We start from the raw sequence: 72089 nt of genomic DNA on the forward strand, positions 1-72089 counted from the left end.
ATTCCGAAATTTATTATATATAAAAAAAAGAGCCAAAATAACGTCGTTTTGGCTCAATTAACGGCAGGGCATAATTAGAGTTTAACGGAATACCAAATTGATAAAAATTGATAATTAGAAGACTAAAATGACAAAATTAAAAGTTAGAGGACTGAAATGAAAAAGACTGAATATTAGAGGGTCAATTTTGTATTTTTCCTTTTTTTTTCTTTCTCTTTAAATCATTTTTCTCTTTATGATTTTTTTTTATATAATATAATTAAATACACGTCATGAACAAACATCATTATTCATTAGATACAAATATTTGACTATTCAGCAACCTTAATTGATTTCAACTTTTCGTTTTCTTCTTTCTAATTTCAAGTAATTGTCAAAATTAAATAATTCATTATGTTTTTAGTAGATAAAATTAACATTTCAAACGTGTCTCTTTGTTTATCTATTATTTCAAATGTGTCTCACTCATACATTGATTATATATTAAGTTTTACAATGATATATATACCAATGCACATTTTAGATGCAATCATCCATCATCTACGACAAAAAATTTAGCACAATACTAAGGGTTTGTTTGGATACTAGTTATTGCTAAAAATTAAAAACTTATTGTTGAAAATATTGTAGTAAAATAATCTTTAGACTATGAATAGTGCCCATGGGACCTAGTTTTAAAGTTACTGCTGTGTTTTTTTGGTACTTGTTGGTCCATGAACAGTGTGCGAGACTCAAGATAAAAATACAAAATGCGCACCTGCCGCTACGCAAATGTATACTAATTGTTTTTCATATTTTTCAATCAAGCTTTAGATTTCACCATTTTAGAAGACATCAAGCATTAAGCCTCTTGCCATGTGGCACTCTAATATTGCATTTAGTCTCTTTAACCTCTTCTCATTAACTCTTTTTACTATTACCCAAAAGATCACGTTAATTTATTTTGGTTATTTTATGTATTCACTTGCAAACGAATAATACTCATCGCGCCTCTAAGTTTTTTTGTGATTAGAAAATGTAGTAATTTCAAATTATAATGGATGAAAATTATTAATTTTTTCCTCAAAATATAGAAAAGCCTTTAAGCACGCGCATGCTCAGAGACTTAGTATATTATAATTTGGGATTACTATGGGGCGTTTGGTAGGGGTGTTTAAACAACCGTTTTCAATGTTTAAACACCACAACACTTTTTAACCCGCGCATATTTCCACAACACTTAAACAATGATACTAGAAATCTCCTTTTTTTGGGGAAGCTGGTGACCGCGTGTGAATTCTTTCAAGGCAAGGGGCGGCCTGATTTGAAATTGTTGTTTACTTTGATCCGGTTGAGGTGGTTTTCATTTACCAACTCGTAGGTGGTCTAAGTTCCTATGATCGAGTCTTTTTGGCCCCTGTGAACATCTTTTCTTAATGTATTAAAGATGGTCGCTCAAACTGGTGAACCCTTTGTGTTCCACGGTTATAATTTTAGACAACAACCCTTTGTGTTCCACAGTTACAATTTCAAACAGCAACCCTTTGTGTTCCATGGTTACAATCTCAAATGGCAACCCTTCAACTTCGTAACGCTAGACTTTGGCTTTCCAACTCCATCTCTTCCTCTCCTCAAACTATATTAATACTAAAAAGCTGGATGATTCAATTCAGGTATCTTTAAATCCCAGTTGCTCTTAACCTTTGTTCTTGTGACTGCCCTGCATAATAGTTCAATGTAAGAATTATATTAATAGTATTGTTCTTTTTTATTGCTGTTTTCTTTTTCTTTTTTAATTTTGTTACTACCTCTTTTGTGTTGTGGGTATTTGTATTGATATATGATTGTTTTTAAAATTGATTTGGGTTTTTTTTTTTTAATGTTTGAGACAGGATTAATATTATTGTTTTATATTGTGTTATCCGCGTGATAGAGTTTTAGTAGTTGGAAAATTGAATGATGGAGTTTTAGTAGTATCCGTGCCTGCAGAAATTCAATTTGCTAAGGTATTTTAGTAGTTAGCAAATTGAATTATAGAGTTTAAAATTCAATACTATACTTAGAACATATACTTCTCTTTTTTTCTTGGTCTCCTCATTTAAGTGAATCCCTCCTTCATCATTGGAATCAATTTAAAATTCCTTCTATTAGCTTTTCAAGTTTGTTTTCAGAATTTTCATACTCTCACATACGGAGAGATGACAACAAAGTTGCTCATAGTTTAGCTAGGCTAGCTTTGATCACATCCAAGTGTACAGTGTGGATAGAGGATGTTCCACCTCGCACCTTACCTTTTGTTCAGGTTGATTTGGCCGCCCTTTAATTCTATATAATGGATGACTTCTTTCTGAAAAAAAAAAAAAATTATCTCCCTTTATACTTATCTTTGTTTGGCTAAGATTGGTAACAACCATATGGTTTATATAAATTATATAAAGTGACATAGCTAATTTGGTATACGTTTAGCAGGTGGCATAGCCAACTTTGTAAAATTATTGTCATACTACTAAAATACTTTTTAAAATAATGTATTTCTCTAGAAGGAATTTCATTATCTTATAACTAAAAGACTTCTTAAAAAAATTTACTTCTAAAAAAATGCAAAGAAGTATAGGCACTGCCAAAAGTCTTACAAAAAAAATAATTTCAAAGAATCAACACAATAAAAAATAATAATAAGTGTTGTTATATCTTACTTATAAAATTTTATCATGATTTTTAGCTAATCCTATGACTTAAGAAATTTTACATATTTTGACAAAAATAAAATATAAAATAACCCATAGCACCACCACAATTGACAAATTCTTATGCGTAAACATGGGTTACATACTAGTTTTTATAATGAATTGAACATACAATTCTACTTTCTTATATTTGTTGGCTTTTGCAATTACATGTTCTTTGTAGCTACTAATACGGTAGATGATGAAGAATTTTGGTTAATCAATCTCTAAAGGCACATCTTAGTACTTGAATTAATGATAAGGAAAATTAGGTGAGTCTCTATACATGGATGCCAAATTTTGTAATTCGACTTTCAATGCAATTGAATTTTTTAGAGAGATACTTTATTAGATGATTGCATATTCAAATATTTGATTTTGTAGTCATGTACTGTCTACTAATTACATTTTACCATTTACCAGCATAGCCAAAGTTTGTTTTTGAATTTCAGAAAATGAGCTAAAAATAAAAGTGTGGTTGGATAAGGTGGGAAAAGGGTTGCATTTGTTTGATCATATGTAACGTGACTTCAAAATTGTAATTTGCTTTAAATCTCAATTGTGCCAAAACCCAATTGCTGAAACAAATCCAAGATGCTGCCTTGGGTGTTGATGCATGGTGCATTGGTGAGTTCAAATCTTCTATACTCCATAAATAAAAACATGCCATATGTTCATCTATTTTTTTAAATGCTAAATTTATGTCTTCTATTATTTCAATTACCTAAATTAAATAAAAATAAAAATAAAAACCTATCATATTCCTATTGCCCCACCACCGCCTTTGCTGGCAGCCAAGTGATAAGAGATAAGTTTAATCTCTTCTAAAGGATTACACATAAAGATAGTAATGTGTCGGAGTAATTCTTTTATTTCCATTCTATTTTGAATCCATTTGCTTCTTCCTTGGCCTAAAACAATCCAAACTAGTACCTTGGGTTCAAAACAGTCCAACCATGATCTCAATAACTCACCTGCAAAGATCATCATGTCATAAACCATTCGTTGCAACCATCTGCGATAACCTTGACCCAAATTGGTGCAACCAAACAACACCATGGGTTGCCACCATATTGGGGCCATATATTTTTCGCTGGAAAGCTTGTTTTGCTCTAGTTGCCATCTTCTTCATGGGTTTGGGAGGAACAAAAGTGGAAGAGTGATGAGTTTCATTGGAGGCTTCCAGTGAAAGTGGTGGTGGGGCAGTAGGAATATGATGGGTTGTTTATTTATTTATTTTAGGTAACTGAAATAATAAAATGCATAAAATTAGTATTTAATAAAATAAATAGGTATGGGGTATATTTTTATTTGTGAAGTATAGAGTGAAGTAAGAAGAATAAGACAGAAGATTTGGACTGAGGATGTTTTACACTGAAGTGTTACGAAGTATAAGTATATACAAAATTACAGTAAGTGGTTAAGTTATTAGATATATAATTGTTGGTGTTTAATTAAGTGTATAAATGTAAGGGTTTATATGCAAAGTTATTTTATTCTTTGGGCCTTCCTAGAATATAGAACTATGGGAGGGTGAAAAGTATAAATACTAAAAGTTGAAAAGGTGAGTTATCCTTTCTTTCCTTAACAATACACGTGAATCACCCTAAATATTTTGCTTGACTTCTTGGCTACACCAGAAAATTCCTTGGTTCTTCTTGCTTTCAGATCATTTTCAAATGGATTTGGTCCAAGTCCTTAGTAGCAAGCCCATAAAAATAAGAGCCCAACAGTCAAATGTTGGTGACTTTATTTGAGTTAGGGCCTAAGACTAATGAAGTCCAAGAGGTTCACGAGCATTCGGCTCCAGACGGCCCAAGATTTTTTAACTCTATTTCTGACCATAGGGAAAAAATTATATAAAAATGACAAGACTTTAAACCATTTATAATTTTTTTTAAAAATCAATTCAATATTCAGTGCACAAAATTCATTTTCTATTCTAAAAATAAAAAAAAACTCTCTTTTTGTAGCGTTTAGAAAATGTTATAGTTCCTTTTAAAAAAAAGAAGTTATAGTAAGCAGTTTTATACCATTTTTTGTATAAAGTAAAAAAAAAAAGTTTTATCAATTAAAAAGTCAAATCTATGAAAATTGTTTCAATTTGATTCTCTAACATCCAAGAAAGCTAGCTTCATAGGGATGAAAATTCTTTTATCAGTATTTAAAATAAAAATTCTACATCATTTGCTATATTTAGTTATTTACTAATATTCCTTTATTATTGGTGTTCTTTTACCTTATAATTGTTACTTTAAGTGAACAATTGTGATGGAAATGTTCGTGCAATTATAAACTTTTATGATGATGAATGTATTACTTTTTTTTTTTTTGGTTGAGAAACACACACACACACACACACACACACATATATAGGGGAAGATAGATGAGATAAAGGAATCCACTCACACGCCAACACAAAAACTGCATGGATGAATGTATTACTTCAACTATTGTCTATTTCATATAACAATTGTAGGGGGTAAGATTTATAAAATAAACAAATGGGTCGTGGGCTTGATCAATTGGTACCAGTTTGTTTTTGTCATTGGGCCCCTAAGCCCACGGGTCAGCCTACACTACAGACATCCGAGGAACTGTCCGAGGATGAATGTCTCCTTGGATGGGCCCGGCGAACACCCTGGGATTTGCCAAGAAGATTAAAGGCAGAGTTCTGAAAAAACTATTGGGTAAGAGGGGGATCCAAGTACCCTCTAGATGCAACGGTGTGATAGAAATATCTGAGAAAAAGGCTACTACCTCCACATTAAAGACCCTGCACCTACCTCCCTGGCCGCATTAATGGAAAAATGACTCCTGAACAGTAGAATTTAACTTTCCTGCTATTATTTAAAGACTTCAAAAAGGTGGTGGAAGGAGGAGGTATCAAAAGGATTAGATTTGTGTGACACGTGGACGAATAGGGAAGAAGAAGGAGTATTTAAGAAGAGAAGAGAGAAAAGAAAAGGGGATCGGTCAGTTAGCTAAAAAAAGAAGGAAGAACTGTAATTTTTGGCATAGAAAGAGAAGCAATATACCAATCGTCCTCGGCTTACGTCTGAGGAGGTTTCCTTGTCATATTTATTTATCATTTGCAAAGATTGTGGCCTTCTAGCCTGCTTATCAAGTTTCCAATACCCCTAAACCAGATTTCAAACCCACACTCTACAAATATTACTGTTTAAGGCTTATTAGGCCTGAGCCCACGTCTATCCTTGGGTCTAGGTGCAATTGTGCACTTACAACAATTATAATATACTCTCAAATACTATTTTATCCTTGATATTTCTTCAATTTAACACAAACAATTTCACGTTATTGCGATCTTATATTATGTCACCCATTAATAAGACTCTAATTGTTGTTGTTTTTTATTTATTTTTTAAAATTTTAATTACATTTGTAATCAAAATGACCCCAAAAAAATCAATAACAAATAGGGTCTTGTTAACGAGTGCTTGCAATGATTAAACCTATTTCCTTTTATTCATCTACTTGTTCCACTGTGACTCTTGGCATGCATTCATTTTCCTGATTTTATTATTACTTAATAGCTAGTCAATTACCTAGGCTTTAGCTTCAATGACAAGAGCTACTATGGAGCGTGGTGTGTTGGAAGGAGTCTTGGACTGGGTCATACTTGCAAGTCTAAAAGTTATCTGGTTCAAGTCGTGTGCTTCACAAAAATACCACGCTACAACCTAAATAGCCCTCACACACGCAAGGGTATCCCACACCAAGAGTTATAAGGGTTCAAATGGGCCGGATTAATAATCACACAATCAAGCCCTTTTTGTTCATAAAAATAAATAAATAAATAAAAGGGACTACTTTGGTCGACACGGTTTTCCAGTGGGTTGTTTCGGTCCTCCTCTTACTTTCATCAACATTGAAGCGTTTCACACCCACCCTCCAGCTTTCCTCTCTCTTTTTACTCTTAGTGTTCCTTTTTGCCAACTAAGAAGAAATGGCCGAAGCAATCCTCTTTGGCGTTGCACGGAAAATGATTGAAAGTTTGGGATCTGAGATTTTCCAGGAGATTGGATCGCTCTGGGGCGTTAAAGATGAGCTTCAAAAGATCAAGAGCGCTGTTTCCAGAATCCAAGCTGTACTTCAGGATGCAGCAGAGCAGCAAAACCACAACCATCAAGTCAGGGACTGGCTCGAGAAGCTCAAGGATGTTGTTTATGATGCTGATGACTTGCTGGGTGAATTCTTCACTGAAGCTTCGCGGCGAAGAGCAATGAGTGGGAATAAAATCAAAAAAGAGGTACGCACTTTTTTTTCAAGTTCAAATCAAGTTGCTTTTCGTATTGAGATGAGTGGTAAAATAAAGGCGATGAGGAAGAAGCTAGATGCCATTGCAAAAGAAAACAGAGACTTCAACTTGAAAGTAAGCCCGCCAGAGAAATATAGCTTGAATATGCAGAGGGAAGAGACTCACTCATTTGTACCTAATGAAAAAGTTATTGGGAGAGAAGGTGATAAAGAGGCCATCATAAAACTATTATTGGAGCCTAATGATGAAGAGAATCTTTCAGTTATTCCCATAGTGGGAATTGGTGGGTTAGGAAAGACCACACTTGCTCAATTTGTATACAATGATGAGAACGTCAATAAACATTTTGAGCTAAAAATGTGGGTGTGCGTCTCTTATGCGTTTGAGTTGAAAATTATTGCTGAAAAAATAATTGCTTCTGCTACTGGTAAGAAGCCAGAAGAGCTTCATATAGATCAATTGCAAAAGGATCTTCGTGAAAATATTGATGAAAAGAAATACTTACTTGTGTTGGATGATGTGTGGAATGAAAGTCATAACAAATGGGATGAATTGAAGTGTCTTTTAATGGGTGGTGCAGAGGGAAGTAAGATTATAATGACAACACGTTCCAAATTGGTTGCTGAGATTACAAGTCCAGTTTCAATATACACCCTTAAAGGTCTCTCTGATGACGAATCTTGGTCTTTGTTTGAACAAACAGCATTTAGAAAAGGACAAGAGACCAACAATCCTAGACTAATAGAAATTGGAAAGGAAATTCTAGTGAGATGTCAGGGTGTACCCCTTGCCATAAAGTCCATTGGACGTGTATTATGCTTAGGGAAAACTGAGTCTGAATGGTCACGTGTCAAGGATAATGTGCTTGCAAATATACTTCAACCCGGGGATGACATATTTCCAATCCTAAAGTTGAGTTATGATCATTTGCCCTCACATTTAAAGAGTTGCTTTGCTTATTGCTCTGTGTTTCCAAAAGATTATGAGATAGAAAAGGAAATGGTGGTGCAACAATGGATAGCACAAGGGTTAATCCAATTGTCAAACACAAAACAACAATTAGAGGAAGTTGCTAATGAGTACTTCAAGGATCTGCTTTGGAGGTCCTTCTTTGAAGAAGTAGGGGACATGTTTGGAAATTTGAAATACAAAATGCATGATCTAATTCATGATCTTGCAGAATCGGTTGCAATGGTAGACTGCAAGCACGTTGATAGGGACAGCAAAAATGTTGATGAAAAAATTCGTCATGTATCTTGTCAATTTTTTACTGGCTTCTCTTTTAATGAAACTTTAAGCTTATTGGTTAAAGCAAAAAAAATACGTACGCTTCTTCAAAGATCAAATGAGTGTTACTTCAATGAGCTAGATGAGCCAATGTTGAATACAATTACTTTGAATTTCAGAAGCTTGCATGCATTAGATATAGGTCGGTTGGAGATCACAAGGGTGCCAAATTCTATAGGGAACTTAATACATCTCAAATACCTTGATCTTTCTAGAAGCGATAATATTATCACTCTCCCTAAACCTATTACTAGACTATGGAATTTGCAAACACTAAAAGTCTTTTCATGCCAGAGTCTTAAAGAATTACCTAAAGACATTAAAGAATTAGTCAACCTCAGGCACCTTGATGACAATCAATGTGATGCTTTGAGTAATATGCCTCGTGGGTTAGGGCAACTGACTTGTCTTCAAACATTACCATTATTTGTTGTGAGCAAGGACTCTTCTTCCACCTCCAAGCACGTTGGTGGCCTAGGCGAATTAAACCAGCTAAACAACATCAGAGGAACCCTAAAGATCACACATTTGGAGCAACTAGAAGATGCTAACTCAGAATGCAAGGCTGCAAATCTAAGTGGAAAACAGCATCTTGAAGAGCTGATTTTAAGATGGAATCAAGAAGGTAATATTAATAATGATGATGAGAAGTCATTAGATGGCCTCCAACCACATCAAAATCTCAAATTTTTGTCGGTGCAAGGGTACGGGGGAGTGAGGTTTTCTAGTTGGCTTTCTTGGCTCGCCAATCTGGTTGAAATAGTATTAGTTGATTCAAGATGCCAACATTTGCCACGGTTATCTCAACTCCCCTCTCTACAATCTCTATGCCTTTCTGAAATGATGGATTTGGAGTACATATCAGATGGTGATATAAGTGAGGAGGTACCTGCTTCATCCACAGTGTCGTCAACACCATTCTTCCCATTGTTGAAGTCACTCTCAATCCTAAGGTGCCCTAAGCTGAAGGGATGGTGGAGGAGTGCATCAATGCAAGATCATCATCACCACTCATTGCCTTCATTTCCTTGTCTTTCTTATTTAATAATTGAGGATTGTCCTAATCTGACTTCCATGCCTCTATTTCCATATCTTGAAGAAAGTTTATATCTGTATAATGTTAGCTTCGTGCCTTTGCAAGAGACAATGGCAATGGCTTCGTTGGTGCCCCCCTCATCCCCTCTTTCTAAATTAAAGATTATGACTGTGTCTTTTAGAGAGGATGAAGTACCTCTGCTAGATGACTGGCCGTCAAATCTAATGTCTCTCAAGAAATTAATGATCTGGCGTTGCCCTGGACTAACATCTCTCTCTGAAGCTGTGCGATATCTCACCTCCCTCCGTTCTTTGGCTTTCCAAAGTCTTCCGAAACTGGAGTCTCTCCCTGCAAGTCTTCAACATCTTACCAACCTGCAAGACCTCTACATTAGAGACTGTCCCAGTTTGACGATTTTGCCGGAGTGGATTAGCAAGCTCACATCACTTGAAACACTTGGAATATATGGATGCCCTAATTTGGCATCACTTCCTGATGAATTGCAATGTCTTAGGTCTTTACAAAGGCTAAAAATTGAAAATTGTCCTCTATTAGCAAAAAGGTGTGAAAAAGGAATCGGTGAAGATTGGTCCAAGATTGCTCACATCCCCAATATTAACCATACATGCGAATTCATTAATTTTTCTAAGGTACATTCTCTAATCTCAATCCTCTGGTGCAATCAAAGGAAAGAAAATAAAATTTTTGGAATCCTATTTTTTAGGTTTTGTTGATTTCCAAACTAATAAAATTTTAGTTTAGTTTTTTTTTTTTTAATTTTTAATTTTTAATTTTTTAATTTTTATTTTTATATTTCCAATATATTCAACCATGGTATATAATTGAATTGGGTTTGGTTTAGTGAAGCTTTTGGTTTTTTGAGGTTTAAAATCATAAATTTTTAATTTGTCAGCAACCAAACTGTTAAATTTTGTTCCTGAGCTCTACTTTGATGGGTTATTATTATTATTATTATTTTAATTACGTTAAAGTACATGCTGTGTCCTGTTAACAGATTTTTCCGGCCAAGCAGAAGAATTAAAAATATATATATTCTGTGGAAATATGGTGATGGGATGCATTGCTTGGATACTTTCAGGATTTGGGAAGCTAATGTAGCTAAGGTACTCGGTTAGACTCATATTTAACAATTGTTATTCATTTCTGATTTCTCTAATTTGTGACATTCAACACTATGGTGGTTGAGTTAATCGATTTCCTTCCAAATCAAAGAATCTAAGCAGTTGTATTACGAAGTCAGCAATAGGGAACAGATAGGGTCAATATAACATTGCTCACTTCCCAGAGTTGGGATGGGCTGACTGGGTTCTTCTTCACTGTTTTCACACGCATTAATTACCAATCCTAATCCTTCTTAGAAGCTCAAATGCTAATGATGTTAATTCCTTCTTTGTTTGTGTGTTGTGATGACTTCTCACTTTATTCAATCCTGGATGTGGAACAAATTGGAAGCTTATAAAAAAATGAGGTATAAATATCTGAGCATATCTGGAACCTTATGGATAATGGACAAGTGCAACAAGTTAACAGCTTAGGTGATTATCTTGTTTAGTGTTTATTATTTTTTTCCCTCACATAAGATTTAAATACTAGATATGATTCACACACCCAAGAGGAAAGATGCATTAATCCTCTGTTTGTTTACTCTTGTGAATTCTCTGAGTTCTTCTCTATACACTAAACTGACATAAACATAATATTAGAAACTTTGTTATTTGTTATGTTCCTCACTTATTGGAATGATGCCAGGCAGAAATTGGTGGGAAATGGTCCAAGACAGCACAAATACAGAGATTTAAATGTATTGCAGAAGGATGGTGTGGTCCAGAATGTTTCTATAGGTCATTTTTCCTTTAAAATTCAATCCTCTATATTAATAAGTATTGAACTTATTCTTGTTTCCCTCAATTAAAAGTAGAAGCAATTTATTCACCATTTGATTCTGCGTGCAGAATATTAAAAAACGTGGCATATAAAAACAGACAAGAGTTGGTGATTCTCCATAGCGAACGTGTACTGTGAATATATAGCCACAAATAAAAGTATGTGCGGTGAATCTTATATCTATTCGTTTGGCATGGATAAAGATCACAGCCTGACATTAATAGTATGAGCTGTTCCTTTTCAAGGATGTCTTCATCATGTGTGCATCAGTCTTCTGTTCATATTGAAATATTGCAAAGCTACTCAGGTATAAATTATTAACTCACTATAATTATTTTTAAGCAAAACAGATTGGCCATGATTCTCAGTTTGATGCTTTCTACTCTGTAACATGCTTCGCTCTGTAAATATATGAATCATAGAATTAGTAATTATGTTATTCTCTTACAATATAACTATAATCAATTATTTACTTTTTATCTCATTATTGTTTTTGGGGAAGGAAAGAATTGTTTTTCACTGTTAGAATAATGACTAAATGATTAAATTCACCATTACCTAAGCTTTTGGGAGAATTAGTAATTTATCATGGTCTCAGAGCACGAGATCCTAAGTTCAATCTCTAGCTTTATTCTACATCTCATTCAAAATGTAAAAAATCTCACGTTATCATTCACTTTGGCATATACTTCACAATACCAATATTTTGAATTTATTGAAAAAAAGAAAAGACAAAATAAGGTAAAGAAGAAGAAAAAAAAAACTTGAGATCTGGTGTCAGTTGGTCAGAGGGATTTAACTCCACTGTTTCTTACATTCATGTATCTGTTTTCTAAATTCACTTTGAATTTATCAAATACCAGTCTGGCTCTCTTCATTCTTCCTTTTTGTTTTAGATTTAGTGATCAGTTATTGGATTCTGTATGCAGGAGCTTGAATTTCGAAAATACGAGTATACTAGCATGTCTCTTTTAACCTTGCAGGTAATGGGAATTTATTGCAGGCTACACACACACACACATATATATATATATTTATTTATTTATTTATTTATATAAATTTTGGAAATGTGAATGCAAGAACTAGTATTATTTTCCTCTCTTTTCTTTTTTAATTTAATTCTCAAACTTATTTTTGATAGGTTGGAGATGAACACTAAAGCTTGGTGTCAGCAACAAGATTACTACCTAGCCTCAATTAGAGCTTAATTTCAGGGTAACTGATTCTTGGACTTCTCAACAACCCTGTGAAACATAAGCTTTATGTTCATTTCAAAAGATTGCAAATATTTATCTTAGTGTAGTTGTTTTACTGGTTAAAAAAGTTTGTGGTGAATTATTTTTAATGCTTTTCCTATATACATAACAGTACTTAAAAGCATCAGTTTGAAAATTACTTGCTTAAAAGAACTATCATGAGAAATATTTTACCTGGGACAAACTTGTCAATTACAACAGTGTTTTGAGTCCTAATGTTTGTTAGTTTCTCTTCTTGTAAAGTCCAGATGTGTATGTGCTTAACTTAGTGTCAAAGCAATCAGTTCATAGTGCCTGAGTGATTGGTACAACTTACTAAAAAAGAATTAAGTGATTGTCAATTTTATTATTCATATTAGACTGACTTGCTGTTGGTACAGGGCAAAAAAAATGTGATCTTCTCAATCAGATGGCTTTTAGGACTTCCTTTTTTTTTTTTTTGATGGGAAGGACTTCCTTGATAAAGGTTTGTTTCTTCGGTGCTTCTACTCTGTAAGCATGCAATACCCGTCTTTTAAGTATCCTTACATTCTTGGATATACTTGGCATACCATAAAGTTATAATCTAGCCATGGACAATTTAACTGTATGAAATATCATATGAATCAGGCATAGAAATTCATGGGGTGTCAAAAATCTTTTGAAGTGAATCCTATATAAATATCTATTGAATGGAGAGAAAAAAAAAATTATCATTTTTCTAAAATTTGGGAACCACAGAAAAATTTATCAACAATGCCCAGATACTAATTAGACCTTTTTCATGTTACCCAAAAAAAAAAAAAAAGAACCTTTCATGCATGGTTTCTTTTCTAAATATATTTTCCAATTATGTTCACATTTCCTGGTAGTGGAGCTTGTGGTCTTGATGATAAAGGATTTGAGCACAAGTCCACAGAAGATATATTCCGATTAACAACTTATTTTTTGAACGCCCATGCAAGAATCTGCTTTTAAGGTGAAGGTGAGACCCTTGCACAATTCTACTGAACAAAGTTCTTTTGTTTCTACCTGAACTCTTATGTCAATACTTGTTCATCTTAGAAATATGTGGAAATTTCCTATAGGGAAAAAATTTTCTGTGCAAGCAAACATAAAAGCTTTCTTCCAACAGTACTGTCTAGAAGCAGTTTTCAGATACCAAGAGAAAGTGCATCTTCGGGTTTAATTAGTAGTAAGTGACATAACTATATATTTCCTTTCAAATTATGAAATCAGTCTCAATTGGTTAACAAATAAATTAGAGTAAATCCTAATTCTTTTCCATCCAAAGGATATTCTATTGATCAGACGACTTGCATATGGAGTTAATCAAATGATTTCATTTGTCATACTGGTGAGGAGCATAGATTATAATGTGGAGTTTTGTCTTAACTAAGCCAGGTGACTCACATTTTGTAGGTTACTTGATAAAAGCCACCAATATCGTCTTTTAAAACTATGCATTTTCTGCATCAACAATACGAGTAGGCTTGTGCTTTTGTGCATTAGAGTGGCAAAAAAAGAGGATTGCTTTGGCATACTATGTCTACTTTTTTTTAAAAAAAAAAGAGGATTGCTTTGGCATAATATGTAATGCAACTTTTCCCATGACTGCTTTATTGTCCAGGATGCATTAGACATTTATAGGTCGCATGTTGGAGCAGATGATATGTGCAACCAATTGCTGAGTTCTGCATTACTGGCCTGCAGGAATCCTCATTAGCTATCAATGGTCTTGCAATTGTTTGCTTTACAAGAAGTGCATATTACCAAAGAGAGAAATTATGTCACTAAGATAAGGTTGGAACTTCTGAAGTTAGTTTGAAATCCATGCACTAGTGACAAGGGGTAATTAAGATCACAATGTGATCATACTGCTGATCTTTTTCCTACTGAGAACGTCACCCATAACAGTTGCCTAGCCCTGGTTTACAAGAACTGCGGATTACCAAAGAGAGAAAGTATAGCACTAAGATAAGGTTGGAACTTCTGAAGTTAGTTTGGAATCCATGTGTGAGTGACGGTGTAATTAAGATTACAAAATGATTCATGCTGCTGATCTTGTCCTACTGGAAGTGTCACCAACGACAATTGCTTACACCTGGTTTTAGCCATTTCGTGATAAACTGAACTTGCAATCAAGGTTTTTTTTTTTTTGGTTGGCTATGGCAAATCTATGTTATTGCTGTAAGGTAGATCATGAGTATTTCATAGGTTGCTTTTATCTTTCTTAGTCATTCATAATTTTAGACATTGGTGTATTTTGGTGAATCCATCTATAAGTACGTCTTTGTACTTGAATTATGGTGAGGAAATTTAGGAAACTCTCCATATCTGTCAATTACTTATGATTTATAGATAGTGTAATTACTATTATCATCATGTATATACACCATGGGTGCTTGACCTAAATGAAACGAGCTTGTAGTTTGTTTGTATTGAATGGATCACAAAGAACTCTCTGATCTCATTCAAAGACCACTGCAGCATAGAAAAATGCATGATCTCATTCAAAGAACAGCTACTCTCCAATTGTCATGCATGATCTTCCATGTATCGAAGTGTAGCACGTCTGTCTCACCCAATTTCCAGCTCTAGTTAAGGGAAAAATGTTTGTGTTTGTCCAAAAAGAAAGAAATCTGAGTGGTTAAAGACTAAAAGTTTGATATATACGCTTTTTGTTGCTACAGTGAGGGGACAAGCACCCCTAAGGATTCAAACCTGTGAGGCACAACCCAAGCCAAGGGGCTCAGTTGTAAATTTGATACATGCACTTATTATGTAATAACAAGGGCCATGACTTAAGGTTCCATGATGCAGAACTCTTGAAGCTGTCATGGTTTCTTTCAGTGCAAAGGGGTTCTAAAGCTTTACATTCACATATTGTATCTTATGCTTTTGATGCAAGTTGGGGGAATAAAAACATATAGCTTCCATATTTTGAACTTAATGGCTATATCTTGCTAGATTTCTCTTTTGGTTTGGTTATTTGGATATGGCTTATAGAATACAAAAGCCTTGTATTTTTTTTTTGAGAAACCGAAAGCTTTGTATTTAGATTCTTGAAATTATCTTTGCTTTCATTTAAGACTTATAAAATAAAAGGCTCAATAACTAGACTCTTGATGATTTACTAATACAAAGAAAACAAGGAAAACTACTAATCGTTTTAAAAACCGGTACGTTCAAAGAATTGTTTTTGCTCTTGGTTTTGGTATTGACCAGTTTTACGAGTTTTTATCAAACTGGATTGGTGCATAGTTCTAAAAAACCAGGTTGAAACAGGCAGTTGAACTGGTTCAATAGGGAACGGGCATCAATCTGGTTCGATACAAACCCATAAAATTGGGAACCAGGAGCAAAAGTGGTTCTTAAATCATACCGGTTTTTAAAACCATGCTTAGAAGATAAAAGTGAGTTGTTTCTTAAAAAAAAAAAAGAAAAAAAAAGAAGATAAAAGTAAGTTGAAACCTGCCACCTCCACTCCACTTATATGATTTACCAATCTTTAAAAGAAATTACTTTCTAACACAATTTATTTTAAAAGAAAAAATTGTATGCACTCAAGAACCAATGTGATGTTAGAAAGTTAAGATGCTGTTATTGGTTAAGGAAAAACATAAAATATTAAAATATTTTATTCTTCCTTAATCAATATGCATTAAATATTTTATTTATCCTTAACCAATCTGCATCAGATGCTCAGTACCATTAACCTTATAAAAAGCTTGAATTTCTTCAACATCCCCCCTTCACAAACCATTAAAAAAAAAAAAAAAAATTCCAGTTCAACATTTGCTCTCTGCTGTTTAGATTTCCATTTATGTCACGGTTTAGTATAACCCCCTTAACGCACATTGCCTAATGCAAATCAAGGGAAAAGAAATTCACTATTAGTCTGCTGCCATTTCCTATTTATGGTCTTGGAGGATGAAGGAAGAGCATGAATATCCTTTCCCAAGACAAAATTAGCATTGCCACTAAGTGACAAGATCTCTTAATGAAACCTTCAGATTTCTAGCCAAGAAAAATAGGAAACAAGTGGTAAAAAATGCATTTGATAAGGATTGATGACCATGCAGTTGTTTTTATGACATTGTAGATTACCTTATCCTAATTACCAAAAAACCCAATAGGTTCATATTACTTAAAAAGAAAAAAACAATAAGAGTTATAGAGAAGCAAATAGTCTTCTAATATGCAATTATAATAAACAAAGACATTTACCTCAACATGAGTAACAATCACAACATCCATTGAAAAATACATAAATTCAAATAAATTCATCACCGTCAGTTTTGCATTTTAATTCAGATATGGTGATAGGATTTAAGATGACTTCTATCACCCTTCCAATCCAAAATGAACCGTAGTGGGTTTATAGTCAATCACCAGGTACTTCTCCACATGAGGCAGGAGCACCTTTGCGTATCAACATGAGCAGGATGAGGAATATACTCTGCAACACCCTCCATACTCTCAAAGGTGGATTCTAAGACATAAGTGAAACCTTGATTTTTGTTCACAGCACTCACATCCTTGCCTATGTTAATCACATAACATGACCAAAAATCATTTACATAAATGAAGTCTATTCAAGGTCTTAAACCAGTGTTACAGCCACCAAAGTTCACTAAAAAAATTTCTTGGTGCTGAAGCCTTAGAGCATCATTCCACCAACAGAGTGAAGCAGCTTTTGGTTACAAAAATTTAAAAACATATTATTACCCATGATAAGCTAAAAAGCCATTTTAGAATTTGAAAGATGTGCACAAAAAGTTCTTTCAGTCTTTCATGTTTTTTGAAATGGGGTATACAACAACAATATGAGAAGTCATTGGAACTCTTTTAGGAGATTCTTTATGTTGTAGCATTCCTACAGTATTTTCCTTCCTTTTGAAGGGAAATGCTATCTGATTCTTGCTTACAAAGCATAAAAACTATCAAAATGATTGGAAACAAATTATCAATCTTAGAAATGACCAATACTAAAAGCACCAAGTAGGACGTGCAAAGAAAGCTTTCACCTAAATGACCCTTTAGCGACAGATGGAAGATGACTTGAATAGACAATTAAAGGAGAGAGATATAAAATTATAATCATAATAATAATAATCTGTTTTTTAAGATATATACTAGATCATTTGACAAGGTACTATATCAAATTTGGCTTCACTCTAATACTAATCTCTTTCTTCCATATGAGTGCTGATTGAGTATGGATTGTTGTTTTAAGTCATGCAATAAATACTACTAACAAATAGGAGAAGTTTATGCAAAAAATTGTTTCTTCTTTTAGAGTGAAAAACAAATTTGAAGTCTGGTTTGAGGACAAATTAAGGATTCAATCCATGTGAACTGATGGATTCCCTTGACCACTAACCAGGGAGGTATGCGAAGAATATACTCAAGAGATGGTAAAGCTAGCTTACAAGTTGATGGAACTTGTTGCTCTAAGCCTAGGCTTGCCAGCAGATAGGTTCCATGGCTTCTTCAAAGATCATACCAGCTACATCCGACTCAATCACTATAACCCTTACCCTTCCCCTTCCCCTTCCCCTCATTTAGCTCTTGGTCTTGGTATACACCAGGATAGTGGTGTCTTGACCATCCTTAACGAAGATGATGTTGGAGGATTGGAAGTGAAGCGGAAAACAGATGGAGAGTGGGTTCGAGTCAAATCCACCCCAGATGCTTATATCATCAACATTGGTGACACTACTCAGGTACAATTTTCAATTAATCAAATTAAGTTTTCTAAGTACGACATGCTTGCTGTCACATAACAATTACTAGGTGCATGATTTACTTGAAAACCCAAGGAACCATTTACAGGCATAGTTCTTCCTTGGAAAATTGAAAGATATTACATAATAGGATTTGACAGAAGTATGTCGTCTACATTGTCTACAATGTCTAAAGCAGAGTTTATGTATAATCATTTTATGTCTATGTTTCTATGTTTGCATATATACAAAATATATTGATATAAGTACTAGTCCTGTAGTCCAATTAAATTAGTACTATCCCTATATTGGAATTGGTATGTATTTGGGGGCTTTTATTGTTGACCAGTTTCACTCAGAGAAGGAAAATTATGCAGGTTTGGACCAATGACGAGTATGAGAGTGTGGAGCATAGGGTGGTAGTGAACTCAGAGAGGGAAAGGTTCTCCATTGCATTTTTCTTACACGCATCATCCTACACCATGGTTGAACCCTTGGAGGAGCTGACAAGTGAGCAAAACCCTGCTAAAGATAGGGCATACAGCTGGGGCAAATTTATAGCTCACAAAAAGTGGAGTGATTTTCAGAAACTCAGTGTTGAAAACGTCCAAATTAGTCATTTGACTGATTTTAGGATATCAAAGTAAGCTATATTGTCTTTTGGCAACTAACAAGCAATAACATTCAGCTTCTTGTAGAGTACTATATATGTTGTACATAAGAGTGGAGACTTTGGGAGCATAATGTGACTCATCTCAAGGATGAGCAATTCTGTAAATAATAACTAGTTAATATGCATTAATAAACTTGCCTTATATGGCTAGAAGTTGAAGTTATTGCTTGATGCTGGTGCATCAGCGTAGTAATTTCATAAAACTTGATATTTGAATATACACAAATTTATCGTATCTGGGTTATCCGAGTGCAAGTGTTAATATGTTTTGATAGTTTATCTTAATATCACAATTGTATAACTCTCATTTGAAGTAAAGTTCTGTATTGGACACCACCTTCTTCGTTTACATTCATTTATGTATTAAAATTTTAAAATGATAGAAATGATTAAAATTTTACTTTTTATTCCCTCAAAAAAAAGTTATACTTTTTATTAGTTTAAATTTTAATATTCACCATCTGTCATCAACTTAGATTTTTTCAGCAATAGTCTCTCACATACATTATGAATTTTTTGAGATCAACTTAGATTTTTTCAGAAACAGTCTCTCACATACATTATGAATTTTTTGAGATAGAAATACACGGCAGAAAATCGAGTTAGAAAAATTGACGTTCTGACTGGGATGACCAAAAAATTAAGTGTGTTTGATCAAAATGCTAGAAAAATAAAAAGGTAAAAAAGTATATTACATTTACCTATTCTATATTTTCAGTTGTTTTTTGGACTCTGTAAAATTGTGTAAAATGGTCTGTGTGCAACACTTATTTCCCTATTTTAAATCCAATATGAACTCATGTTTCGCCATAAGCTAGGTGGTGTAGCTGTATTTGTACTATTTAATCTATATTTATATTATATTTAAAAACTGGAGCGTAGCCACATCAGCAGCCACATCATCCACTTATTTTCTACATCTTCTTTATTCACTTTTATTCTTCCTATTAAAAAAAAAAAACTCTTACCCTCCCTATTAGTCCACATTTGGTGTTACGCTTCTTCCAATCTTTTTCCCTCCTTCTTTGCCTCTATATCTCTCCACTGCTCTCTATTGATTCTTCTCTCCCTATTTTATTTTGTATAAATTCGATATCACTTCTCACATTCAATCCATATTTTTCCAACAAAAAACTCTCTCTCTCTCTCTCTCTCTCTGGATTTTTGGTTCTTTCTAATAACTTTGATTAAGGGTGATGGTGTTTTTTTTTTTTTTTTTTTTAAATTTTAAATACTTGACCCGGGTGATACACCGTATAGTTTAACAAAAAATAATATTTTATTTTACAAAAACACATTTTTTTAGACAAAACTATTTAAAAACAAATAAAATTTCACTTTACTTTAAAATGTAAACCATTTAAAACTCATATCTTACTATCTTAGGCTAAAATAAATAGACAGATGTCAAAACTTATATATGCTAAAATCTAAATTTTGGTTAGAGCATCACTATCAGCTCTCCTATAAAAAATGTTATTTTGACACACTAAAAGCCTACTTTATCATTTTACCACGTCATTTTACTATATATCAGATCTTTCATTTTAACATTACACTACATTAAAATAATAATAAAAAACCCAGCTATATTAAAAAAATAAATAAAAGCAAAAACCAAATCTACCCCATCCCACCACCACCGGCCACCACCACCACTGCCATTGTCACCACCCATAGCCCACAACCCACCACCACCCAGATCAACTGAATCACCACTTGCCGCCTACAAATTAAAAAACAAACACAAAACCCATACCACCCCCACAGCCCACCATCACCCACAGCTCACCCATCATATCAGAACCCACCATCACTACCACTACAACCCACCTCTACTGCAAACCAACCACCACAATCAACCCACAACCACCACAATTACTCACCAATATCAGATCAACCTAAATTGCAGCAAAAAAACAAAAAACCCACAACCAGAGAGAGGCAGAGTGAAAGGCGGACAAAGAGGAGAGGGAAGAGGGTGAGATCGATGGCGGCCTTGGGGTGAGATTGGCCGTGATTGGAGAAGCTGAGACCGTGAGTGAGATCGAGCGTGGTTGAGCGATATTGACGGCGGCTGGGCGAGATCGGTGGCGGCGGCGGCGGCTTCAGAGGGTGAGAGAGATTGAGAGGAATCGGTGAGAGGAACAAAGGTAAGAGAGAGGGAACCGGTGAGAGAGAAGAGAAAAGAAAAAGTGAAGAGAGAGGAGAGAAAAAGGAGAATAAAAAAATATATTAAAATTTATACCATTTCTATCCATACCTTCTCATATTTGAGGCAATATGCCAAAATTTTTGGCATTTGAAATACCTGCTGAGCATTGATTTTTGGTGTTTGGTGTTTGGCATTTGACACACGTAATGCTCAGATCGCATACTTGGGCAGTTCATGCCTATTTGAAAACATTGAATATGGGCAGCAGGTAGTAAGTGGTCATGGTTTTATATTCCACTTAGAATAGAAACTAATGTGACTTACATTTAGCTCAAATAACACATTATCTTCTTGAATATGTGGATTTCTATGATGCATTGCTTTTCATACACGTTCTTCATACCACAACAATGCACCACAATATTGGCATTTGCATGATGGTTGGCCGAAGCCCAAAGTTGCATGGTTCATAATATTTTCCTGTATTATAATTAATGTAGAGTTTTAGATTTACATCTGATGTCTAAATAATTAAAAATATATATGATTTAATGTAAAAATATGTTTATTACTAAGATGAAGCCTTTGTTTTTGTTGGTTGCTGGAAATTATAGGAAATTATAGCTGAATTGTTTGGTATATTATCTGCATAAACATGATTATGTAACTTTTTCTCAAAAGAAAGGCTACTGTAACACAATATATGTTGTATTTATTGCAAAATAATTAGAAACATAAATGTTTATATAAAAAAAAAAAGTAGAAACACAACTGTTCTTATGCCAGCAGTTGTATTTCAAACATTGTTGAGATCTTCTCTTCTAAATTGTAGCCACTTTTCAGTTTAAAATGAATAAAGCATGTTAATTTCAGATACTATGGGACAATACAATTTTATATTTATTCATAATGATAAGAAAAAAGTACCTGCTATATCTTCTTTAAGAACATACATAAACATACCATCCCAACCATATGGAGCAGGATCCTTCTCCCATTTCTTATATTTTCCCTCTGCTGACTCTTGTGTATCTAGCATATAAGCCTTTGTCATATCCAAACCATTTGCATCTAAAAGTTTTCCAATTTTTTTCTTCCTATCGTCAAGCCATTTTTGTTTAGAAATGCCCCTTGACTCAGTGGGAGCTTCCATTCTTTTCTTTTCAGCAGCTATTTCTTTTTGATTGTCACTTTTAGCCTTCATCTGCAATCATATAGCCATAAGCCAATTAGTTTTATAGATTATTACAAAATTTGACAGCACAGAATTAATTTTTTGCAAATCAATGAATTTCAGAACATGACACTTGTTTACTTAAGTTAAAGATACACTCACCATCATATTTCTCAACTACCACAATTTCTTCTTTCTCCCAGTGAGATTTGTGACATCTACACTCTCCACAACAGGATATTCTCTATCACCATCAGTATGATCATCAGAATCTTGTCTGTCATCATGTAAATCTTCATCCTGCTCTTGAGCACCAGAACTGGACTAACTAATCCTACCACCAGCTTGCACTAGTGCTGATAGAAGTAAATAAAGTGGTAAGTATGGAAAATAGAATTAAAGGAAACATAATAGGGTAACAGAACATTATGGTGAAAAGTAAAAGTGTAGACTTTTCCATGACATGTACAAAACCATTTATCATAAAGTAAGCTACTGTGCATATTTGAAAGAATAAGAGAACGTTTTAGGCTAGGCAGGGCAGAGCTCTAGATAAAAATAAAATAAAAACATAGGCATACCAACAAAATAGATACCAAATGTAAGTCCCTAATCAGCTTTGCATAAATATAAGAATTCAAATACTTCCAATGACCCAAAGCATAGCTCCCATAAGGACCAGATCATGATGAACACAACTTCCATAGACAAGTGTTACAGCATTAAGTGCAGCCCTTAAAGATCATAGAGAAGTAAATGTCTAATTTTTCAAAAAATCTTAGACAGTGAATTCCAAGTAACTGTTGAACCCTATGGCAAACTTCAAAATCTAAACAATAATAATAAACAAAGGTAGCACTTAAAAGTTAAAACTCTTAACGAAGCTGAGGTTTGTTTAGGGGAATTCCAAAAACCTAGATACAAATATGATAAGAGGTTTTAACTAGAATACGAACAAGATATGAGGATGCCCCAATATTTAAGCTAATACCAAACACAGTTACTTCAATTGATGCAAAAGGCAACAGACATAAAGAGAAGACAGACAACCTGGTCCCCTTTGCTCCATCCGAGCCTTGGCTTCAGCGATGATCTGGAAACAATATTCGCTGCATTCATGGTAAGGATTTGATGCATTTCTGCAATCTGGGTGTACTCCTCTTTCATCAGTCATTTTTTCACCCTATGTTCACCTCTTACTATATATCACTTCAGTTACCTGAATAATACAACCCAATAATTAAACCTTTATTTCTCATTCCAATAACCAAACCCACTACAACAAAAAAATATTTCCTAAAGCAATTAAGCAAATAAAACCCAAAGCCCCCTATTTTCACATTTTTAAATTGAAATTTGAAAACAAAGCAAGGTTCTAGTACTTAGTTTTGTTTCTTCTAATTCATCCTGGAATTGCAAAGGGAGTTCCAAACTTCCAATCACTATACATACACACATACTGATTGAGATCCCCTAGAGTTCTTTGGGTAACTCCACCATGGAGTTTGTAAAATCCTATACGTCAATTTCGAAATGAGTGCATTGAATTTTGCTATTTCACCAATAATATTCTCTGATAAAAAACTAATTTTATTCCGAACAAACTACCTAGCAAACATACAAAGTATTGTATCCAAATACAATAAAATCATATTGAATTAGCAAACTCAGTGAGACAGTTATAGTACCACTGTCACTTAGAGTTAGAGGCTTAGAGCCAAGACAAATGACCATTCACAAAGTAATCTAAGAAAAGAAAAACCCTATTTTTTTGTAAAATTCCAAACCCTCAAAACTCAAAAGTACAGGAATTCCACTCGCCACAATAGCCACGTCATCAATAATTTAAATAGACAGTGGGTGCTGAATTGGTGATAGTCAACATTTGTTTAAATTTATTTATTTTGGATAATGCAGGGAACCTTACTAAAGAAGAGGACCTTTGCACTGGCCTCTAACCAATAAAATCTATGGGAAACTGACCCACTTGCTAGAACCAATTTCCAGGTAATCCAGGGGCATTTGCCCTTAATGGGCTAAGCAGTTTATGCTCATGCCCAGGGGCAAACGTTTTTTTAAATGTTGATGACATCAAAAAACACAGGGTAAAACTTAGACACATAACCTTAGGTGCAGTACATTAGGTTCCCCAATTGAATTCTAATACTTAGGTGAATTGACCAATAAGATAAGAATAGTTTTATCCTTTTCCAAGAATAATTACAAGCAACATAAATTACAACCACATGGTTATTCCAAAGTTTACAACAACTATTGCATTTTACGCCATACATAGCGGTGAGCTTGGTATGACCTGGTTAGGGGAAGAATTTCACACCGAACCGAGCCCTCAGTTTTATGCACCCCTGCACTGAAACTGACCCAATACCAATATGTATTTAAACAACAATTGTGGGAGCTGGGTGCGGTCGGTTTGGGCATGAGCTAAAAATTTTAGCCAAAGATAAAAAAAACTAAATGAAGAATCTAATACAAAATACAAAACAAAAGCATTGAATTTCCATAAAAATTTGCAAGAAGCTTTCAATTTACAAAGATTAGGTCAGAAACCCAAAACAAAAACGAAAAAAACAATAACAATAATATATGAGAGAGAAAAATCTCAACCATTCCCACAAGCACGCCATATTGTTGAATTCATCACAGTGGAGTGTCTAAAGTAAAAAAAAAAAAAAAAAAATTGGTGCCAATCAATCAAAACCCTAAACTTCAAGCTCGTAATTCCTATCTTTTCCTACGCCCTACGGATTCTCAGCAACCAAACAGATCATATATCACACGAATTTTCTCTACTTCTACAAGCAAAATCAGATTTTTCCAGAGAATCAAAACCCTAAAAACAAAACCCAAATAAAAAAATCGAATTTTACGCACAATTAATTGCTACAACTCAAATTCAACAATATATAAATATAATTTCAATTACCGGTTTGAAATTGGACTGGTCGAAACGAATAATCGGAATCTGATTCACTGCGAAAAGAGAGCTGAGGCTTCGAAGCTATACGATTTGGTGAAGAAAGCTAGAGAGAGATTGAAATCTTAGGGTTTTGTATATGAGAGCCTAAAACTACGTCGTTTTGGTTTACCAAAGCTAATCAATAAAAAGCAAACGCAGAGAGAGATAGAGATGAGTATTTGAGGATAAGAAGATAAATGTGAACTATGGGCCGGGTTAGCCGTCAAGCCCAGATAGACGACGGAAGAGGCTCTGGGTCACTCTTGTAAGGCCCATGGTTTTTCAATTCTTTCAGCCTACAATGCAGTGATGCACACACACACACTAGATAACAAGAGCTTACGGCAGTCTGTAGCTCCAGGATTTTGAGCTGAGCAAGGAAAAAAAGTAAAAAAAAAAACTTTAAATAAGTGAAAAACTAATTGCTGTTACAAGTAAAGACGATTGATAGGATCCGGGTAATATGCATGCATTAATTATAAATTTAATTTACTAGTATTGGATTATAAATTATCTAATTTAAAAGAAATTAAATTTTGCAAAGATGTAATGTAAAACTCATGTTTTACCTTTCCAATTTTAACATGCCACACCATTATATTATATATTTAAGAATAAACACAATTACACCCAATCAATTCTAACATCCCTATATAAATCTAACCAAATTATGAGTTTATTGAGATGTTATTAGATGTAGTAAGATGTACTGAATTTTTAGTAAAATACTGATGTGAGAATTTTTTTATTGGATGGTGTAATATATGGATTTTACGCCCCATCCTTACTGAATTCCAACTCAATTTAAAAATATTAGTTATAGCATTATGAATTAGCAATGCGGGCAAGTCTCCAATTTTATATTGTTAAATTTGTGTGACATTTTAATTATATTATGTTTTTGTTTTTGTCTCTTTATTTTTGTCACTTACCCACTGCCCCAAACACACATATTACAGATTCACAAATCACAAACATTATAAAACATATGGAGTGTAGAGAGAAAAATCATATCAACTGGTGTCGAAGGCGTGTGTGAACCCTCTCTCTCTCTCCAATTTGGTTTAGGCTGTAACCATGGGGTAAGTTATTTGGGTTTTTAATTTTTTTTGGGTTGGACTGTTACGGAGGGGCTAAAGTTTTTGAAGAGAGGGCCCAATTCTAAAAAATTTAAAATATACTTAATAAAAAAAAATTGGGCCTTCTTCTCAAAAAAAAATAAAAATAAAAATGTCTCCATACTTGTGAAAGATAAAGGAACCAAGGCTTTCTTTTAAATGATACTTTCCAACAGATGCATGAATTAGAATGCACTCAAGAACAAACATTTACTATATGCATTGTGGCTCTCTGAAATGATCAAGCATTTCAAAAGTCACCAATAAAGGTGCTTGCTAGTATCAAGCTATTTGGATATTTACTTTAGAAAAATTCTGGTGCCACAAACAAGTGCACAACTTTGTGTACAGCTCGCTCATGTGGCGAGTTGTAGTTGGTGGAGGGATGACTCACCATCACCTTTTCACCAACCACAATTTGCCATATGAGCGAGTTGTGCACAAGTTTGTGGCACCAGATGAACTCTTTACTTTATAGGGCCACAAAACCAAGAAAACAATAGTCACTTTACAAGCACAGTTCTTCGGATTGATTTTGTACCTGTTGCAGTATCCAAATTAGCACTTCACACAACAAGCTAAAATGATAAAAGAATTATGAATGAGATAAAAAAAAAATTCACATATCTACTGTTTAGATTTCACTGGGCATTGTAATCAATAAAACCATGATTGTACACCATCTTATTAAAATAGCACAGCCCAACAGGAAATTCACCGGATTTAAATTGCACCTAAGATCTTAATGAACAATTAACTTAAGCTATTCAGGTTAAAAAATAATGGGCATAGAAATATCCTCTCAATGATTTGAAACGACTACGACTACAATTTTTCTCAACTATAAAATCACAGCTTACATGTCATAGACCGCACTCAATGCTCTACCTGATGGCAAGCTTATTTTTTAGCATCAAAAGGGTAAAGCATTCTCATTGGCAATTGTAAATGGCGAAACTACACTGATGGTCCTTGAAATTTACTTGACGTGCGCAATTGGCCCCTTAAGTTTCAATTGAGTGCTATTAGTCTCTAAAGTTTCAAAACTAAACACTGTTGATCCTTTGTTAACTTCCATTAGTATTATTGCTTATGTGGCTAACGGAATAGTGATGTGACATTGTTTTAATTGATGTGGTATTTACAATTTATTTTTATTTAAAAACTATACATGTCATAAACTCATAAAAGCAAATAATTGACCCAGTTCAAGTGGGTTAATACCCGAATCAAACAAAAATTATCAATCTAAAACTAACATAAGAGAGTGATAGCCCAAGACCATTGTCCTTCTCCATGCGACAGTATCGCTGTCATCCTTGACAACCACTTTGATTCATGGTCGTGCTCGTAGCTTCGCACAACCATTGCTTTGCACCTCCCCTTTCATCTTTGGCCAACCCATCTAGTTTGTGTTGTCACTAGGCAGTTGGGACATGATAGGAAGCACTCTTTTGGTGATATGAGTGTTGATGAGGAAATTTCTAGAGCACCATAATTTTAATATTAGTTGCGCAAAGTATGATTTTTTTGTGCACCAACTCAATTTGTTGTTGCATTTTTCGATTGATGATTAAGGTTCTGGACATGGGTTTTGTAGATTATTCAGTTGGGTTTGTTCCGTTTTGATTGTACTTGCTATGTACATATGTGCTTTTGATTTCTTGTGGCACCAACCATAATTGGAGGTGAATTTTGTAGAGAAGACTTTCATTGTATTGGATAAGGCGGTAGTTGATGGAGGGTTTATTCATGGAGATCCCCTTGTTGAATTTATAGCCTTTTGACCAATTGCCCTTAGTTCTTTTGCTGTGTGAGCTCAACCACGAATCAAAATGGTTGTGGGGGATGATGATGTTGCTAAGGCTCGGGGGAGGAGATGATGTCGCCAGCAAAGTAAGGCAGCATTGTATAGAGGAGGATCACGATGTTGGGGTCTCGTTAATTTTATTGGGACTTTTGGTTTGATTTGGCCCGCTTAAACTAGGTTAGATATTTTCTTTTATGGGTTTATGGTATGTCTAATTTTTTTAAAATAAAAATAAATACCACATCAGTTTAAAAAATGCCACATCACTATTCCGTTAGCCACATAGATAATAATATTAACGGGAGTTAACAAAGGATTAATAGCGTTCAGTTTTGAAACTTGAGGGACTAACAACACTCAGTTGAAACTTAAGGGACCAATTGTGCACATCAAGTAAACTTCAGTGACCAATAGTGTAATTTCACCATTGTAAATGGTATATGTAGGGAAATTTAGCATAAATGCACAAAAAGAGCCCCGGACTTGTAAAATTTTACAATTGCAATTTTTTTTGCAAGTGTGCTACAGTGCCATCCTAAATGTTTAGGATGACACTATAGTACTTTAGTAAAAATTATAATATATTTTAATTGATAAAGTGGAAGAGAGATGGGGGAGAAGAAAGAGGGAAAGTTATATTGGAATATATTATATTATTTTAGTGGGTAATACATATTATTTTAATGAGTAGAATAGGAAAATAAAAGTTGGGATGTTGGTGTATTGTAGAATAATATGGTTTAATTGATAAAGTAACTTTTTGGGATGGTAAACTAGAATATGATGACATTTTTCATTGTGAATGCTCTACTATACACTAAAGTATCAACACATAGCTTTGAATCCTCTTAGGCTTTAGAGGACCTTTTGTAGGTGCCAATCTCTAATTCTCTTGCAAGATGAAGTGCCTAGAAGAATGCTTTAGCCTTAGCAACTTTTGGGTTGCATCTTGGGATTTGTTTTGCCCACCCCTTGATAAGTTACCATTCCAATCATGCAACACAACTAAAATACCATCCCTTACAAAGGGTTCATAATAGGGATTACAACAAGATGAGATGGAGTTAGGATTACAAATGTCTCATTTCCGTCTTGTCCCAAAGAGCAGCCAAAACTCATGTAAAACGAGAGCATGGTAGGTGATCAAAGAGGGGCATAGGGTTGAGGCATTTTGTGACCAGGGTAGATTGTTGTTTAGGAGTAATGTTACTATTTGTGCTCTAACATTCTAGAGTGTAAATAGATTGAAAATATTTAATTTATTGGTAAGTTACACACGTGACCATAGATATTGAGTCTCTCAACTCTTAAATGAGCGGGCTCATGCTATAGTTTATTTGCTAAAGGATTGAAAATATGCTCTTCTCATGCTCATATGATCTAGGCAAGGTTGCGATCCTTGACCTTGTCTCTAAAGCTTGAATGCTTGATGTTGAGATTTATGAAGAGGAAATATGGAGTGAAATCACAAAAAAGTTGTGGGGACTAAAAGGACCTAAGTAAGTGTTTGGGCTTTGGGCTTTGTTGATGGGCGCTAGTTTAAGTTAGACTAAAAGCCTCTTAGAACTGTAGCTCGGCCCATGAGTCGAGAGTCCGAGGATTCGTCCGAGGACGAATATCTCCTCGGCCAAACCTACGATGACCCTGGGTTCGCCAAAAAGATTAAGGCGAAGTTCCGGAAAAACCGTTGGTTAAAAGGGGGATTTAAGCACCCTCCGGACGCAACGGTGTGAGAGAAATATCTTAGAAAAAGGCTGCTACCTCCACATTAAAGACCCTGCACCTACCTCCCTGACCGCATTAATGGGGGAGTGACCCCTGAATAGTAGAAGTCAGCCTTCTTGCTATAATTTAAAGACTTCCAGAGGGTGGTGGAGGGGACGGGTGTCTAATAGGGTGATTTGTGTTACACGTGGATAAGGAGGGAAGAAGAAGTATTTAAGGAGGAAAGAGGGCAAAGAAGAGGGGAGAGAAATATGAAGAACTTTGACCTTTGAGAGAAAGAAAAGAGAAATAATATATAATTGGTCATCGGCTTACGTCCGAGGAGGTTTACTTTGCCCTGTTTGTCTTTTATTTGCAAACACTGTAATATTTTAGCCTGTTCATCAAGTTTCAAATACCACTAGACTAGATTACGAGCCCACACTCTACGAATTTCATTGTTTAAGGCTCATTAGGCCTGAACCCACGTGTGTTTTTGGGGTCCAGGCGCAATTGTGCACTTACAAAAGTAGTTGAAGGAATTGACTATTACTTGATTAAAATAAAAGGTTCCTATTCAATTGAAACCTTTTATTGAAGGAGTTTTATGACTAAATTGGATTTTGGAGCTGACTAGCATGATTTTATCAAGTGGGTTAGTAAGTTCTCATTCGTTAGGGCATTGTGCCTCTGGAAACTGCACATAAATATTTTTTAAAGATCAGGATATTCCATTTACTCTCAACCAAGGTTTATGACATTAATTTTAGGCAGTGTCATTGGTGAGATTTGACGTATATCCTATTCAGCTTTAATGCTAGTCTAAAGTTGACACCGTTAGTTCATGTTATTTTGTGTTTCATTAACTGGTTCCCAACTTAAAGAGTGGATTAAAGAATCACCGAGAGAGAGAGAGAGAGAGAGAGAGAGAGAGAGAGAGAGAGAGAGAGAGAGAGAGAGAGAGAGAGAGAGAGAGAGAGAGAGAGAGAGAGAGAGAGAGAGAGAGAGAGTTTTTTTTTTGGCAGAAAGATGTACATAACTTTGAGTATTTGCGCAATAGTTTCCTAGGGGTGGCAAATTAAGCCCAAACCTATTTGTCTACCTAAATCCACCCACTTTAATTGAACCCCAATCCGGCCAATTATAAGTTAGGTTAAATAAGCACCAACCCAATTAGACCCAGTGATTATTGAATTTTAACTAAAAACCCATTGAAATCCATTTAGCCCAAAAACAATATACCCAAATTCAACCCAGCCCTTCCCATAAAAAAAAAAACCCCAGCCGACGTTTCAGTGTTTCATGAGGGTTTCCATTTTCTCAGCCTCCAATCACGTTTTAGTCGGAAACCCAACAGCTTCAAAGCTTCGGAGATTCCTTAGATCTTCGTCTCCTCAGAAAGCCACTTGGTAATTTTCAAATTTCAATATTTTTTCTTTCTTTCTATTCACCACTTTGCACTGTTTGGTCTTTGAGAAAGTGAGAGAAAAGAAAGGAAAAATGAAAATTTGAAACTTTTATCATAAAATGGAAGGTGAATTTTTTTTTTTTTTTCTGGGTTAGTTTCTATCTTCCTTACGTTTACACGGCAACCAAATGGAGCATTGAATAGAAATAATAGAGGATTTTTTCGGCTCAAGTTTCTAAAAACTTTGGTTCATAAATATGTGATTTTTACATGAAAGTTTGAGCTTTTCTGTAATTTGTGATCAGTGGCCAATGTATTGGTATTGAACCAATTAGCAAGTTCTCATCCAAGAGCATTGTAATCTTTCATCAAAGTATACACTTGCCATTAGAAAATAGTATAATCTTTCATGGTGGCATGGATTTTTATTGAGAGTTAAGTCATGAAACCCCACATATTAATGAAGCAAGTACAATCTTCTTGCTGGTCCTTTTTTTCTTGTGACGCTCATTCTTAAAACTTTCTCCAACTCTTTAGGTTTGCCCATTTTTGCAAAGTTACTTATCTTGCTCAACGTTGATTTCAATCAACCTTTTTATCTGGAAATTTATTGTATGAGATTGGTTGTCTATAATCTATATAGCACAAGTCCTAATACTTTTTTTGTGCCTAGGGCCCTAAAGAAACATAGATTGTCAAAGATTTGGAAAGTTAAATTGGTCCTAGTCTGAAAGGAAGGGATTTTTCATAAAGGCATCACATGCAGGGGACACCCATCATTCATTTTTACACAATTTGTCTCTGACTTTATGCTCTCAATTGGGTCAAGGGTTTTCATTAAATATGATATATAATATCACTGCCAATTATTGGCCAAATCGTGTGGCCTCATTACATGTTGTTTTTATTTCAAAGATACTCAATTGTGTACTTTATATCAAAAGTCTTCTTGTGTTAAAGAGTTTGATAAGATATATATATTGCTCTTTGCAAATCTAACTCTTTAAAGTTTAACTGACATGTTGTTTGGCATTTTCTGTATAACCTATAATTATTTATTTGTAAGATTAAGAACTTGTAAGTTGTAACACAGCACAAGCAACATTGTTTAACCTATAATTCTTTATGCCACATTATTTGAGTGGTCAGGTTTTAAAATGATTCAAAATGCTGAGTTTTTATTATTATTTTTTATTGTTGTTGGTTTTGTTTTCCTTTACATTTTAGATATGGATTCAATGAATGAAGAAAATAATGAGTATGGTGATACTGTTTCAAGTGCTCCAAAAAGAATGAGATGTTGGACTTCTTCCGCATGGTCAGATTTTGAAAGAATGTTATCATTTAAGACAGTCAGAGCATATGGAGAAAAAAACAACTTTATAATGTAGGATTCAGATCCTCTAGATTTTCTAGGGTACTCTACCAATAGATTTTTTTTAAATCTTAACCACTTTTATATGATTTAAGTGTTTAGATTCTGTCATATCAATATTTCATTGATAATACTCTTAAAATAATAAAATAATGTTGTAAATAAAACATTATATATAGATGGCAATCAAAGCCCAAAGAGGGGAAAGGAAGCACTAGTAACAGTACCAAAATAATAAAAATTGCAATCAAGCCCAAACTCACTTTCAAGTTTTAACGAAGCCTAAGGATATAGATGGCCTTATTATAAGTTATAAAAGTTATAAGAGCAACCACATCAGCTCTTTTAAAAATTTTCTCTATTTTACACAAAAAATCTACATTTTCTATTTTACACTATCACTACCTACATCAGTTCATCTATTTTAACCAACTTTTAATTAAATAATCAACTTTATCAAATATTTTATTATTTCTCTTTTAACTACCTATATACGTACCCGCCTCATTCTCTCTCTCCCATCTGAAATTGCTCTCTCTCTCTCTCTCTCTCTCTCTCTCTCTCTCTCTGTACCCATTTTCCAGACCACAGCTCTGACGAGCTCCGATCCGACGATCCACCACAGCTCCGAGCCACGAGCTCCGATCTGACGATCCACCACAGCTCCGACGAGCTTCGATCCGACGATCCACCACAGCGACGAGCGACGAGCTCCGATCCGACGATCCACCACAGATCCACCATCCACACTCCGATCCGAGCTCCGATCCACCATCCACAACTCCGATCCAAGTTCCGACCCACGATCCACACTCCGATCCATCATCCACACTCCGATCCAAGCTCCGATCCACCATCCACAGCTCCGATCCGAGCTCCAACCCACGATCCACACTCCGATCCACCATCAACACTCCGTCCCGAGCTCCGATCCACCATCAACACTCCGTCCCGAGCTCCGATCCACCATCCACGATCCACGAGCTCCGTATTTGTGTATCTGTCTTTTTTTTTCTTTTTTTTTTAGCAAGTGTATCTGTGTGGATTTGTTTGTGCGTGGGGATGAGCAGTTAACTGAGAGAAGAGAGAGAAAAAAACGAGCGAACGGAAAATTATTAAAAAATTGGATAACTGAGCTACAGTACCCATGTAAATTTACACGGTACTGTAGCAATTTGAAGGAGCCTCTAAAATATACACAGTTATGCATGAGCTGATGTGGGTTGTTTTTGATTAAAAATGTGTAAATTTGAGCATTTTTATTATTATACACACTTATACAAGAGCTGATGTGGTTGCTCTCAAAGCTTTTAGCTCAAATTTCAGCCCAACCAAAATAATATAACATTGCAATCAAGTCCAGACTCACTTTTATAACCAAGCCCCAGGGATAAACCCTTTAGCTCATTTACCAAATAAATAAACGTCAAACAAACAATTTTTATTTTATTTTATTTTTTGAATGGAGTGAGTTCAAACTCCATTCATTTACAGCTGAGAAGAGAGAGCAGATGAGGGTGACAGAGAGGCAAGCAATGGTGTCACCAATCCTTAATTTTCTCCCAATATTTACTTACAAAGCAAAACTATATACGGTGCAAGAAGTGCCAACAATAATAAGGAAATATCACGAGGTCTAACATCTGGATCATCTGGCAGCACAGCAATGACCGAAGCACTGTAGGTGATTCCCATAGAACCTAGGGCAAACCGCACCAATCCTTTTAATTGTCCTGATGATGATGGTTCGACCAGAATTTCAATTATGGAAGTCGACGCAGAAAACGCTGCACTGTTGCAGACAATATAAACGGCATAGTATATCCTATTATTAGCCAAAATGGACTTTCCAGGTGTATGGTTCGTATTGGCAGGAGCAGCAGAAGTGGCAGGAGCAGGAGGAGGAGCTTGGGATGAGACATCTTGCCAAACCCCACCAGGAGGGTTGACTGCTGCTTGGAAGGTCACGGAGGCAATCAAAGTAGCCAAAATTAAAAGATTTTCTTTTGTATGCTGACTTAAGTTGTCTCCTCGAGCTCGAGCATTTTGTGAATCAGCTCAGCATCAGCATCAGCATCAGCATCAGCATCAGACCTTTGAGAATTAGTAGGTAGGACATGCTGGGATTGGTTGGGCTGGTCTTGTGCCATTTCGAAAAAAGTGCACTATTAATTGCTACAAAAGTTATAACAATTAACAACTACGCGAGGGTGATCGATGTTGTATGGTTCTGGCGTGTAGGGTGATCGATGAGGCTATAAATAAAGATTTGCAAGGGTGCATTCTACCTTTAAAGCAGTGGATAGGGGTGTAGAGAGGGAAAATTTTCGACCTATCACAAGCTGACACATCATACTACCAAGTCTACAAAATACAACCAATTACAAAACGCCACATACTGCTGCTAGGTTTTGCCATCACTATTCAAATTCTAATAGAAATTTGCCAAGTGTCATTGAAATAATGGCATGAAACTGCATCAGCAGGTGTAAGCAATGACACAAGCAGCTCCGCACGTGTAAGCAATGACACAAGCAGCCCTGCCTGCGTAAGCAATGACACAAGCAACCCTGCACGTGTAAGCGATGACACAAGCAATCCAGCACGTGTAAGCGATGACATAAGCGGACCAATCAAGTTGTGACAAGTGTCACCAATCAGACTCCGCCACGTGTCGCTCACCTACCCCTAAACTCCTATAAATAGAAGCCTTCCTAAGACATTCAAAACACACAGAGAACACAGAACAGAGAGAAGGAAGAAGATATCTTGAGTTCAGAAACCCAGAAGCTCTGCCAGGATCAAACCTCAAAGCCTCCAATAATTTCAAAAACTTCAACCTCAAATACAAACAACATTCGAAGCAAAATCATCCAAACTACTCGTCCAGATCTCAAAGTTCACTGGAATCAAGCTCAAAAGCCTCCAGAAATCTCAACAAACCACAAATTGGTGAAGCTCTACGGATTCAAGCCTCCAAAGCCCCGAAGAATTTCTACCACAAACCTTCAAACACGAAGAACACACGAAGAACAAAGAATTTCTAACAAGCTCATAGCCAGAGATTCATTGTAATTCCGTTTCAAAGATCTTCGATCAATTCCTCAGCTAAATTGAAGAATATCTTATGTTCAAACCAAAATCACATTACCACAATTACAATCAATAAATCTTTCAAGGGGATCGAATCAGAGGATCACTTTTTTGTAATTACAGAGAATTGTACCACACATTTATCAATACAAATTCGTATTTGTGAAACTATTTTACTTGTTTGATTTATTTCGAACTAAGAAATTTAGTCGTCTACAAGGGGGTCCTTCTTGTGCCACAAAAAAAGCCACAAATAAAGATATCACAAATTTTTTTGTGCCATTTTTTGTGGCACAAGATTTATCCGTGGATAGGACGCAAGATAGGAACTTTGATATTTCTGCATGGCAACGAGGAAAAGACGAAACGTAATAGCAAGATAGTAACTGGTTTGAAAATTAGTATATGTTTAGATAGCTAAAAACTTATTGTGTCTATGTTTCATCTCTTTTTTTTTTAGTGCATTCTAGCGCTTTCATTAAAAATGGGTTTCACAGCATTATTTACATATTTAAAAAATATTTTGATAATGTTTTCAGTAAAATAAGCGGTATCCAAATGGACACGAGGATCACAGTTCTACTTCTACCAACCATAACATGGTAGCTAGGCTGATACCATATATCTATATTCTTTGTACATCAATGTAAATTTTCTTCTTTTATTTAATATATTACATATCAGCTTTGTATATCTATCACTTGACAGTAGTATATATTATTTTGACACAATATATACAAAAAAGTTAGAGATTATTATTTTTATTTTCATTCTCACTCAAAACATTGGTTGTCTATATGTGATGAACATTGATTATATCCTGTATTGGTTTTTTGTTTTGGTTATTTTATACCATTTCAAGAAGTTAGATAATGGTTACACAGTATTGTAAATTAAAAAATAAAGATAAAAAATTATAGACAATCAGGTGTAAAATTGGTAGACTCTTTATTCTTAATCCACTGCATATTAAGTAGGAACATTTATGCATGCAGTTTGTACATTCTAGAAGCTTTCCAGAAACATTTACATTACAAGTATAATGTTCCTATATGCCAATCAATACATTCTCAAAACTACCAAAACCATATGCATTGTGTAGAACTTTTTATTTTATTGTTATTGAGGTTGTAGTTTTCCAAATGTAATGCAAGATTCAAATTGAGATCTCTTGTTTCCATGAAGGAGTTGGTGTTTGTGAACAACTTACGATGAGTTAACTTCGAACAACTTTCTTTATTCTTTTTTCATTAGTTTTTTTTTTTTTTTAAATTTCTTCCACTCTTCAAACCATTCATGCCTACTTTTCAAAAATTAAAAAAAGTATTTATTTGGAGGACTTTCCATGTTCTTTATTTTGAGATTATACAATAACAGAATTTTATTTTGACAATGTATAGGAAAACCATTGGGAATGATTTTAATGAATATTGATGATGCAAAGAAAATCAGTAGACTGGATGTTTCAAATTTCAAAAGTGTGGTGACTGTCTTGAAAGCCTGAAAAAGAAAGAACAATGATCAAAGGTGACCAGGGTTGTTGGCCAAGAACCCTCCGATGGCAAAATTGGTTTTCTCTCTTAAATTTTGAAGTTCCAACTTTTCAGGAAATGTGAAAATGTACCTTTGTCTGGTCTGAATGAGTGTTTATATAGTACACCCTGGAAACGGTTATTAGACTTGTAACTTTCCCTATATTTGAGGAGGTTTGAGGATTCAAGGATAACTTCCACAACCATTTAGGAGTTACATTTTTTCATATAACTGTCATTAGAAGTTAAGCATGTGATAAGGAGTTGTAGTACTGAACTGGGAATTTTTCTAAGTGTCAAGAGCTCGTCCAGGGGTCTTCTTGACGAGCGTACCTTGCTTCCAAGGGAGGGTCGTTCTTCTATGGATGGTTATCCTTATATGGACGACCTTTCTATGTGAGATGTATCTTCTGTTCTGGATGGCTCTCTTGGATGAGACGGAGCGGTTTTGTCGTAATAAACTTCAATTTTTACTATCATGTGGGCTCGTCCAAGCATCTTCCTGCATGGACGAGCTTGTCACAGACGAGATTTTTACAACGTTCATTTTCCCGTCCTTGTCCTGGACGACCGTCATGGACGATATTGGAGTTGTATTTTATCATGCCCCATCAAATATTACTCGGTTGCTCTTTGGAATATGGTGTTCATTTAGGTACATTGCAGTTTTTGATAAATTATTTACATAGTATTTATCAAAAGATATTGTTTTTATTAATTTATAATGGTATTAGAGTAGAAAATCTTAAGTTAAGGTAACGTTTGAATTGGGCTGAAATGCTGTGCGTCTGCGTTTCAGCCCCCCCTTTTTTTTTCCCTAGGCGCACGTCTGTCATTGTTCATTGGCCATGAACAGTGATTTTAGGCTTATGAACAATGATTTTAGGCATGGACAATAACTTTTCACACATTTAAAATTTTTTGCTACAGTGCTTTTCAGTTTTTAGTTTTCAATTGTATCCAAACGGACCCTAAATGTTAGAATTATTATGGTTAAATAATTAAATTCATCATTTCTTAATAACTTAAACTCTTGAAAGAATCAGTAATTTATCATGGTATTATAACAAGAGATTTTAAGTTTAATTCATGTCTCCATAACTTAAGTTCTTGGGAAAATCAATAAAGTGAAAAACAAAAAATGTTTTGCCTTTACCTCGATACACTTGAGGAGTCAATGACAAAAATCTAGGTTAACATTCATATTAGCTCGTGCAAAATTTTCCCTTTATTTTAGCACAAGAAACTATTTTTTCTATTTTACATAACAATTTAAAAAAAAAAAAATGCTTATTCGGTGTAATTACACTTTACCACCCTAAAATATACCCCAAATTACACTTTGTACTCTAAACTTTCAGAACGCACGATTAGCACCCTAAAATATAACTCATGTTACACTTTGCACCTTGCTGTCAATTCTATTGCTATCTTGGATGGAGAATCAAAGTTTATGAGACAAGGTGTAATTGAAGGTATAGTTTAAGGAGGTAAGGTGTAATTTTTATTTTATTTTAAAAAAAATTGACAAGATTGACAATTGAGTCTTTTCACATGATGAACCTGTCCGAAAATAATGGCATAATTGACGGGCGGGATGCAAAGTGTAACCAAGGTTATAGTTTAGAGTGCGAATCATACATTCTGAAAGGTGCGACTAGGTGCCATCATCAGAGGCTCATTTGAGACTAATTGTGAGACTTTGTGGTATAAAAAAAAATTTAAAAATAATTATTTTGAAAGCTAACACAAATCTATCTTTTGGATTTACTGGTTGATGAGCAATTTCTTCAAAATTGGTTAGCACTGATAACCAAGTATTCAATGCAGATGTTGGTCATGTTGGAGTAGGAATTTGTCATGATATATTGATGAGAATCAACAAGCATTCAAGGATCCATTACATGTTCCAGTTGGGACTATTACAAGAGCAAGATCCAAGAAGATCAAAGAAGCACTTAATGGGCTGATTCAAGAGATTTGGGCTGATTCTAATACAAGACATTCCAAGCTTGGCCCAAAGGAAGCTGAAAACGTAATAAATTTAATTCAAGCTATTTAGGGCTGATCTGGCTTAATTGCGAGTGATTTATGGCATGAATTAATGGCTGACTTTCCAGCTCTATATCAGTTAAGACATATTTTTTCCTATTTTGAATCTGCTAATTTCAGACCGAATCTGCTAATTTCAGACCGAATCAACTTTTATTTAGGGTTTTATTATTTAGTACGTTTCTTAGGTATTTTCCTTATTTTTAGGTGCATTTAATGCTTTTTAGGTCAAATTTGATTCCTGATATGGTAAGGTATCAATTAGGAGTTATTTTAGAATATATTTTCTTGTCTGTCAAGTTTTATGGAGCCCTTAAATAGGCTCTGAAGTTTGTAAACGTTTTTCATAATATTATGGAATAAAAATCAGAAAATGTGAGGCTTTGCTCTTCTTTTGGTTTTTTAGGAATTGTGAACTTATCAGGGATTCTTCCTTGTGGCGTTCAAATTTTATACCTTCGGTTCGTGATTCTTTATAATCATTGGGTCAGGTCAACTTATACCTTTGGTTCGCGTTTCGATTATAAACGTTGGGTCAGAGTTTCTATCATTAATCTGAATTTTAGCTTTCCTGGGTTAAATATTCCAATATTTTTGTTGGGTCTCAAAGCGTGTAGATTGAGGTTCACATCATATATGCTTCTCTAAACTTGCTGCATTCCTATCAAGGTAAGCAAAATACTAAAATTTTGCATAGTTGTAGCGATTAAAAACAAGGCGAAAACCACATTTTTGTCCTTACATTTTCACGCAATTCCCACTTTGGTCCCTATCTTTTATTTTCACCGCTTTTAGTTCCTATTTAGAAAAACCCCATCTATTTTAGTTCTTTCCGTCAGTGCTCTAACGGCAAAGTCCCAAGTGGCAGATGGAGTGCATCGCTGGCACACTAAATGTTGATGTCAGCATTAAAATAATAATAATAATATAATATATTATTTAGCATTTTAAAAATACCACATCATATTTAAAAAAAAAAAATTTAATTTATGAATTTTAACTGAATCAAAAAAAGGAAAAAACAGAAATAAAAACCAAAAATAATATAAATTGAGATCTAGCTTTATTTTGAGTAAGAATAGACAAGAACACAAACCCAGTCATTATTTTGTTGGCAACCAAACACAATATTAGCTGAAAACCCTTTATTATCAAATATATTTTTTTTGGTATGGGAAAATAAGTAAATAAACCTAGTTAATGTTTATCAAAAAAAAAAAAAAAATTTAGTAACCCATTGTTCTTTCCCTGACATTAGAAACATGAAATCAATGATCAAACGAGACAACATAATCCCAACTTCATTTGCTTGAACTTTTTTCACATTCAGAACCCTAAATTCCTTATCAGATTCTTTAGACTCTTTTATGCACTCCATTGAACTCTGCTTTCCAGTTCCACCAATTCGTTCTTTCTTGAATCCTTCTTCACTTTTACTCCTCAGTATTTGCTCTCTTTGATCCGAAGCCTCGCCACCTTCTTCTTTCTTGAATGTTACACCACTACGTGCTGCAGCTATCATTATGCCGGAATCTCAAAAATGCTGGGTTACTGGTTTTGTTGTTATTTTTTAAAATTTGGGTGGAAGTTGTGTTTGATTTTCTGGGTTTGTATTCTTTGGGTTTTGAAAATTTTGGGTGCTCAATCTGGGTTTTTTCTCTCATCTCACATTAGATTTTTTAAAAATCTTTTTTTTAACAAATCTATGGTATTTCTAGATTTTGGCTAATCGTGTGTGTTTCTGGGACTTTTCAAGAGTGATTTTGCGCTTGTTGGTGTTCTTCTTGTTTTGCTTTGGGGCTCGGTGAGAGAAGACGTGGAAGTGAGAGTCGGTGGTGGTGGTGGTGGTTTTGGGAGAGAAGAGTGAGATTGGTTCAAGATCGTTGTTTTGGATTGCTGGGGTTTGATCATTGGATGGGTTTTGGGTCTTCAATTTGAAGGGTTAGGGTTTGTGGGGATTGGGGATCACGAGATAGTGGGTTTTGTGGATTTGATGTTTCATTTTGTGTTCTTATTTTCTGAGTTATTTGTGATTTTTGGTTTTTAATTTTGAGTTCTTAAATCTGGGTTGATGTTCTTGTTCAAGATACTTTTAGACCTTAATTCATGTGAATTTTGATTTTTAATTCTGTTTTGATTTTTTTTTAGTTAAAATTAATAAATTAATTTTTAAAATTTATATGCCGATGTAGCATTTTTTAATGCCAAAATAAATTTATTATTATTATTTTAATAGTTTCGTCTGCCACTTGGGACTTTGCCGTTAGGGCACTAACGGAAAGGACTAAAATAGATGACATTTTTCTAAATAAGAACTAAAAGCGGTGAAAATAAAAGATAAGGACCAAAGTGGGAATCGTGTGAAAATGTAGAGACGAAAATGTGGTTTTCTCCTAAAAACAAAAGAGACATGCCTAACATGTCTTCAATCAAAATGTCTGGTTTTTAGGAGTTATCTTGCAACCATACAAAGTATTTTCACGCTTTCTTTTGCTTTTCCCACTTGAAAGACCAATTTTTTAGTTGTTATTACATGACATGTGTTTTGTGAAATTTCTTTAGACATGTGATATGTAATATTTAGTCTTGATTCCCACTTTTTCTCATCCTATTATAGATCTGCATCTCCTCTATAGGACTCAAATATCACATTGGATTATTGCTTGTCACAAGTGTAGACTATGTTGGTAAGGTATTGCTTGCTTTGCTGAGCTAAGTTCATTTTTTGTAGTTCATGTAATCGTTTTTTTTTTTTTAAACTTCATTAGTCACAATTCTGCATTGTGTGCTATCCGAAAGTTTGAGTTAAATAGTCAATATTAGCTTGGTTTGAGAAACCCAAGACCTAATAAGGGGTGCCCAAGAGCTTCCTTAGTCTCTGTACTATTAGGCGCACCAAGTGCTTTCATGTCCATTTATTTCTATTTTTCTAGGGATCACCATTTTTGTTCTTTAGATTGTATTATGAGCTTTCATTATTGTTTTAATCAGTTCCGGGTGGGGATTTTGAGATTAAGTTGCTCACAATTGGTGGGAGAAGATTGAAGCTTACAATTTGGGACACGGGCAATTGCTGAAATTATTTTGAATTATAGTTTCATTTTAATCTTTGATTAATGATGCTTTTGGATGTGATAGTTTATGGTAACATGTAATCTTTCTCTTCCTTCAAGTTAGTCACTTCTTTTGATGCATAAATAGATTGTAGAACTATTAACAATTGATGAAAGATATGTATATATGATGTTTAGTTAGGTGAACTTTTGGGTTTTAATAGAAACATTTAACCTTTGGATGTTGAAAAATCAAGAAGATAAAATGTTTTGTAAATTTAAATTTTGTGAAACTGATCAATGGCAATTTGAAGTGTTAAAGAGACAAAAGTATTGACTTTGGCTTGAACCGTACTCAAAAGAAACTCAAGGACAATGTATTAGACAAGTCTATAGGGGAAAGTGTTATCTGATGGCATCTCCACTAAAAACTGTGAATTGTAACACACTTCTGATTTCAATACACAATTCATGTATTGAAACAAATGGTTGGCGTTGTTTTTGCATAACAAAGAGTTCCATAACACAGATTTTAGATTGCAGTGCACTAGAGAGTCCACATATGAATGAAGTTTTAATTAAAAGTAATCTTGCATATATCATAGACCTATAGATAAAGGCAAGTTTTCATGTTACTACTGCCTCTTGCCCCCATTAGCTTTCTTTGAAGTGTAATCTGTTATAACCCAAAGCAATTGAAGTCTATTTAACAATTGTTTTTTTATATGTGCAGGTTTTCCGGGGGTTTGGGTGGGTCATGAGTGCTTAGATTAATGGGTAATTGAGTAGTAATTCAAAATTTAGGAGCTGTGTAAGTCGAGACAATGGTAGCTTACAGGGCCGTGGAGTTTGACAGCGAGATTGGGATTGGCAGTGCTATTGTGGAGGGAGATTCGGAAATTATTGTGAAGGCTTTGAGGAATAGGGATAATGGGTTAATTTCTTATTGTCCTTTGATCAATGATGTCTCTTTATTTTCAGTTTTGTTTTCAGAATTTTCATACTCTCACATATGGAGAGATAGCAACAAAGTTGCTCATAGTTTAGCTAGGCTAGCTTTGATTATGTCCAAGTGTACTGTGTGGATGGAGGATGTTCCACCTCACACCTTACCTTTTGTTCAGGTTGATTTGGCCACCCTTTAACTTTATATAATGGATGTATTCTTTCTCAAAAAAAAACAAAAATCACCCTATATACTTATCTTTGTTTGGCTAAGATTGGTGACAACCATATGGTTTATATAAATTATATAAAGTGACATAGCTAATTTGGCATACGTTTAGCAGGTGGCATAGCCAACTTTGTAAAATTATTGTCATACTACTAAAATTCTTTTTAAAATAATGAATTTCTCTAGAAGGAATTTCATGATCTTATAACTAAAAGACTTCTTAAAAAAATTTACTTCTAAAAAATATGCAAAGAAGTTCAGGCACTGCCAAAATTCTTACAAAAAAAATAATAATTTCGAAGAATTAACACAAACAAAAATAATAAATAAGTGTTATTATATCTTACTAATAAAATTTTATCATGATTTTTAGCTAATCCTATGACTTAAGAAATTTTACATATTTTGACAAAAATAAAATATAAAATAACCCATAGCACCACCACAATTGACAAATTTTGTTATATCTTACTAATAGAATTTTATCATGATTTTTAGCTAATCCTATGACTTAAGGAATTTCACATATTTTGACAAAAATAAAATATAAAATAACCCATAGCACCACCACAATTGACAAATTCTCATGTGTAAGCATGGGTTACATACTAGTTTTTATAATGAATTGAACATACAATTCTATTTTCTTATATTTGTTGACTTTTGCAATTACATGTTCTTTGTAGCTACTAATACGGTAGATGATGAAGAATTTTGGTGAATCAATCTCTAAGGCACATCTTAGTACTTGAATTAATGATAAGATAAATTAGGTGAGTCTCTATGCATGGATAACAAATTTTGTAATTCGACTTTCAATGCAATTGAATTTTTTAGAGAGATACTTTATTAATTAGATGATTGCATATTCAAATATTTGATTTTGTAGTCACGTACTATCTACTAATTACATTTTACTATTTAGTAGCATAGCCAAAGTTTGTTTTTGAATTTCAGAAAATGAGCTAAAAATAAAGGTATGGTTGGATGAGATGGGAGAATGATTGTATTTGTTTGATCATATGTAACATGACTTCAAAATTGTAATTTGCTTTAAATCTCAACTGTGCCAAAACCCAATTACTAAAACAAATCCAAGATGCTGCCTTGGGTGTTAATGCATGGTGTAGTAGTGAGTTCAAATCTTTTTTCTCATTCTTTCTGTTTCACTCTATACTTTACAAATAAAATGATGCCGTATGTTCATCTATTTTATTAAATGCTAAATTAATGCTTTATATTATTTTAATTACCTAAATTAAATAAAAATAAAAACCTATCCTATTCCCATTGCCCCACCATCGCCTTTGTTGGCAGCCAAGTGATAAGAGATAAGTTTAATCTCTTCTAAAGGATTACACATAATGATAGTAACGTATCGGAGTAATTCTTTTATTTCCGTTCTATTTTGAAAATACTTGCTTCTTCCTTGGCCTAAAACGATCCAAACCAGTACCTTGGGTTCAAAACAGTCCAACCATGATCTCTATAACTCACCTGCAAAGATCATTATGTAATCTCCACGAAACATTCATTGCAACCATCTGCGAAAACCTTGACCCAAATCGGTGCAACCAAACAACACCATGGGTTGCCACCATATTGGGGCCATATATTTTTCGCTAGAAAACTTGTTTAGCTCTAGTTGCCATCTTCTTCATGGTTTGGGAGGAACAAAAGTGGAAGAGTGATGAGTTTTGTAGGAGGCGTTAGGCTTGGTGGCAATGGTTGGCCACGACAGTAGTGACTTCCAACGAAAGTGGTGGTGGGGCAGTAGGAATATGATGGGTTATTTATTTATTTATTTATTTTTAGGTAACTGAAATAATAAAAGGTATATTTTTATCTGTGGAGTAAGAAGAATTTGATAGAAGATTTGGACCAGCGGGGAATGTTTTATGTTGAAGTGTTACGAAAGTCAGATAATTTTCAAATGGATTTGGTCCAAGTCCTTAGTTGCAAGCCCATAAAAATAAGAGCCCAGCAGTCAAACGTTGGTGACTTTATTTGAGTGTAGGGCCCGAGAGACTAATGAAGTCCAAGAGGTTCATGGGCATTCGGCTCCAGACGGCCCAAGATTTTTTAACTCTATTTCTGACCATAGGGAAAAAATTAAATAAAAATGACAAGAGTTTAAACCATGTTGAATTTTTTTTAATATAAAATCAATATTCAGTGCTTAAAACTCCTTTTTTATTCTAAAAAAATAAATCTCTCTTTTTGTAGCGTTTAGAAAAGGTTATAGTGCATGTGTCTCCAGGCCACTAAACACAATTCATTGAACAAACCAAAGCTATGATTAAGAAAAGAATAAACTAATTACACCACATGATAAACATTTATAATATGGTTGGGATGAAAATTATTTTATCAGTATTTAAAATAAAAATTCTACAACATTTGCTATATTTAGTTATTTACTAATATTCCTTTATTATTGGTGCTCTTTTACCTTGTAATTGTTACTTCAAGTGAACAATTGTAATGGAAATGTTTGTGCCATTAAAAACTTTTATGATGATGATGAATGTATTAATTCAACTATTTTCTATTTCATATAACAATTATAATATACTCTCAAATACTATTGTACTTGTTTATTTGATATTACTTCAATTTAATACAAACATCTTCACGTTATTGCGATATTATATTATGTTTATGTCACTCATCAATAAGACTCTAATTGTTGCTGTTTTTATTTTTATTTTTATTACATTCCTAACCAAAATGACCCCAAAAAAAATCAATAACAAATAATGTCCCATTAACGAGTGACCGCAATGATTAAACCTATGTCCTTTTATTCACCTACTTGTTCCATCGTGACTCTTGTCATGCATTCATGTTACTTAACATCTTGAACTGAGTCATATCTGCAGGTTTAAAAGTTATCTAGTTCGAGTTATGCGCTTCGTAAAAATACTGCGCTATAACGTAGATAGTCTTAACACACCCAAAGATATCTCACGCCAAGAGTTATGCAGACTGAAGTGAGCCGGGTCAATAATAACATAAGAGTATAAGACCTTTTTTATTTTTTTATCATTGAAAAAAAAAAAAAAACAGAAAGAAGAAAAAAAAGGGACCACTTTGGTGTTTGGTCCACGCGGTTTTCTTTCGGTGAAGAATGGGCCCAACGCCCGACAAGAGGTACTCTTTGGTCCACACGGTTTTCTTTCGGTGAAGAAAGGGCCCAACGCCCGACAAGAGGTACCCTATGGTCCAACACGGTTTTCCAGTGTGTCCTTTCGGTGAAGGAATGGCTTTTCACGTTAAAAGTAACTCGGTCCTCCTTTTACTTTTATCAACATTGAAGCATTTCGCAGTTCACACCCACCCTCCAGCTTTCCATATTATCCTCTTACTTAGATCAACATTGAAGCATTTCACACCCACCCACCCCTCTAGCTTTCCTCGCTCTTTTACTTTCAGTGTTCCTTTTTGCTAACTAAGAAGAAATGGCCGAAGCAATCCTCTTTGGCGTAGCACAGAAAATGATCGAAAGTTTGGGATCTCAGATTTTCCAGGAGATTGGATCGCTCTGGGGCGTTGAAGATGAGCTTCAAAACATCAAGAGCGCTGTTTCCAGAATCCAAGCTGTACTTCAGGATGCAGCAGAGCAGCAAAACCACAACCATCAAGTCAAAGACTGGCTCGAGAAGCTCAAGGATGTTGTTTATGATGCTGATGACTTGCTGGGTGAATTCTTCACTGTAGCTTCGCGACGAAAAGCAATGAGTGGGAATAAAATCAAAAAAGAGGTACGCACTTTTTTTTCAAGTTCAAATCAAGTTGCTTTTCGTATTGAGATGAGTGGTAAAATAAAGGCGATGAGGAAGAAGCTAGATGCCATAGCAAAAGAAAACAGAGACTTCAACTTGAAAGTAAGCCCGCCAGAGAAATATAGCTTGAATATGCAGAGGGAAGAGACTCACTCATTTGTGCCCGCCAGAGAAATATAGCTTGAATATGCAGAGGGAAGAGACTCACTCATTTGTACCTAATGAAAAAGTTATTGGGAGAGAAGGTGATAAAGAGGCCATCATAAAACTATTATTGAAGCCTAATGATGAAGAGAATCTTTCAGTTATTCCCATAGTGGGAATTGGTGGGTTAGGAAAGACCACGCTTGCTCGATTTGTATACAATGACGAGAACGTCAAAAAACATTTTGAGCTAAAAATGTGGGTGTGTGTCTCTGATGCGTTTGAGTTGAAAATTATTGTTGAAAAAATAATTGCTTCTGCTACTGGTAAGAAGCCAGAAGACCTTCATATAGATCAATTGCAAAAGGATCTTCGTGAAAATATTGATAAAAAGAAATACTTACTTGTGTTGGATGATGTGTGGAATGAAAGTCATAACAAATGGGATGAATTGAAGTGTCTTTTAATGGGTGGTGCAGAGGGAAGTAAGATTATAATGACAACACGTTCCAAATTGGTTGCTGAGATTACACGTCCAGTTTCAATATGCACCCTTAATGGTCTCTCTGATGACGAATCTTGGTCTTTGTTTGAACAAATAGCATTTAGAAAAGGAGAAGAGACCAACAATCCTAGACTAATAGAAATTGGAAAGGAAATTTTAGTCAGATGTCAGGGTGTACCCCTTGCCATAAAGTCCATTGGAGGTGTATTATACTTAGAGAAAACTGAGTCTGAATGGTCACGTGTCAAGGATAATGTGCTTGCAAATATACTTCAACCCGGGGGTGACATATTTCCAATCCTAAAGTTGAGTTATGATCATTTGCCCTCACATTTAAAGAGTTGCTTTGCTTATTGCTCTGTGTTTCCAAAAGATTACGAGATAGAAAAGGAAATGATGGTGCGACTATGGATAGCACAAGGGTTTATCCAATTGTCAAACACAAAACAATTAGAGGAGGTTGCTAATGAGTACTTCAAGGATCTGCTTTGGAGGTCCTTCTTTGAAGAAGTAGGGGACAAGTTTGGAAATTTAAAATACAAAATGCATGATCTAATTCATGATCTTGCAGAATTGGTTGCAATGGTAGACTGCAAGCACATTGATAGGGACAACAAAAATGTTGATGTTGATGAAAAAATTCGTCATGTGTCTTGTCCATGTATTATTCGCTCCTCTTTGAATGAGACTTTAAGCTTATTGGTTAAAGCAAAAAAAATACGTACGTTTCTTCTAACATCAAATGAGCATAGCTACAATGTGCTAGATGAGCCAATGTTGAATACAATTACTTCGAATTTCAAAAGCTTGCGTGCGTTAGATATTGGTGGATTGGGGATCACAATGGTGCCAAATTCTATAGGGAACTTAATACATCTCAAATACCTTGATCTTTCTAGAAGCTATGATCTTATCACTCTCCCTGAATCTATTACTAGACTATGGAATTTGCAAACACTGAAAGTCTTTTCATGCGGGAGTCTTAAAGAATTACCTAAAGACATTAAAGAGTTAGTCAACCTCAGGCACCTTGATGACAATGAATGTGGTGCTTTGAATAATATGCCTCGTGGATTAGGGCAACTGACTTGTCTTCAAACATTACCATTATTCGTTGTGAGCAAGGACTCTTCTTCCATCTCCAAGCACGTTGGTGGCCTAGGCGAATTAAACCAACTAAACAACATCAGAGGAACACTAGAGATCACACATTTGGAGCAACTAGAAGATGCTAACTCAGAATGCAAGGCTGCAAATATAAGTGGAAAACAGCATCTTGAAGAGCTGAAGTTAAGATGGGGTCAAAAAGGTAATATTAATAATGACGATGAGAAGTCATTAGATGGCCTCCAACCGCATCAAAATCTCAAATATTTGTCGGTGCGAGGGTACGGGGGAGTGAGGTTTTGTAGTTGGCTTTCTTTGCTCGCCAATCTGGTTGAAATAGAAATAAATGGTGGAAGATGTCAACATTTGCCACGGTTATCTCAACTCCCCTCTCTACAATCTCTACAGCTTTTTAATATGATGGATTTGGAGTACATGTCAGATGGTGATATAAGCGAGGAGGTACCTGCTTCATCCACAGTGTCGTCAACACCATTGTACCCATTGCTGAAGTCTCTCGTAATCCTAAATTGCCCTAAGCTGAAGGGATGGTGGAGGAGTGCATCAATGCAAGATCATCATCACCACTCATTGCCTTCATTTCCTTGTCTTTCTTATTTACTAATTGAGAATTGTCCTAATCTGACTTCCATGCCTCTATTTCCATATCTTGAAGAAAGTTTATATCTGAATAATGTTAGCTTCGTGCCTTTGCAAGAGACAATGGCAATGGCTTCCTTGCTGCCCCCCTCATCCCCTCTTTCTAAATTAAAGATTATGACTGTGTCTTTTAGAGAGGATGAAGTACCTCTGCTAGATGACTGGCCGTCAAATCTAATGTCTCTCAAGAAATTAATGATCTGGTGTAGCCCTGAACTAACATCTCTCCCTGAAGCTGTGCGATATCTCACCTCCCTCCGTTCTTTGGCTTTCCAACATCTTCCGAAACTGGAGTCTCTCCCTGCAAGTCTTCAACATCTTACCAACCTGCAAGACCTCTACATTAGAGACTGTCCCAGTTTGACGATTTTGCCGGAGTGGATTAACAAGCTCACATCACTTGAAACACTTGGAATTCATGGATGCCCTAATTTGGCATCACTTCCTGATGGATTGCAATGTCTTAGGTCTTTACAAAGGCTAAAAATTCAAAATTGTCCTCTCTTAGCAAAAAGGTGCGAAAAAGGAACCGGTGAGGATTGGTCCAAGATTGCTCACATCCCCAATATTAACCATACATGCGAATTCATTGATTTTACTAAGGTACATTCTCTAATCTCAATCCTCTGGTGCAATCAAAGGAAAGAAAATAAAATTTTTGGAATCCTATTTTTTAGGTTTTGTTGATTTCCAAACTAATAAAATTTTAGGTTTTTTTTTTAAATTTTTTAATTTAATTTTATTGTATTTACTTTTATTTTATATATATATTTTTTTGGATTTCCAATATATTCAACCATGGTATATAATTGAATTGGGTTCGGTTTAGTGAAGATTTGGGTTTTGTTGAGTTTTAAAAATCATAAATTTTTAATTTGTCAGCAACCAAACTGTTGAATTTTGTTCCTGAGCTCTACTTTGATGGGTTATTATTATTATTTTAATTACGTTAAAGTACATGCTGTGTTCTGTTAACAGAGGTTTCGGGCAAAACAGAAGAATTAAAAAAAAAAAAAAAAATTCTGTGGAAATATGGAGATGGGATGCATTGCTTGGATACTTTCAGGATTTGGGAAGCTAATGTAGCTAAGGTACTTGGTTAGACTCATCTATCAATTGTTATTCATTTCTGATTTCTCTGATTTGTGACATTCAACACTATGGTGGTTGAGTTAATTGATTTCCTTCCAAATCAAAGAATCTAAGCAGTAGTATTACGAAGTCAGCAATAGGGAACAGATAGGGTCAATAAAACATTGCTCACTTCCCAGAGTTGGGAGGGGATGACTGGGTTCTTCTTCAGTGTTTTCACACACATTAATTTTTAATCCTAATCCTTCTTAGAAGCTCAAATGCTAATGATGTTAGTTCCTTCTTTGTTTGTGTTTTGTGATGACTTCTCACTTTATTCAATCCTGGATGTGGAACAAATTGGAAGCTTATAAAAAAATGAGGTGTAAATATCTGAGCATATCCGGAACCTTATGGATAATGGACAAGTGCAACAAGTTAACAGCTTAGGTGATTATTTTGTTTAGTGTTTATTATTTTTTTTCCTCACATAAGATTTAAATACTAGATATGATTCACACACCCAAGAGGAAAGATGCATTAATCCTCTGTTTGTTTACTCTTGTGAATTCTCTCATCAAATGCAGAGTTCTTCTCTATACACTAAACTGACATAAACATAATATTAGAAACTTTGTTATTTGTTCTGTTCCTCACTTATTGGAATGATGCCAGGCAGAAATTGGTGGGAAATGGTCCAAGACAGCAGAAATACAGAGATTTAAATGTATTGCAGAAGGATGATGTGGTCCAGAATGTTTCTATAGGTCCTTTTTCCTTTAAAATTCAATCCTCTATATTAATCAAGTATTGAACTTATTCTTGTTTCCCTCGATTAAAATCTGTTTCCCTCAATTAAAAGTAGAAGCAATTTATCACAAAGAACTCTCTGATCTCATTCAAAGACCACTGCAGCATAGAAAAATGCACGATCTCATTCAAAGAACAGCTACTCTCCAATTGTCATGCATGATCTTCCATGTATCGAAGTGTAGCACGTCTGACTCACCCAATTTCCAGCTCTAGTTAAGGGAAAAATGTTTGTGTTTGTTCAAAAAGAAAGAAATCTGAGTGGTTAAAGACTAAAAGTTTGATATATACGCTTTTTGTTGCTACAGTGAGGGGACAAGCACCCCTAAGGATTCAAACCTGTGAGGCACAACCCAAGCCAAGGGGCTCAGTTGTAAATTTGATACATGCACTTATTATGTAATAACAAGGGCCATGACTTAAGGTTCCATGATGCAGAACTCTTGAAGCTGTCATGGTTTCTTTCAGTGCAAAGGGGTTCTAAAGCTTTACATTCACATATTGTATCTTATGCTTTTGATGCAAGTTGTGGGAATAAAAACATATAGCTTCCATATTTTGAACTTAATGGCTATATCTTGCTAGATTTCTCTTTTGGTTTGGTTATTTGGATATGGCTTATAAAATACAAAAGCCTTGTATGTTTTTTTTTTTTTGAGAAACCGAAAGCTTTGTATTTAGATTCTTGAAATTATCTTTGCTTTCATTTAAGACTTATAAAATAAAAGGCTCAATAACTAGACTCTTGATGATTTACTAATACAAAGAAAATAAGGAAAACTACTAATCGTTTTAAAAACCGGTACGTTCAAAGAATTGTTTTTGCTCTTGGTTCTGGTATTGACCAGTTTTAGGAGTTTTATCAGACTGGATTGGTGCATAGTTTTAAAAAACCAGACTGAAACAAGCAGTTGAACTGGTTCAATAGGGAATGGGCATCAATCCGGTCCGATAAAAACCCATAAAATTGGGAACCAGGAGCAAAAGTGGTTCTTAAATCATACCGGTTTTTAAAACCATGCTTAGAAGATAAAAGTGAGTTGTTTCTAAAAAAAAAAAAGAAAAAAAAAAAAGAAGATAAAAGTGAGTTGAAACTTGCCACCTCCACTCCACTTATATGATTTACCAATCTTTAAAAGAAATTACTTTCTAACACAACTTATTTTAAAAGAACAAATTGTATGCACTCAAGAACCAATGTGATGTTAGAAAGTTAAGATGCTGTTATTGGTTAAGGAAAAACATAAAATATTAAAATATTTTATTCTTCCTTAACCAATATGCATTAAATATTTTATTTATCCTTAACCAATCTGCATTAGATGCTCAATACCATTAAGCTTATAAAAAGCTCGAATTTCTTCAACATCCCCCCTTCACAAACCATAAAAAAAAAAAAAAAAAAAAAAATCTTCCAGTTCAACATTTGCTCTCTGCTGTTCAGATTTCCATTTATGTCACGGTTTAGTATAACCCCCTTAACACACATTGCCTAATGCAAATCAAGGGAAAAGAAATTCGGTATTAGTCTGCTGCCATTTCCTATTTATGGTCTTGGAGGATGAAGGAAGAGCATGAATATCCTTTCCCAAGACAAAATTAGCATTGCCACTAAGGGACAAGATCTCTTTAATGAAACCTTCAGATTTCTAGCCAAGAAAAATAGGAAACAAGTGGTAAAATGCATTTGATAAGGATTGATGACCATGCAGTTGTTTTTATGACATTGTAGATTACCTTATCCTAATTACCAAAAAACCCAATAGGTTCATATTACTTAAAAAAAAAAAAAAAGCAATAAGAGTTATAGAGAAGCAAATAGTCTTCTAATATGCAATTATAATAAACAAAGACATTTACCTCAACATGAGTAACAATTACAACATCCATTGAAAAATACATAAATTCAAATAAATTCATCACCGTCAGTTTTGCATTTTAATTCAGATATGGTGATAGGATTTAAGATGACTTCTATCACCCTTCCAATCCAAAATGAACCGTAGTGGGTTTGTAGTCAATCACCAGGTACTTCTCCACATGAGGCAGGAGCACCTTTGCGTATCAACATGAGCAGGATGAGCAATATACTCTGCAACACCCTCCATACTCTCAAAGGTGGATTCTAAGACATAAGTGAAACCTTGATTTTTGTTCACAGCACTCACATCCTTGCCTATGTTAATCACATAACATGACCAAAAATCATTTACATAAATGAAGTCTGTTCAAGGTCTTAAACCAGTGTTACAGCCACCAAAGTTCACTAAAAAAATTTCTTGGTGCTGAAGCCTTAGAGCATCATTCCACCAACACAGTGAAGCAGCTTTTGGTTACAAAAATTTAAAAACATACTATACCCATGATAAGCTAAAAAGCCATTTTAGAATTTGAAAGATGTGCACAAAAAGTTCTCTCAGTCTGTCATGTTTTTTGACTTGGGGTATACAACAACAATATGAGAAGTCATTGGAACTCTTTTAGGAGATTCTTTATGTTGTAGCATTCCTACAGTATTTTCCTTCCTTTTGAAGGGAAATGCTATCTGATTCTTGCTTACAAAGCATAAAGACTATCAAAATGATTGGAAACAAATTCTCAATCTTAGAAATGACCAATACTAAAAGCACCAAGTAGGACGTGCAAAGAAAGCTTTCACCTAAATGACCCTTTAGAGACAGATGGAAGATGACTTGAATAGACAGTTAAAGGAGAGAGATATAAAATTATAATCATAATAATAATAATCTGTATTTTAAGATGTATACTAGATCATTTGACAAGGTACTATATCAAATTTGGCTTCACTCTAATACTAATCTCTTTCTTCCATATGAGTGCTGATTGAGTATGGATTGTTGTTTTAAGTCATGCAATAAATACTACTAACAAATAGGAGAAGTTTATGCAAAAAATTGTTTCTTCTTTTAGAGTGAAAAACAAATTTGAAGTCTGGTTTGAGGACAAATTAAGGATTCAATCCATGTGAACTGATGGATTCCCTTGACCACTAACCAGGGAGGTATGCCAAGAATATACTCAAGAGATGGTAAAGCTAGCTTACAAGTTGATGGAACTTGTTGCTCTAAGCCTAGGCTTGCCAGCAGATTGGAAGTGAAGCGGAAACAAATGGAGAGTGGGTTCGAGTCAAATCCACCCCAGATGCTTATATCATCAACATTGGTGACACTACTCAGGTACAATTTTCAATTAATCAAATTAAGTTTTCTAAGTACGACATGCTTGCTGTCACATAACAATTACCAGGTGCATGATTTACTTAAAAACCCAAGGAACCATTTACAGGCAAAGTTCTTCCTTGGAAAATTGAAAGATATTACATAATAGGATTTGACAGAAGTATGTCGTCTACACTGTCTACAATGTCTAAAGTAGAGTATATGTATAATAATTTTATGAAGACGACGACAACGATGAGTTTCTCCGGCGTAGGGCTACGGCTGCGTCGCTCCAGAACTCCGCCCATCTCGGTGTCCTTGCTCCGGCCGATCCAACTTGGTACAGACTTCTCCGTGAGAAATTGGAGGACGAATCGGCCGATTTCTCGCTCACGGATCTTTGCCTTTAGAGAATTTGAGGATCGGACTCGGAGCTCCGGAAGAGACTCGCGCTCGAAGAAATCGGATGGATCCAAACCGCAACAGAAGATCCGATTCTCGTCCACGAAGAAAATTGCGCTCCCAGCAAAAGACGGGTTACAAGGAATGTAGCAATGGTTGAAGATAGGAATCAAAAGCGGAGCTCTCTTTAGAGCGTTCCGGGCTTTTTCAGCGAGTGATTTGGGTGTGGAATGATTATTTTTTTCTTTTTTTGAAATTTATTATATATAAAAAAAAAAAGAGCCAAAATGATATCGTTTTGGCTTAATTAACGGTATGACATAATTAGAGTTTAACGGAGTACCAAATTTATAAAAAATGAAAGTTAGAAGACTGAAATGTCAAAACTGAAAGTTAGAGGATTGAAATAAAAAAGACTGAATATTAGAAGGCCAATTTTGCATTTTTACCTTTTTCTTTCTTTCTCTTTAAATCTTTTTTCTCTTTATGATTTTTTATATATAATATAATTAAATACACGTACAAACATCATTATTCATTAGATACAAATATTTGACTATTCAACGACCTTAATTGATTTCAACTTTTCGTTTTCTTCTTTCTAATTTCAAGTAATTGTCAAAATTAAATTATTTATTATTTTTTTAGTAGATAAAATTAACATTTCAAATGTGTCTCTTTGTTTATCTATTATTTCAAATGTGTCTCACTCATACATTAATTATTTATTAAGTTTTACAATGATATGATATATATACCAATGCACATTTTAGATACAATCATCCATCATCTATGACAAAAAATTTAGCACAATACTAAGGGTTTGTTTAGATACTACTTATTGCTAAAAACTGAAAACTTATTGTTGAAAACACTGTAGCAAAATAATATTTAAACTATGAATAGTGCTTGTGGGACCTAGTTTTAAAGTTATTGCTGTGTTTTTTTCGTACTTGTTGGTCCGTGAACAGTGTGCGGGACTCAGGAAAAAAATGCAAAACGCGCACCTGCCGCTACGCAAATGCACACTAATTGTTTTTCATATTTTTCAATCAAGCTTTAGATTTCACCATTTTAGAAGACATCAAGCATTAAGCCTCTTGCCATGTGGCACTCTAATCTTGCATTTAGCCTCTTTAACCTCTTCTCATTAACTCATTTTACTATTACCCAAAAGATCATGTTAACTTATTTTGGTTATTTTATGTATTCACCTGTAAACGAATAATACTCATCACGCCTCTAGGTTTTTTGTGATTAGAAAATGTAGTAATATCAAATTATAATGAATGAAAATTATTAATTTTTTCCCCAAAATATAAAAAAGCCTTTAAGCATGCGTATGCTCAGAGACTTAGTATATTATAGTTTGGGATTACTACGGGGTGTTTGGTAGGGGTGTTTAAACAACCATTTTCAATGTTTAAACACCACAACACGTATTTCCACAACACTTTTTAACCCGTGCATATTTCCAAAACACTTAAACAATGATACTAGAAATCTCATTTTTTTGGGGAAGCTGGTGACTGCATGTGAATTCTGTCAAGGCAAGGGGCGGCCTGATTCGAAATTGTTATTTATCCTGATCCGGTTGAGGTGGTTTTCATTTACCAACGCGTAGGTGGTCTAAGTTCCTATGACCGAGTCTTTTTGGCCCCTGTGAACATCTTTTCTTAATGTATTAAAGATGGTCTCTCTAACTGGTGAACCCTTTGTGTTCCATGGTTAGAATCTCAAATGGCAACCCTTCAACTTCATAACGCTAGACTTTGGCTTTCCAACTCCATCTCTTCCTCTCCTCACACTATATTAATACTAAAAAGCTGGATGATTCAATTCAGGCATCTCTAAATCCCGGTTGCTCTTGACCTTTGTTCTTGTGATTGCCCTGCATAATAGTTCAATGTAAGAATTATATTAATAGTATTGTTCTTTTTTATTGCTTCTTTTTTTTCTTTTTTAATTTTGTTACTACCTCTTTTGTGTTGTGGGTATTTGTATTGATATATGATTGTTTGTTTCTAAGTTTAAAATTGATTTGGTTTTTTATTTTTATTTTTTTATGTTTGAGATAGGATTAATATTATTGTTTTATATTGTGTTATCCGTGTGATAGAGTTTTAGTAGTTGGAATTTTTTTTTTTTTTGAGAAACAGCCCCACCCGGGCTGAAAATATTACTAAGGCAAATCTTTTACAACAAACTTGAAAATGTTTGGAGGAACAACTTCACCCCAAACGCTTAACAGAAAGGATAACCTAGCATCCCTAGCTAAAGCATGGGCAACATAATTACCCTGCTGCCTTACATGGATGATAGAATAGGATTGAAAAAAAACCCTATAGACGTAAAGTCTTTTACTAAGTGGCCAGCTAGTGCATTCGAGTCCATCCCAGGCTGCAGGCTCTTCACTACGAGTTCAGCATCGCCTTCAAAGCACACCTTTCGAAGCCCAAGCTCCCTAGCAAGAATAGCAGCTCTCCGGGAAGCCAACAGTTCCAGGATTTCCACTGATGCTGGCAAGGGGACCTTCTCAGACAAAGCAGCTAGCACTTGCCCTTCGTTGCTGCGAATGACTACCCCAATGCCACCCTTTTGCTCCTCTGCAAACACCGCCCCATCAAATTTCACCTTCACTAAACCCTCTGGAGGGGGTTGTCATCTCACAAGAAGAGCCCTCTGATAAGAAGTATGCCGCTGCTTCCCCTGCTGGAACTCAGCTAACAGAGACACCGCGGAATGAGCAAGCTTTGAGCTTGGGATAGCTGGTTCATTGGCTCTTAACTTATTTCTTCGACTCCAAATTAACCAAGCCGTCATAGCAAACTCCTCCAGACTTTTACCTTCTGCTATTGGAAAATTGAATGATGGAGTTTTAGTAGTATCCGTGCCTGTAGAAATTCAATTTGCTAAGGTATTTCAATAGTTAGCAAATTGAATTATAGAGTTTAAAATTCAACACTATACTCAGAACTAATACTTCTCTTTTTTTCTTGGTCTCCTCATTTAAGTGAATCACTCCTTCATCATTGGAATCAATTTAAAATTCCTTCTATTAGCTTTTCAAGTTTGTTTTCAGAATTTTCATACTCTCACATATGGATAGATGGTAACAAAGTTGCTCATAGTTTAGCTAGGCTAGTTTTGATCACGTCCAAGTGTACTGTGTTGATAGAGGATGTTCCACCTCGCACCTTACCTTTTGTTCAGGCTGATTTGGCCGCCCTTTAATTTTATATAATGGATGACTTCTTTCTAAAAAAAATAAAAAAATTATCTCCCTATATACTTATCTTTATTTGGCTAAGATTGGTAACAGCCATATGGTTTATATAAATTATATAAAGTGACATAGCTAATTTGGTATACGTTTAGCAGGTGGCATAGCCAACTTTGTAAAATTATTGTCATACTACTAAAATACTTTTTAAAATAATGTATTTCTCTAAAAGGAATTTCATTATCTTATAACTAAAAGACTTCTTAAAAAAATTTACTTCTAAAAAAATGCAAAGAAGTTCAGGCACTGCCAAAAGTCTTACAAAAAAAAAAAAATTCAAAGAATTTACACAATCAAAAATAATAAATAAGTGTTGTTATATCTTACTTATAAAATTTTATCATGATTTTTAGCTAATCCTATGACTTAAGAAATTTTACATGTTTTGAAAAAAATAAAATAACCCATATCACCACCACAATTGACAAATTCTTATGCGTAAACATGGGTTACATACTAGTTTTTATAATGAATTGAACATACAATTCTACTTTCTTATATTTGTTGGCTTTTGCAATTACATGTTCTTTGTAGCTACTAATACGGTAGATGATGAAGAATTTTGGTGAATCAATCTCTAAAGGCACATCTTAGTACTTGAATTAAGGATAAGGAAAATTAGGTGAGTCTCTATACATGGATGCCAAATTTTGTAATTCGACTTTCAATGCAATTGAATTTTTTAGAGAGACACTTTATTAGATGATTGCATATTCAAATATTTGATTTTGTAGTCATGTACTGTCTACTAATTACATTTTACCATTTAGCAGCATAGCCAAAGTTTGTTTTTGAATTTCAAAAAATGAGCTAAAAATAAAAGTGTGGTTGGATGAGGTGGGAAAAAGATTGTATTTGTTTGATCATATGTAACGTGACTTCAAAATTGTAATTTGCTTTAAATCTCAGTTGTGCCAAAACCCAATTGCTGAAACAAATCCAAGATGCTGCCTTGGGTGTTAATGCATGGTGCACTGGTGAGTTTTGATAGTGACGTTATTACATGCTGACGGCACGTTAAGAAGTTGACGGAAATATATTTATTATATACTAACGGTACGTTAAGAAGCTGACGGAAATGTACTATCCGTCAGCCATTGTCATTGACACCTCTTTTGACGTTCAAAGCCAGACCCCATACGTGGCGACGTTAGGCTAAAGGAATCCAGATAGCGAAGTCAAGACTGACGGCCAAGGTGAAAAGGTCCTTAGCTGACGATATCTTTGGAGACGTACCTAGGCTGACGGCAATATAGGAGGTGCACATTGGTTGACGACCTATGCAGGAAAAAGCTGAAGGAGTAATCCAACCTCCATTCTCAATCTATCTTGACTTCTACATACGTGAATATAAGGAAAGTCCTTTCGCTACACGTTTGGTCTTAATCAAAAGGATTCCTATAAGGAAAAGAGCTCTATACGATATGCAAAGATCCGTGAATTGCTCTTCTAAAAGGAAAGTACTTCCTCGCCAAGGCGTTTATTTCGGCTCTACTCCACTATATAAACCCCAGAAACCCTCATGACAAAAGGTACGCACAATTACCTCAACTCTGGCACTCTAGGGTTGTTTTAAAGACTCTAACTTGATCGTCGGAGGGTCTTTGGCCGGCACCACACCGGTGCTCTCTGTCGATCACCTACTTTCTCTTCGCAGGTTTTGCTTCAATCGGAGGAGTACTCGCAGCTTACTGGTGATTTCTTCGGCATCATCAAGTTTAAATCTTCTGTCCCACTCTTTCTGTTCCACTCTATACTTCATAAATAAAAACATGTCATATGTTCATCTATTTTATTAAATGCTAAATTATGTCTTCTATTATTTCAATTATCTAAATTAAATAAAAATAAAAACCTATCTTCTATTAATCTCTTCTAAAGGGTTACACATAAAGATTGTAATGTGTCGGAGTAATTCTTTTATTTCTATTCTATTTTGAATCCATTTGCTTCTTCCTTGGCCTAAAACGATCCAAACTAGTACCTTGGGTTCAAAATAGTCCAACCATGATCTCAATAACTCACCTGCAAAGATCATCATGTCATGAACCACTCATTGCAACCATCTGCGATAACCTTGACCCAAATTGGTGCAACCAAACAACACCATGGGTTGCCACCATATTGGGGCCATATATTTTTCGCTGGAAAGCTTGTTTTGCTTGACTTCTTGGCTGCACCGAAAACTTCCTTGATCCTTCTTGCTTTCAGATAATTTTCAACGGATTTGGTCCAAGTCCTTAGTAGCAAGCCCATAAAAATAAGAGCCCAACTGTCAAACGTTGGTGACTTTATTTGAGTTAGGGCTCGAGACTAATGAAGTCCAAGAGGTTCACGAGCATTCAGCTCCAGACAACCCAAGATTTTTTAACTCTACTTCTGACCATAGGGAAAAAATTATATAAAAATGACAAGAGTTTAAATCATTTATAATTTTTTTTAAAAATAAAATCAATATTTAGTGCACAAAACTCCTTTTCTATTCTAAAAAAAAAAAAAAAAAACTCTCTTTTTGTAGCGTTTAGAAAATGTTATAGTTCATTTTTTTAAAAAGAAGTTATAGTAAGCAGTTTTATACCGTTTTTTTATATAAAGTAAAAAAAAAAAAAGTTTTATCAATTAAAAAGTCAAATTTATGAAATTGTTTCAATTTGATTCTCTAACATCCAAGAAAGCCAGCTTCATAAGAATGAAAATTCTTTTATCAGTATTTAAAATAAAAATTCTACATCATTTGCTATATTTAGTTATTTACTAATATTCCTTTATTATTGGTGTTCTTTTACCTTGTAATTGTTACTTCAAGTGAACAATTGTGATGGAAATGTTTGTGCCATTATAAACTTTTATGATGATGATGAATGTATTACTTCAACTATTTTCTATTTCATATAACAATTATAATATACTCTCAAATCCTATTGTATCTTGTTTATTTGATATTGCTTCAATTTAACACAAACATCTTCACGTTATTGCGATATTATATTATGTTTATGTCACCCATCAATAAGACCCTAATTGTTGCTGTTTTTATTTTTATTTTTATTACATTCCTAACCAAAATGACCCAAAAAAAAAAAATCAATAACAAATAATGTCCCGTTAACGAGTGCCTGGAATGATTAAACCTATTTCCTTTTATTCATCTACTTGTTCCACCGTGACTTTTGGCATGCATTCATATTATTTAACAGTTAGTCAATTACCTAGGCTTTAGCTTCAACGACAAGAGGTACTATGGAGCGTGGTTTGTCGGACGGAGTCTTGGACTGGGTCATACCCAGGACCACCCTGACATGAATTCTTTTTTTTTTTTGTTTTAATATATATATAATAAAAAAATTTATTTATCTACCTATAACAAAAAAATTAGGAACACTCTCAAAAAAATTTTATGCCAATAAAATTAAATTTTGGTAGATTATTTGTTACATTTTGGCTGGTACCAGTTTTTAGAAAAAAAAAAGAAAAACTCTTAAACTGACAAACTCGTCAGCACAATATGTCATTACTTGCGTCGAACGCTTAAAAAACAAATCCAACTATCACAAAGGTCGCCCCTTCTTCTTCTTCTTCTTCTTTGCTTCGTCTCAGACGTTCTGCTAGTCTACCTCTTCTTTCTTTTTTTACTCTAGTTTTTGTTTTGTCAAATTTTTTCTTTAGTTTGTTTTTTAAACTTTTAGCTTGCTGACCCCACCCACATAACAAAGCTTTGGAAATGACAAAACTCAAAAAGTTAACAAAAGATTTTGATTTCAAATTTATTTATTGAGTCTTCCCTCTTCCCAATATGATATACATATATACACTCTTATTGTACTATTTTTTGTTGTTGTTTTTCATTATTTAATTACATATTTATGTTTTAATATTCTAAAACAATAATTGTTATGTAATAACTAAATGATTTGAGTGTCAAAAAAGAAAAACTAATGATTTGTTTATTTGAGTTTTACTTATTTGGATCAATAATTTTATGTTGTATAAGAAAATATAAATATTTTTTATTTTTTATTTTTTTTAGAAACTCCAAAACACCTTGAAACGGTACGTCGAAATAGATCGGTACCAAAATATTCCGTTCTACTAAACAAACCGAAACAAGGTCCAAAACGGTATTCATAACATTGCTTTCAAGCAAAAAGAAAAAACTAAAAAAAAATTTGAACTAAAATCTAAAAAATGAAAAATTGTAATAGAGAATCTGAAAAAAAAAAAAAATTGTAACAGAGCAAGCTCACCGAAGAACACCTTGAAAAATAATCCTAAAGCCATCACTGGTCATACTTTCAAGTTTAAAAGTTATCTAGTTCAAATCATGCACTTCGCAAAAATACTGCACTATAACGTGATAGTCCTAACACACCCAAGTATCTCTCGCCAAGAATTATGCAGATTCAAGTGAGCCGGGTCTATCACGTAAGAGTATGAGACTTTTTATTTTTATTTTTATTTATCATTTAAAAAAAAAAACAGAAAGAAGAAAAAAAAGGGATCACTTGGATCCACACGGTTTTCTTTCGGTGAAGAAAGGGCCCAACGCCCGACAAGGGGTACCCTTTGGTCCACACCACACGGCTTTCCATATTATCCTCTTACCTTTTTTTTTTTTTTTTTGAGAAACCATATTATCCTCTTACATAGATCAACATTGAAGCATTTCACACCCACCCCTCCAGCTTTCCTCGCTCTCTTACTTTCAGTGTTCCTTTTTGCTAACTAAGAAGAAATGGCCGAAGCAATCCTCTTTGGCGTAGCACAGAAAATGATCGAAAGTTTGGGATCTCAGATTTTCCAGGAGATTGGATCGCTCTGGGGCGTTAAAGATGAGCTTCAAAACATCAAGAGCGCTGTTTCCAGAATCCAAGCTGTACTTCAGGATGCAGCAGAGCAGCAAAACCACAACCATCAAGTCAGGGACTGGCTCGAGAAGCTCAAGGATGTTGTTTATGATGGTGATGACTTGCTGGGTGAATTCTTCACTGAAGCTTCGCGGCGAAGAGCAATGAGTGGGAATAAAATCAAAAAAGAGGTACGCACTTTTTTTTCAAGTTCAAATCAAGTTGCTTTTCGTATTGAGATGAGTGGTAAAATAAAGGCGATGAGGAAGAAGCTAGATGCCATTGCAAAAGAAAACAGAGACTTCAAATTGAAAGTAAGCCCGCCAGAGAATTACAGCTTGAATATGCAGAGGGAAGAGACTCACTCATTTGTACTTAATGAAGAAGTTATTGGGAGAGAACATGATAAAGAGAAGATCATAAAACTATTATTGGAGCCTAATAATGAAGAGAATCTTTCAGTTATTCCCATAGTGGGAATTGGTGGGTTAGGAAAGACCACACTTGCTCAATTTGTCTACAATGACGAGAACGTTGATAAACATTTTGAGCTAAAAATGTGGGTGTGTGTCTCTGATGCGTTTGAGTTGAAAATTATTGTTGAAAAAATAATTGCTTCTGCTGCTTGTAAGAAGCCAGAAGACCTTCATATGGATCAATTGCAAAAGCTTCTTCGTGAAAAAATTGATAAAAAAAAATACGTACTTGTGTTGGATGATGTGTGGAATGAAATTCCTGTCAAATGGGATAACTTGAAGCGTCTTTTAAAGGGTGGTGCAAAGGGAAGTAAGATTATAATGACAACACGTTCCAAATTGGTTGCTGAGATTACAAGTCCAGTTTCAATACACACCCTTAAAGGTCTCTCTGAAGACGAATCTTGGTCTTTGTTTGAACAAATAGCATTTACAAAAGGAGAAGAGACCAACAATTCTAGACTAAAAGAAATTGGAAAGGAAATTTTAGTCAGATGTCATGGTGTACCCCTTGCCATAAAGTCCATTGGACGTGTATTATGCTTAGAGAAAACTGAGTCTGAATGGTCACGTGTCAAGGATAACGTGCTTGCAAATATACTTCAACCCGGGGATGACATATTTCCAATCCTAAAGTTGAGTTATGATCATATGCCCTCGCATTTAAAGAGTTGCTTTGCTTATTGCTCTGTGTTTCCAAAAGATTACGAGATAGAAAAGGAAATGGTGGTGCGACTATGGATAGCACAAGGGTTTATCCAATTGTCAAACACAAAACAATTAGAGGAGGTTGCTAATGAGTACTTCAAGAATCTGCTTTGGAGGTCCTTCTTTGAAGAAGTAGAGGACGAGTTTGGAAATTTAAAATACAAAATGCATGATCTAATTCATGATCTTGCAGAATTGGTTGCAATGGTAGACTGCAAGCACGTTGATAGGGACAGCAAAAATGTTGATGTTGATGAAAAAATTCGTCATGTATCTTGTCCATGTATTATTCGCTCCTCTTTGAATGAGACTTTAAGCTTATTGGTTAAAGTAAAAAAAATACGTACGTTTCTTCGAACATCAAATTACTTCAATGAGCTAGATGAGTCAATGTTGAATACAATTACTTCGAATTTCAGAAGCTTGCGTGCATTAGGTATAGGTGGGTTGAGGATCACAAGGGTGCCAAATTCTATAGGGAACTTAATACATCTCAAATACCTTGATCTTTCTAGAAGCAGTATTATCACTCTCCCTGAAGCTATTACTAGACTATGGAATTTGCAAACACTGAAAGTCTTTTCATGCGGGAGTCTTAAAGAATTACCTAAAGACATAAAAGAGTTAGTCAACCTCAGGCACCTTGATGACAAGAAATGTGGTGCTTTGAATAATATGCCTCGTGGATTAGGGCAACTGACTTGTCTTCAAACATTACCATTATTTGTTGTGAGCAAGGACTCTTCTTCCACCTCCAAGCACGTTGGTGGCCTAGGCGAATTAAACCAGCTAAACAACATCAGAGGAACACTAAAGATCACACATTTGGAGCGACTAGAGGATGCTAACTCAGAATGCAAGGCTGCAAATATAAGTGGAAAACAGCATCTTGAAGAGCTGAAGTTAAGATGGGATCAAGAAGGTAATATTAATAATGACGATGAGAAGTCATTAGATGGCCTCCAACCACATCAAAATCTCAAATATTTGTCGGTGCGAGGGTACGGGGGAGTGAGGTTTTCTAGTTGGCTTTCTTTGCTCGCCAATCTGGTTGAAATAAATATATTCAATGGTGAAAGATGTCAACATTTGCCACGGTTATCTCAACTCCCCTCTCTACAATCTCTACGGCTTTTTCATATGAAGGATTTGGAGTACATGTCAGATGGTGATATAAGCGAGGAGGTACCTGCTTCATCCACAGGGTCGTCAACACCATTCTTCCCATTGTTGAAGTCACTCTCAATCGAATATTGCCCTAAGCTGAAGGGATGGTGGAGGAGTGCATCAATGCAAGATCATCATCACCACTCATTGCCTTCATTTCCTTGTCTTTCTTATTTAGATATTTTCGATTGTCCTAATCTGACTTCCATGCCTCTATTTCCATATCTTGAAGAAAGTTTATATCTGTATAATGTTAGCTTCGTGCCTTTGCAAGAGACAATGGCAATGGCTTCGTTGCTGCCCCCCTCATCCCCTCTTTCTAAATTAAAGATTATGACTGTGTCTTTTAGAGAGGATGAAGTACCTCTGCTAGATGACTGGCCGTCAAATCTAATGTCTCTCAAGAAATTAGATATCTGGTGTTGCCCTGGACTAACATCTCTACCTGAAGCTGTGCGATATCTCACCTCCCTCCGTTCTTTGGCTTTCCAAGAACTTCCGAAACTGGAGTCTCTCCCTGCAAGTCTTCAACATCTTACCAACCTGCAAGACCTCTACATTATAGACTGTCCCAGTTTGACGATTTTGCCGGAGTGGATTAGCAAGCTCACATCACTTGAAACACTTGGAATTGATAGATGCCCTAATTTGGCATCACTTCCTGATGGATTGCAATGTCTTAGGTCTTTACAAAGGCTAAAAATTGAAGATTGTCCTCTCTTAGAAAAAAGGTGCGAAAAAGGAACCGGTGAGGATTGGTCCAATATTGCTCACATTCCCAATATTAACCATACATGCGAATTCATTGATTTTTCTAAGGTACATTCTCTAATCTCAATCCTCTGGTGCAATCAAAGGAAACAAAATAAAATTTTTGGAATCCTATTTTTTAGGTTTTGTTGATTTCCAAACTAATAAAATTTTAGGTTTTTTTTTTAAAATTTTTAAATTTTTAAATTTTTAAATTTTTTAAATTTTATTTTATTGTATTTACTTTTATTTTATAATTTTTTTTTTTTGGATTTCCAATATATTCAACCATGGTATATAATTGAATTGGGTTCGGTTTAGTGAAGTTTTGGGTTTTGTTGAGTTTTAAAAATCATAAATTTTTGATTTGTCAGCAACCAAACTGTTGAATTTTGTTCCTGAGCTCTACTTTGATGGGTTATTATTATTATTTTAATTACGTTAAAGTACATGTTGTGTTCTGTTAACAGCATTTTCGGGCCAAGCAGAAGAATTAAAATATATATATATATATATATTCTGTGGAAATATGGTGATGGGATGCATTGCTTGGATACTTTCAGGATTTGGGAAGCTAATGTAGCTAAGGTACTTGGTTAGACTCATCTATCAATTGTTATTCATTTCTGATTTCTCTGATTTGTGACATTCAACACTATGGTGGTTGAGTTAATCGATTTCCTTCCAAATCAAAGAATCTAAGCAGTAGTATTACGAAGTCAGCAATAGGGAACAGATAGGGTCAATATAACATTGCTCACTTCCCAGAGTTGGGAGGGGATGACTGGGTTCTTCTTCAGTGTTTTCACACACATTAATTATTAATCCTAATCCTTCTTTGAAGCTCAAATGCTAATGATGTTAATTCCTTCTTTGTTTGTGTGTTGTGATGACTTCTCACTTTATTCAATCCTGGATGTGGAACAAATTGGAAGCTTATAAAAAAATGAGGTGTAAATATCTGAGCATATCCGGAACCTTATGGATAATGGACAAGTGCAACAAGTTAACAGCTTAGGTGATTATCTTGTTTAGTGTTTATTATTTTTTTCCCTCACATAAGATTTAAATACTAGATATGATTCACACACCCAAGAGGAAAGATGCATTAATCCTCTGTTTGTTTACTCTTGTGAATTCTCTCATCAAATGCAGAGTTCTTCTCTATACACTAAACTGACATAAACATAATATTAGAAACTTTGTTATTTGTTCTGTTCCTCACTTATTGGAATGATGCCAGGCAGAAATTGGTGGGAAATGGTCCAAGACAGCAGAAATACAGAGATTTAAATGTATTGCAGAAGGATGATGTGGTCCAGAATGTTCCTATAGGTCCTTTTTCCTTTAAAATTCAATCCTCTATATTAATCAAGTATTGAACTTATTCTTGTTTCCCTCAATTAAAATCTGTTTCCCTCAATTAAAAGTAGAAGCAATTTATTCACCATTTGATTTTGTGTGCAGAATATTAAAAAACGTGGCATATAAAAACAGACAAGAGTTGGTGATGCTCCATAGCGAATGCGTACTGTAATTATGTAGCCACAAATAAAAGTATGTGCGGTGAATCTTATATCTATTAGTTTGGCATGAATAAAGATCACAGCCTGACATTAATTGTTTGAGCTGTTCCTTTTCAAGGATGTCTTCATCATGTGCGCATCAGTCTTTTGTTCATATTGAAATATTGCAAAGCTAATCAGGTATAAATTACTAACTCGCTATAATTATTTTTAAGCAAAACAGATTGGCCATGATTCTCAGTTTGATGCTTTCTACTCTGTAATGTGCTTCGCTCTTTAACTATATGAATCATAGAATTAGTAATTATGCTATTCTCTTCCAATATAACTATAATCAATTATTTACTTTTTATCTCATTATTGTTTTTGGGGAAGGAAAGAATTGTTTTTCACTGTTGGAATTATGGCTAAATGATTAAATTCACCATTACCTAATAGCTTAAGCTTTTGGGAGAATTAGTAATTTATCATGGTCTTAGAGCACGAGATCCTAAGTTCAATCCCTAGCTTTATTCTATATCTTATTTAAAATGTAAAAAATCTCACTTTATCATTCACTTTGGCATATGCTTCACAATTCCAATATTTTGAATTTATTGAAAAAAAGAAAAGAAAAAATAAGGTAAAAGAAGAAAAAAAAAAACTTGAGATCTGGTGTCAGTTGGTCAGAGGGATTTAACTCCACTGTTTCTTACATTCATGTATCTGTTTTCTAAATTCACTTTGAATTTATCAAATACCAGTCTGGCTCCCTTCATTCTTCCTTTTTGTTTTAGATTTAGTGATCAGTTATTGGATTCTGTATGCAGGAGCTTGAATTTCGAAAATATGAGTATACTAGCAGGTAATGGGAATTTGCTGCAGGCTACATATATATATATATATATATATATATATATATATATATATTAATTTTATATAAATTTTGGAAATGTGAATGCAAGACTGTAGAACAAGTATTATTTTCCTCTCTTTTCCTTTTTTAATTTAATTCTCAAACTTATTTTTGATAGGTTGGAGATGAACACTGCAGCTTGGTGTCAGCAACAAGATTACTACCTAGCCTCAATTAGAGCTTAATTTCAGGGTAACTGATTCTTGGACTTCTCAACAACTCTGTGAAACATAAGCTTTATGTTCATTTCAAAAGATTGCAAATATTTATGTTAGTGTAGTTGTTTTACTAGTTAAAAAAGTTTGTGGTGAATTTTTTTTAATGTTTTTCCTATTCTAATTTTTTTTTTACTATGTACATAACAGTACTTAAAAGCATCAGTTTAAAAATTACTTACTTAAAAGAACTATCATGAGAAATATTTTACCTGGGACAAACTTGTCAATTACAACAATGTTGTGAGTCCTAATGTTTGTTAGTTTCTCTTCTTCTAAAGTCCAGATGTGTATGTGCTTAACTTAGTGTCAAAGCAATCAGTTCATAGTGCCTGAGTGATTGGTACAACTTACTAAAAAAGAATTAAGTGATTGTCAATTTTATTATTCATATTAGACTGACTTGCTGTTGGTACAGGGCAAAAAAAGTGTGATCTTCTCAATCAGATGGCTTTTAGGACTTCCTTGATCAAGGTTTGTTTCTTCGGTGATTCTACTCTGTAAGCATGCAATACTCGTCTTTTAAGTATCCTTACATTCTTGCATATACTTGGCATGCCATAAAGTTATAATCTAGCCATGGACAATTTAACTATATGAAATCTATGAAATATCATTTGAATCAAGCATAGAAATTCACGGGTGGTCAAAAATCTTTCAAAGTGAATCCTATATAACAATATCTATTGAATGGAGAGAAATTTTTTTTTATCATTTTTCTAAAATTTGGGAACCACAGAAAAATTTATCAAGAATGCCCAGATACTAATTAGACCTTTTTCATGTTACCAAAAAAAAAAAAAAGAAAAAAGAAAAAAAAGACCTTTCATGCATGGTTTCTTTTCTAAATATGTTTTCCAATTATGTTCACATTTCCTGGTAGTGGAGCTTGTTGTCTTGATGATAATGGATTTGAGCACAAGTCCACAGAAGAAATATTCCGTTTAACAACTTATTCTTTAAATGCCCATGCAAGAATCTGCTTTTAAGGTGAAGGTGAGACCCTTGCACAATTCTACTGAACAAATTTCTTTTGTTTCTACCTGAACTCTTGTGTCGATACTTGTTCGTCTTAGAAATATGTGGAAATTTCCTATAGGAAAAAAAATTTCTGTGCAAGCAAACATAAAAGCTTTCTTCCAACGGTACTGTCTAGAAGCAGGTTTCAGATACCAAGAGAAAGTGCACCTTCGGGTTTAATTAGATGTAATTGACATAACTATATATTTCCTTTCAAATTATGAAATCAGTCTCAATTGGTTAACAAATAGATTAGAGTAAATCCTAATTCTTTTCCATCCAAAGGATATTCTATTTATCAGACGACTTGCATATGGAGTTATCAAATGATTTCATTTGTCATACTGGTGAGGAGCATAGATTATAATGTGGAGTTTTGTCTTAACTAAGCCAGGTGACTCACAATTTGTAGGTTACATGACAAAAGCCACCAATATCGTCTTTTAAAACTATGCATTTTCTGCATCAACAATACGAGTAGGCTTGTGCTTTTGTGCATTGGAGTGGCAAAAAAAAGTAATTGTAGATGCTGATTAAATAACCATGTCTACTCTTTTTTTTTTTCTTTTTCTTTTTAAAGATGACTGCTTTGGCATAATATGTCATGCAACTTTTCCCATGACTGCTTTATTGTCCAGGATGCATTAGACATATATAGGTCACATGTTGGAGCAGATGATGCAACCAATTGCTGAGTTCTGCATTACTGGCCTGCAGGAATTCTCATTAGCTATCAATGGTCTTGCAATTGTTTGCTTTACAAGAAGTGCATATTACCAAAGAGAGAAATTATGCCACTAACAAGCACTAGTGACAAGGGGTAATTAAGATCACAAAGTGATCATACTGCTGATCTTTTTCCTACTGAGAGCGTCACCAATAACAATTGCCTAGCCCTGGTTTACAAGAACTGCGGGTTACCAAAGAGAGAGAGTATAGCACTAAGATAAGGTTGGAACTTCTGAAGTTAGTTTGGAATCCATGTGCGAGTGACGGGGTAATTAAGATTACAAAATGATTCATGCTGCTGATCTTTTCCTACTGGAAGTGTCATCTAATTGTACCACATGTATTTATTTTACTTTTAAGATGAATTCGATTTGATTGTAAGATTTTTATGTCTTTTGATATAAATTAACTAGCTGGTATGCTAGCCAAACCGCTTGCTTCTTCAGTTTTTTTTTTTTTTTAATCTTTTACTTTGCCTCCAACACTATTGTAATTGGTTTTCTCTTTTATGGCATGTTCTGTATCCATTGCTCTCTCTCTCTCTCTCTCTCTCTATATATATATATATATATATATATATATATATATATTGTTTTGTAGGATCCAAACAAGAAAGAGTTTAAGATGTTTTCTATGTTATTCTCTCAAAGTTTTTATAGCATGAACAACTTGCGGTGTTGAAGGAATTACTGAATATTTTATATCAATAGATATTTGTTAATAGGTGTTTGACAACTTTAGGTTTAGGTTAAATGGGTAACAACTTTAATTTTGGTAATTTTTGCTTTCTAAATTACTAATAGTGATTTATCATGTTAAATTGGTAGTTTATTTGTATATTAATCAGCTACAATGTTGTAATGTCATTTATTTTTTCTTTCTAATTTGTGAGGTTTGATTCAAATAATTTTGAATAAATCCTTTGAAATCAAATTCAATACAAAATTTTTTTTGTTAAGAGACTTTGTAAGGCTAAGGGGAGTTCGAAGATAATATAAGTTTTGGCCTCATATAATAATATACTTATATTGTGAGCTTTAGTTGCTACAAGTAGTATTGTAGTAACTTAGATATGAAGCTCTAGATGTAACACAAACTGCTAAGAATAATGACATTCACTAATATTTGTCTTTTAATTTAAATGGTATTTTGCATAATTGCTTACTATTCATTAGATTTCATTTTCAGTAAATTATTTCTTGGAGGTTCTTTGTGGTTTTCTGAAATGATCAAGCATTTCAAAAGTCACCAATAAAGGTCCTTGCTAGTATCAAGTTATTTGGAAATATACCTTACAGGGCCACAAAACCAAGAAAATAATCTTCACTTTACAAGC

At 34.5% G+C, this 72089-nt stretch overlaps 4 protein-coding genes and 1 pseudogene across 35 annotated transcripts; 4 read left to right on the top strand and 1 right to left on the bottom strand.

Annotated features, from left to right (window-relative positions):
* Nucleotides 1-6552: 6552 nt before the first annotated feature.
* Nucleotides 6553-14831, top strand: LOC142642993 (disease resistance protein RGA2-like). 17 transcript variants are annotated; one of them, XM_075817489.1, is made up of 9 exons: nucleotides 6553-9957; nucleotides 10323-10431; nucleotides 11078-11169; nucleotides 11281-11519; nucleotides 12142-12195; nucleotides 12354-12427; nucleotides 12849-13432; nucleotides 13536-13642; nucleotides 14078-14831. In XM_075817489.1, exons 1-2 carry the CDS (start codon nucleotides 6673-6675, stop codon nucleotides 10347-10349), a joined length of 3312 nt encoding a protein of 1103 aa, XP_075673604.1. In that variant the 5' UTR covers nucleotides 6553-6672; the 3' UTR covers nucleotides 10350-10431; nucleotides 11078-11169; nucleotides 11281-11519; nucleotides 12142-12195; nucleotides 12354-12427; nucleotides 12849-13432; nucleotides 13536-13642; nucleotides 14078-14831. The 17 variants fall into 17 exon arrangements, with proteins under 17 accessions (XP_075673604.1, XP_075673612.1, XP_075673614.1 ...); XM_075817497.1 differs by having other exon boundaries at nucleotides 14161-14831; XM_075817499.1 differs by lacking the exon at nucleotides 13536-13642 and having other exon boundaries at nucleotides 12849-12934; nucleotides 13320-13432.
* A 1826-nt stretch (nucleotides 14832-16657) lies between these two features.
* LOC142642998 (uncharacterized) lies at nucleotides 16658-25338 on the bottom strand (annotated as a pseudogene).
* On the top strand, nucleotides 17842-20768 carry LOC142642999 (gibberellin 20 oxidase 1-like). Its single transcript, XM_075817519.1, has 2 exons — nucleotides 17842-18176; nucleotides 18554-20768. The coding sequence occupies exons 1-2, from the start codon at nucleotides 17865-17867 to the stop codon at nucleotides 18821-18823; spliced, it is 582 nt and encodes a 193-aa protein (XP_075673634.1). The 5' UTR covers nucleotides 17842-17864; the 3' UTR covers nucleotides 18824-20768.
* Nucleotides 25339-47522: 22184 nt separating the features above from the next.
* Nucleotides 47523-55290, top strand: LOC142644490 (disease resistance protein RGA2-like). Its single transcript, XM_075819086.1, has 3 exons — nucleotides 47523-50281; nucleotides 54578-54756; nucleotides 54894-55290. The coding sequence occupies exons 1-3, from the start codon at nucleotides 47663-47665 to the stop codon at nucleotides 55288-55290; spliced, it is 3195 nt and encodes a 1064-aa protein (XP_075675201.1). The 5' UTR covers nucleotides 47523-47662.
* A 7775-nt stretch (nucleotides 55291-63065) lies between these two features.
* On the top strand, nucleotides 63066-71288 carry LOC142642996 (putative disease resistance protein RGA3). 16 transcript variants are annotated; one of them, XM_075817514.1, is made up of 11 exons: nucleotides 63066-66437; nucleotides 66839-66956; nucleotides 67304-67386; nucleotides 67612-67703; nucleotides 67836-68074; nucleotides 68704-68738; nucleotides 68908-68981; nucleotides 69423-69504; nucleotides 69888-70000; nucleotides 70437-70540; nucleotides 70663-71288. In XM_075817514.1, exons 1-2 carry the CDS (start codon nucleotides 63156-63158, stop codon nucleotides 66863-66865), a joined length of 3309 nt encoding a protein of 1102 aa, XP_075673629.1. In that variant the 5' UTR covers nucleotides 63066-63155; the 3' UTR covers nucleotides 66866-66956; nucleotides 67304-67386; nucleotides 67612-67703; nucleotides 67836-68074; nucleotides 68704-68738; nucleotides 68908-68981; nucleotides 69423-69504; nucleotides 69888-70000; nucleotides 70437-70540; nucleotides 70663-71288. The 16 variants fall into 16 exon arrangements, with proteins under 16 accessions (XP_075673629.1, XP_075673627.1, XP_075673631.1 ...); XM_075817512.1 differs by having other exon boundaries at nucleotides 69423-69478; nucleotides 70104-70540; XM_075817516.1 differs by having other exon boundaries at nucleotides 69423-69478.
* Nucleotides 71289-72089: the final 801 nt, after the last annotated feature.

The sequence above is a fragment of the Castanea sativa genome, chromosome 7 (genome assembly GCF_040712315.1).
Source record: "Castanea sativa cultivar Marrone di Chiusa Pesio chromosome 7, ASM4071231v1".
NCBI classification, from domain to species: Eukaryota; Viridiplantae; Streptophyta; class Magnoliopsida; order Fagales; family Fagaceae; genus Castanea; species Castanea sativa.

Bases quoted from the DNA above. Each gene is read 5' to 3' on its own strand.
- LOC142644490 (XM_075819086.1), top strand. From the start codon at position 47,663: ATGTGGGTGTGTGTCTCTGATGCGTTTGAGTTGAAAATTATTGTTGAA. The intron at 50,282-54,577 runs GTACATTCTCTA...ACCACTAACCAG, and splicing joins AATTCATTGATTTTACTAAG to GGAGGTATGCCAAGAATATA. The intron at 54,757-54,893 runs GTACAATTTTCA...GAAAATTGAAAG, and splicing joins ACATTGGTGACACTACTCAG to ATATTACATAATAGGATTTG.
- LOC142642999 (XM_075817519.1), top strand. From the start codon at position 17,865: ATGGTAAAGCTAGCTTACAAGTTGATGGAACTTGTTGCTCTAAGCCTA. The intron at 18,177-18,553 runs GTACAATTTTCA...AAAATTATGCAG, and splicing joins ACATTGGTGACACTACTCAG to GTTTGGACCAATGACGAGTA.
- LOC142642996 (XM_075817502.1), top strand. From the start codon at position 63,156: ATGGCCGAAGCAATCCTCTTTGGCGTAGCACAGAAAATGATCGAAAGT. The intron at 66,438-66,838 runs GTACATTCTCTA...TTCTGTTAACAG, and splicing joins AATTCATTGATTTTTCTAAG to CATTTTCGGGCCAAGCAGAA.
- LOC142642993 (XM_075817484.1), top strand. From the start codon at position 6,673: ATGGCCGAAGCAATCCTCTTTGGCGTTGCACGGAAAATGATTGAAAGT. The intron at 9,958-10,322 runs GTACATTCTCTA...TCCTGTTAACAG, and splicing joins AATTCATTAATTTTTCTAAG to ATTTTTCCGGCCAAGCAGAA.